The 60,948-nt window shown below is 47.8% G+C and overlaps 1 pseudogene; it reads left to right on the forward strand.

The window, feature by feature from the left end:
- The first annotated feature begins 25,119 nt into the window (after positions 1-25,119).
- Positions 25,120-60,485, forward strand: LOC141161335 (uromodulin-like; annotated as a pseudogene).
- The last annotated feature ends 463 nt before the right edge of the window (positions 60,486-60,948 follow it).

Here is a 60,948-nt window from a genome sequence, read left to right on the forward strand (position 1 = left end):
GGTTCTGAATGGGGTAGAGGTCAGGGGAGCATGGGGGTCACACCATAAGTTTGTCCCCTTTTATGTGACGCACCCCCTGGGCCATGTTCAGGGGCTTACCCGGAGCCGGATCTGAAAGGGGTAGTAGTCCTCGTGGCGGTGACCCGGTCCGTGCCCAGGGTGTCAAACTAAGTGGTTGGCAGTCTTGGTAGATGTTGTTTCAGTGTCGACTACGCCACCCGTTGATTTGCGGTCACAAGGCCGCCGCTGCAGAACAGTCCGCTGAGGCCGGTAGTATGTGTGCAGCATAGATGGTATAACCCCCAACGGGAGGGGTATGGCCTCAGGGCAGCTGGTGCGGATGATGGAGGTAGTGATAGTGCAGAAAGGAGAGTCAGAGACGTGAGATGCAGTTTCAGGGTTTTTACTCACAGGTGTTCCTTCAGTCACTCTGGCCTTGAGTGACCACCCGAGCCGTGCTGGATTCACCAGGTGTGGGACTCGGCTAACCCCCAGGCAGTTCTGGAGCGTGGTCCTGAGCTCCCTTCTCTTTCTCTCTCTGCTGGCCGTCCCCACCAGGGATCCACCTTTGTCCGGTTCCCTTGGGCCTTCTATGGTAAAACCTTCTCTGGCTTTCCTGACCCTACTCTTGGTGTACCTTCCTGGTGGATGTGGTGAGGGTCGTGGCAAAGTTTGACCACGACCTCCGGTTCCTGGTTAAGGGTTACTTTTGCCTCCGCCAGCTTGGGATCCGGTGCCCTCTTCTGCCAACCCTTCACCCTTCTGGCTTAATTCTGGGATCTCAGGGTTCCCTCTTGGTCTTATGTCTCCGGGCCTTTCTTCCTCCTTCTCTCTGCTTCAGGCCTGGCCCTGGAGCTGGGCTCAGCCGGAGCCACAGCTCCCTGTCAGCCCTCTCTGGCTGAACTCTCTCCTGGACTCTCTGACCCTGTTCCTAAGATGGTGCCCACCATATATACTCCCTCTATGTGTGAGCCCAGGTGACTAGCACCCAATGGGCTCCTACTTCTATGCCCAGAGCCCCTCCCCTATCTGCCCCTACACTACTGGGATGTTCCTCCCCCCCTCCCACTCCAGCCAGGGACAGACGCTGTCGTACCTGCACATCTATCTGGTGGGAGTACCGTTGATCTGTCCCCCGGAAATGGGATGAGTGTAGTGCATGCAGCTAGCTGAGCTCAGTCCCACACTCCATTCTTACCCGGGAGTGGAATACCACACCTCTGGTTTGAGGTGCAATACCCCTGTAGCAGCCGAGTCCTCAGGGTGCTACATTCCTCCCTGGTAAATCACAGCACGTCCTCGGGCTGTAAAAGAGTAAAACAATACAAAACATACAAACCTTTTCAAAACATACACGAACATATAAAAGATTAACCATAACTCATCCCTTTATGGGAGGTACTTTTCTCTCTAAACGTTACAGGTATGAAACATTTTTCTTAGTCATAATAAAACATCTGGCTAATGCCACCGGAACTCTTTTGGCACATAACACATATCTTCACATTATTACTCTAGCAGCATATAACTTTCAATATTATCTTTACTTCTGGCCACTGTGCGCTTGTGACCAGGTAAAGTGCAACAGTCACAAAAACAGTTCCTTATAAAACCGGTAGGGGGCGCTTTAGGAAGCGCAACTATTTACAAGGGTATGGCCGCTCTCAGTCCTCGGCCAGGTAGAGGGAAAGAACGACCGCTCTCAGTCCTCGGTCAGTGGGAATAAGGGATGGCTGCTCACAGTCCTCAGCCTGTTAAGGGATAGGGACACACGGGTAACAGTTTGCTGGTCCCTACGGGGACTATACTTTACTGGTAACAGTTCTTGTACCCTTACGGGTAACTATGTACAGTTCCACTTTACCGTACTTCAGTAACGGCGTCCTCCTGCTCCTTCCCGCGGGTAGTCTTCGAACCCGTCCGGGTCCTCTTGTTCCTCCTCGCACTGTAGCTCTTCCTCGGTCAGTCGGTGCACATGAAGCGCATATGGTCCCTTAGCACACTGATGCCGGGTGAAGGTGACCTCGTCACCCGGGTAAAGGTCACGTCCTCTGTGTCCCTCCGGCAGATGGCTCTCGACGTCCCTGCGGGTGACAAAGACGTCGCCGGGGGTTCTGTGGTCCCGGATAAAACCCCAACCGTGCTGCAGTTGAAACTTGATTACGGTCCCGGTGGCGCGGGGACCATGGGCTGCACGGGGGTTTCGTCTGGTCCGGCTTTTCTGTTCCGCACTCTGTACTTGCAGCCGCTCCTCGCGGACCCGCCTCTCTCGCCGTTCCCGGTCGAAGACCTCCAGCTGCTGCCGGCAGCACTCTGCTCGCCGGGCTGCGGCCGCCCGGGTCTCATGGGTGAATCCAATGAGGTTTTCTCCGGTGGGGTCCCATTCGAATTGGGCTTCCTCCAACGGGAGCGGGACGATCTTGACAGGCGCCGGAGCCGGGATCAGGGGCTCACACAGGGGCCTTTCCTTCCGGAATCGGGGATGGATGTATTCCGGTGGCCACTCAAAGGGCTGCCCATCCGGGCAAGTGTGCTGGGCGAACAGGTCTTCATCCAAGGGTAGCACGGTGGAGGTTGAGGGAGCGATGGTGGTAGCGGCGCTCGGATTCACCAGGCCTTGCGACCAGGCCGGTGGCACTCTAAAGGTAAAGGGCACTGTGGAGACGGCGGCGCCCGGGGGCACTCGGCCCTGCGACCAGGCCGGTGGCGTCTCCTGCTTGGCCGCGCTCAGGGTTGCGGCGCGTGACGTCACAGGGGGCGTGGCCGCGGCTCCTGCTTGAGGCCTAGTCTGGAGCGGTGGCGGTGCAGCGACGGGCACGGTAGGGGGAATTTCGGGCTCTGCGACGGGGAGCTGGGGCAGGCTCACGGTTTCTAAGCTTGGGGTAGTGACGTCCCCTTTACCTGCCTCCGTCTCTTCAGCTCCTTCCACGGCGTCGTCTCCGGCCTTCATTCCTCCTGCACCATCCTCAGAGGCAGTCAGACTCCTCGTCTCGGGTGGCGTGCTCCGCTGGCGGGTTCCAGCCTGCTGGGCCATCTCCCGACTCCATTCAGTCAGCGTTTCTCGCTGCACCTGGGCCATCCTCCGTGCGAGGCCCTCTAGCGCAGTCTGTGCACGCTCCCGGTCTCGGGGGAGCTGTGCCAGGATCTCCACCAGGTCTTGTGGGGCGGTGGCTTGCAACAGGCTCCTGACCACAGGGTCGGTGCTGCCTGACTCTCCCTCCATCTCCGGGTGCGATCTCTCCAGACTCCTCCAGGCTGCACCCATCCTCTCTCTTTTGTTCTTGATCCGCCCACACTGAGGGTGGTCCCGGGGCAGCTTGGTGATTGTCAGTCCCAGGGGCAGACCCCCCACGCTGACGGACATCTCAATCATTACAGTCTCTGATGGTGGGGGCGGTCTTCGCTTTTGGCGCCATTCTTGGACCTGGCCCACGATGGGAGGTGGTCTCCTGCCACCCTCTGGCACACCCATAATGGCGTCCGCTCTGCCAGGGCGGGAAATCTTCTCTGATGGCGGGAATCGTCTCCCAGTGGCGGGAAACTCCGTGGATGGCGGGAAAAGGCTGCAGATGGCGGGCAACCGGCGGGAAATGATCCGAGATGGCGTCCGATGGCGGGGACCCTCCGGAACTGGCGGGAGACTTCTTCTTACAGTACTTATAGACTTTTCCTCAGGCACGCAGTACCCGGTGGTTGCGGGCACGTGATCCTGCCGACTACGCCAAAGTTGACGCACCCCCTGGGCCATGTTCAGGGGCTTACCCAGAGCCGGATCTGACAGGGGTAGTAGTCCTCGTGGCGGTGACCCGGTCTGTGCCCAGGGTGTCAAACTAAGTGGTTGGCAGTCTTGGTAGATGTTGTTTCAGTGTCGACTACGCCACCCGTTGATTTACGGTCACAAGGCCGCCGCTGCAGAACAGTCCGCTGAGGCCGGTAGTATGTGTGCAGCATAGATGGTATAACCCCCAACGGGAGGGGTATGGCCTCAGGGCAGCTGGGGCGGATGATGGAGGTAGTGATAGTGCAGAAAGGAGAGTCAGAGACGTGAGATGCAGTTTCAGGGTTTTTACTCACAGGTGTTCCTTCAGTCACTCTGGCCTTGAGTGACCACCCGAGCCGTGCTGGATTCACCAGGTGTGGGACTCGGCTAACCCCCAGGCAGTTCTGGAGCGTGGTCCTGAGCTCCCTTCTCTTTCTCTCTCTGCTGGCCGTCCCCACCAGGGATCCACCTTTGTCCGGTTCCCTTGGGCCTTCTATGGTAAAACCTTCTCTGGCTTTCCTGACCCTACTCTTGGTGTACCTTCCTGGTGGATGTGGTGAGGGTCGTGGCAAAGTTTGACCACGACCTCCGGTTCCTGGTTAAGGGTTACTTTTGCCTCCGCCAGCTTGGGATCCGGTGCCCTCTTCTGCCAACCCTTCACCCTTCTGGCTTAATTCTGGGATCTCAGGGTTCCCTCTTGGTCTTATGTCTCCGGGCCTTTCTTCCTCCTTCTCTCTGCTTCAGGCCTGGCCCTGGAGCTGGGCTCAGCCGGAGCCACAGCTCCCTGTCAGCCCTCTCTGGCTGAACTCTCTCCTGGACTCTCTGACCCTGTTCCTAAGATGGTGCCCACCATATATACTCCCTCTATGTGTGAGCCCAGGTGACTAGCACCCAATGGGCTCCTACTTCTATGCCCAGAGCCCCTCCCCTATCTGCCCCTACACTACTGGGATGTTCCTCCCCCCCTCCCACTCCAGCCAGGGACAGACGCTGTCGTACCTGCACATCTATCTGGTGGGAGTACCGTTGATCTGTCCCCCGGAAATGGGATGAGTGTAGTGCATGCAGCTAGCTGAGCTCAGTCCCACACTCCATCCTTACCCGGGAGTGGAATACCACACCTCTGGTTTGAGGTGCAATACCCCTGTAGCAGCCGAGTACTCAGGGTGCTACATATGCCCATATCAGCCAGAGATGCAGATGTTTTATGTGCAGCATGAGATGGTGCATTATCATGCAAAAAAATGATCTTGCTGTGAAATACACGGTTCTTCTTCTTGAACCATGGCAGGAAGTGCTGTTTGAGAAAATCCACATACATTATGGAGTTCATCTTTAGCGCCTTCAGGGATCCTAAAGGGGCCGACAATCTCTCTCCCCATGATTCCAGCCCAAAACATTACTCCACCTCCTCCTTGTTGGCGCTGTAGCCGTGTTTGCGTGGGGTGTCCATCAACCAGCCATCCTCCACTCCATCCATCTGGACCATCGAGCGCTGCACGACACTCATCCGTGAACAAAACAGTTTTGAAATCAGTCTTCATGTAATGTTTGGCCCACTGGAGCCGTTTCTGCTTGTGTGAAGTGGATAGAGGAGGTCGACAGGATGGCGTATGCACAGCTGCAAACCTCTGAAGGACCCTGCATCTTGTTGTTCGGGGGACGTTGGAGGCACCAGCAGCTTCAAAAACTTGTCTGCTGCTATGACAAGGCTTTTTTGCCGCTGCTCTTTTAACCTGACGTAATTGCCTGTAGGAAAGAGTCCTCAATTTGCCCTTATCAGCACGCACACGTGTGTACTGTGAATCAGCTACATACTTCTTGATTGCCAAGACACTTCATCCTGATCATCGCACAATGTTGATTGTAGTCATGCCTTGACCTAAACACTCCACAATTTGTTGCTTCTCAGCAGCCGACACATCCTTTTTCTTTCCCATTTTGGCAGAAAATGTAGGCTGCTTAATAATGTGAGACAGCCTTCTTAAGTAGTCTTGCCTTTCATTAGACACACCTGCCAAACTAATTAGCACAGGTGTCTGCAATTGCTTACAGTGATATAAAGAGCCCTGACACACATCACCTTCAATGAGTTTAACTGACAAACAAACAAATTCTTCCCTTATCACTCCTAAACACTTTTTGCATAATAATTTGGAACACAGTGTACATGTGCTTTTCCACAAAACACCAGTGGTTCACGTAGTGAATCTTACAGTTCTAACTTGCCAACCGTGGTCTGTATGGAGTTGTTCAATAAAGGGCCCAAAATTAAGATAACATAGATGGGAGAGGTCTCTATGAATAGGAATTCCTAAGTATTTGATACCCTGTGAGGGCCAGGCAAAGGGAAAGTTGGACTGGATGGAATCCTATATGGATTTGGGGAGGGAGACATCTAGGGCCTCAGACTTCGCTGCATTGATTTTAAAATTTGACTATGTAACAAAGTGATCTATTTCAGCCATAACAGCATGGATGGATATATGTGATTGAGTGATATATACTAGGACATCATCAGCAAATAGAGAGCACTTGTACTCGGTGCCTCCCACCTCAATCCACCTAATATTGGGGTTATGGCGAATTGATGAGAGCAGGTGCTCCATCACTAGGATGTATAAGAGAGGGGACAGAGGACATCCCTGCCTTGTCCCATTGGTGATTGTGAAAGGTGATGAAAATGTTCTGATGCACCCCCTGGGCCTTGGGACACCCGGAGCCGGACCCTTTTTGGTGGATGCTGGTGGTTGTAGTCTTTGTGGCGGCGACCCGGTTCCGTGGCTCAGGGTGGTCAAACCAGTGGCGGAACTATTTATGTGGTTTTGATGTTTAAATGTCCGACTACGCCACCCGTGGATTGCGGTCAGAGTGAACCGCCGCTGCAGGGCAGACCGCTGAGGCTGGTGCTGTGGGTGCAGCAGAGCGTAGCATAACTCCCCACGGGAGGAGTATAGCCTCAGGGCAGTGTATGCGGAGGATGGGGGTGATGGTGCAGGGCAGCAGCAGTAACTACACGGAGTCAGTGATGCAGTCCAGGGCCTTTACTCACAGTTCTTATTATCCAGACCACGTCTGCAGGTAACGGCTGCCCACGTCGTACTGTGCTCACCAGGTGAGGGGCTCAGACAACTCCCAGATAACTTTGGAGCGCTTCACAGGACCCCCTTTGTGTGTCCTTTGTCTGGCCTTTCTTACCAACCCTTCTGTCCGGCTGCCTCGGGCCTCCTCTTGGTAAACTTGGCGCCAGTTTCCCTGAGCCTATGTGGTGCCTTCCTAGCGGGTGTAGGGAGGGGCTGCGCCACATAAAATGTCACAGCCTCCGGTTTCTAGCTGAGGGTCGTTTCCTGCCTCCACTAGTTTCGGGGACCGGTCTCCCTCTTTGGCCTGACCCCTCCATGCAGGTGGATTCGGGCGTGCGGTGGCGACTCGCCCGTCCGCACCCCTGGGATCCCATCATTCCTCGTTCCTGGAGCCTTCTCCGCTCCTCTTCCTTCCTTCTCCCTCTTCCAGGCCTGGGCCTCTGTTACTAGGCCCGCCTCCGGAGCAGAGCTCATGCAGAGCCCCTGCTCCCTGCCACTTCTGCTCAGACTTCTCTGCACTGAACTAAGATGGTGCCCACCTTTTATACTCCTGACGCGCCCCCTGGGACATATTCCTTTTTGAGGGGAATACCCGGCACCGGATCAGATGGGGGGTTGTAGTCTCCGAGCGGCTGTGACCCGGCCCGTGCCCAGGGCGTCAAGCTCAGTGTTATGTGGCAGTCCTACAGATGTTATTAAGAGTTCTTTTGTGTCGACTACGCCACCCGTTGTGATGCGGTCACTGTGGCCGCCGCTGCAGCAGGGTCCACTGAGGCTGATGGTGCAGGTGCAGCTTGAGATGGTATAACCCCCAACGGGTGGGGTATAGCCTCAGAGGGGACAGGCGCAGAGGATGGGGGTTGTGGTGGTGTAGTGCAGACGGCAGTGAAGACAGAGTCGGGTTGTGCAGTTAAGGGTGTTTACTTACTGCAGATGTTGTACTGGTCACTCCAGCTGCTAGTGACCACCCGAGCCGTGCTGCGTCCACCAGGTCCTGGATCCAGCCAACCCCCAAACAAGTCCGGAGCGTGGCCCTGAGCTCTCTTTCTGTCCCGTTCTCTGGCCGTCCCCACCAGTAATCCACCTAGGTCCAGCTCCCTCGGGCCTTCTGTTGGGACACCCTTGGCCCTGGGTTCCCTGACCCTTCATGTGGTGTGCCTTCGGGGTGGATGTGATGGGTGACCGTGGCAGACGCTGCCCACGGTCTCCGGTCTCTGGCTGGGGAATGTTTTTACCCCCACCAGCTTGGGTTCCGGTACCCTGATGCCGACTCTTCACCCGGTGCTTTTAGTTGGGATCTCAGAGTCCTTCTCTTCTGTGCTCTGGGTCTCTCTCTTTTCTCCTCTCTCACTCTGGGTCTTTGTCTTTCTTCTCTCCTCTGCTCCTGACTTGTTCTCTGCAGCTGACTGACTCTCTGCATCTGATCCTCTGCATCTGACCCTGATCTTAGTTGGTGCCCACCTTATATACACCCTCTATGTGTGAGCTCAGGTGACCAGCACCCAATGAGCTCCTAACTTTACCCAGGCTGCTCCCCCTATCTGCCCCTACACTACTTGGGATGTACCACCCCCCTCCCACTCCAGCCAGGAACAGACTCGGTCGTACCTGCACATTTCTAAGTGGGAGTACCGTCGGTCTGCTCCTCGGAAATGGGATGTGTGTAGTGCATGCAGCCTACCGAGCTCAGTTCCACACTCCATCCTTGCCCGGGAGTGGAATATCACACCTCTGGGTTGAGGTGCAATACTCCTGTAGCAGCCGAATCCTCAGGGTGCTACATTCCCCCCTGGTAAATCACAGCACGTCCTCGGGCTGTAAAGACAAAAACACCAAAACATACAAAAATTTTTTTTTTTTCATATAAACATAATAAAACATATAAAACATTATATATATAAAACTTTTCATAGAAACATTCTCGTCGTCTCTTGTTTCAGGTTCCTCCTCCGGACACTGTGCAACGTGTGTCCGGGAAAAGTGCGACAGTCTCTTAGAAAAACTGGTTTTACTATAAAACCGGTAGGGGGCGCTTTAGGACGCGCAACTATATACAGGGGAAGTTGGCCGCTCTCAGTCCTCGGCCAGGTAGAGGGAAGGGAATGGCTGCTCACAGTCCTCAGCCTGTGGGATTAAGGGGTTAACGGGTAAACAGTTCACTCAGCTGGTCCCAACGGGGACTATTTATAAGTATCAACAGTTTCTTTGGTACCCGGTCGGGTAACTATTTACATCACTTCTCTGCCGCACTCAACGGCGTCTTCCTCCTGCTCTTTGCTTACAGCTGGTTGTTACTTCAGACCCGTCCGGCCATGTGAGCTGGCTGAACAAGTCCTCCCCCAGGTGTGGCACCCTTGGTTTTACGGGTGCGGGCGCGGTGGTGGTGGCGCCCGGGTTGCCCAGGCCTTGCGGCCAGGCCTGGGGCACCTGGAAGGTGAAGGGCACCGTTAATACGGCGGCGCCCTGGGCTACCTGGCCTTGCGACCAGGCCGGAGGCTCCGCAGAGGTAGGGGGCGCTGTTGGTGTTGCGGCGCCCGGGAATTCTAGGCCCTGCGACCAGGCTGGTGGTACTTCCTGCTTGGTCACGCTCGGGGTCGAGGCGTGTGACGTCACAGGGGTCGCGGCGGCGGCTTCCGGTTGGGGCCTAGTCTGCGTCGGTGACATGGCGTTTTCGGGCACAGCAGGGGGACTTTCGGGCTCTGCGACGGGGAGCTGGGGCAGGTAAGCGGTGTCACGGCTTGGGGTATAGGCGTCCCCTTTACCTGCCTCCCTGCGTTCGGCTCCCTCCTCGGCGCCGTCTCCGGCCTTGGGTCCTCCCGCGCCATCCTCAGAGGCGGTCTCCTTCCTCATCTCGGCTGGCGTGCTCCGGGTCTTGGTTTCAGCTTGCGTCTTGGTTTCAGCTTGCTGGGCCATCTCCCGGCTCCATTCCGCCAATATCTCGCGCTGTACCCGGGCCATCCTCCGTGCGAGGCCCTCCAGGGCAGTCTGCGCACACTCCCGGTCTCGGGGGAGCTGTGCAAGGACCTCCACTAGGCCTAGTGGGGTCGTGGTGTCCAGCAGGCTCCTGACCAACGGGTCGGTGCTGCTCTGCTCTTCTTCCAGCAGGCTCCTGGCCAGCGGGCCGGTGCTGCTCTGCTCTCTGGACATCTCCGGGTGAGCTTCTCTGCTACTCCTCTCCAGACTTCTTGTCTCCGGGTGCGCTCGCTCCAGACTGCTCCAGGCGGCACCCATCTTCGCTCTCTTCTTTCGTCTCCTCCCACTTCGAGGGCGGTCCCGGGGCAACTCGGTGACTGTCAGCTCCAGGGGTAGTTCTTTCACGCTGACAGACACCTCCAGCATCACAGTCTCTGTTGGTGGGGGCGGTTTCCACTTTTGGCGCCATTTTCTGTCCTGGCCCACGATGGGAGGTGGCCTCTTGCCCTCCTTTGGCATGCCCATAATGGCGTCCGCTGCTCTTCCAAGGCGGGAAATCTGCGGTTTTGGCGGGAAGCGTCGCCCAGTGGCGGGAAACTCTGCAGATGGCGGGAACAAGTTGGAAATGGCGGACAATCGGCGGGAAACGACTGGTGATGGAGTCCGATGGCGTGGACCCTCCGGAACCGGCGGGAGACTTCTTTCTGAGGTAAACTTGCACTTTTCTTCAGGCACGCAGTACCCGGGTGTTGCGGGCACGTAATCCTGCCGACTACGCCAAAGTTGACGCGCCCCCTGGGACATATTCCTTTTTGAGGGGAATACCCGGCACCGGATCAGATGGGGGGTTGTAGTCTCCGAGCGGCTGTGACCCGGCCCGTGCCCAGGGCGTCAAGCTCAGTGTTATGTGGCAGTCCTACAGATGTTATTAAGAGTTCTTTTGTGTCGACTACGCCACCCGTTGTGATGCGGTCACTGTGGCCGCCGCTGCAGCAGGGTCCACTGAGGCTGATGGTGCAGGTGCAGCTTGAGATGGTATAACCCCCAACGGGTGGGGTATAGCCTCAGAGGGGACAGGCGCAGAGGATGGGGGTTGTGGTGGTGTAGTGCAGACGGCAGTGAAGACAGAGTCGGGTTGTGCAGTTAAGGGTGTTTACTTACTGCAGATGTTGTACTGGTCACTCCAGCTGCTAGTGACCACCCGAGCCGTGCTGCGTCCACCAGGTCCTGGATCCAGCCAACCCCCAAACAAGTCCGGAGCGTGGCCCTGAGCTCTCTTTCTGTCCCGTTCTCTGGCCGTCCCCACCAGTAATCCACCTAGGTCCAGCTCCCTCGGGCCTTCTGTTGGGACACCCTTGGCCCTGGGTTCCCTGACCCTTCATGTGGTGTGCCTTCGGGGTGGATGTGATGGGTGACCGTGGCAGACGCTGCCCACGGTCTCCGGTCTCTGGCTGGGGAATGTTTTTACCCCCACCAGCTTGGGTTCCGGTACCCTGATGCCGACTCTTCACCCGGTGCTTTTAGTTGGGATCTCAGAGTCCTTCTCTTCTGTGCTCTGGGTCTCTCTCTTTTCTCCTCTCTCACTCTGGGTCTTTGTCTTTCTTCTCTCCTCTGCTCCTGACTTGTTCTCTGCAGCTGACTGACTCTCTGCATCTGATCCTCTGCATCTGACCCTGATCTTAGTTGGTGCCCACCTTATATACACCCTCTATGTGTGAGCTCAGGTGACCAGCACCCAATGAGCTCCTAACTTTACCCAGGCTGCTCCCCCTATCTGCCCCTACACTACTTGGGATGTACCACCCCCCTCCCACTCCAGCCAGGAACAGACTCGGTCGTACCTGCACATTTCTAAGTGGGAGTACCGTCGGTCTGCTCCTCGGAAATGGGATGTGTGTAGTGCATGCAGCCTACCGAGCTCAGTTCCACACTCCATCCTTGCCCGGGAGTGGAATATCACACCTCTGGGTTGAGGTGCAATACTCCTGTAGCAGCCGAATCCTCAGGGTGCTACACTCCCTTCTCAATGCACCCAGGAACTGCTTCCTCCCTGCTCCTGCACTACAGGGTTCCCCTTCCTCAGTGTTCCCTCCCCCCACTCCAGCCAGGGACAGGGACTGTCGTGCCCATCTCAGGGGCATATTGGTCGCCCTGCCCCACGGCAATGTGGTGTAATGTATGCAGGTGTCTGGTCCTGATCCACACTCCATCCTTACCTGAGAGTGAGATATCACACCTCTGGGTGAGGTGCAATACCTCTGTAGCAACCGAGCCCTCAGGGTGCTACAGTTCCATTTATCTTCAGCCTAGGTGACGTATTGTGATACAGGGCCGTGATTTTGGCTATAAAAGGGTCCCCTAGACCCCTACCCCAAGCTTTTTAAGAGAATCATATATGGCGTGTCAGGAGACTCTATGGAATGCTTTCTCAGCATCCAGCGAGAGTATCTAATTACAAATTTTTAACTGCATCTAGCCCAGGAAATACTTTGTGCCTAGTAGCAGTGTCTGCTAGTCAGCGGATTATCCCGGCTGTTAAGCAAGCTACACCACCTGTAGTTTGGACACTTAATTTTTTCAAAGGAAATGCTTCGGGACCACGGGATACTCAGTGAAGAGCATCAGGAGGCACCCCAAGGCATAGGGGCTGGGACTGGCAGTAGGATGCCTTGCGGTGGACAGCCGAGCTCGATCCTTATAAAAGCTTTTTAACTGCAGCAACTTTAGTGGACGCTACTGGAGCTGGAATTACGCGGCTGCTGGCATGAGACTTGCCCTCCAATAGATCCTTGTAAATGGATTTAAAGTGTATTCATTCAAATTAGAGAGACAATTTAAATTAAAAAGCTTAGAGCTGCCTCCATCACAGGGGGGCTCGCTCGACCCACCAGCGGACAGGCACCAGTATTGGGAGAGGGGGGCTGGCCGTCAGGGTTCACCGCGGCTCTGGCACAAACCCGGCGACATGGAGGTGGCACGGGCAGGAGCGGACTGAACGTGTCGGCTTCTCACTTTTTGGATTTTAGAAGGGCATGACATGCCTATATCTGTGTCTCCCCCTCCTTTTACTCCTCCACCTCTTTTCTTTTCGCATGACTATATGTACTTGTCACTTTTCCATGTGTTAGTTGTGTCTTCTGAGCAGTTTGTCAGCTTTTGGACACCTTTGAAGGTGTTTTCTATGTGTTTCTATGTGTTTTTGTTTGCCTGCCATTGGTTTTAACGGTGTTCGAAGGTGTTCGACGAACAGTTTGGCGAACACACGGGTGTTCGACGAACCGAACTCGAACACTACGGGGGTGGCTCAACACTATTCAGGACCTGCTCACCAGGTTCTAGGGGACCAGCACGGGCGTGTTGGTTGAAGAGTCTTTCTTGCCTTTCTCTCACCTGGGCCAGGCTCCTCTCGACACTCTCCTGTACCTTCTTGTACTGCAGTTGCCTTTCCGTATCCCAGTCCGCGTCCGGGGAGGTGTCCTCAGGTGTCAGGACTCCCATCTCCAGGTCTACGGGCAGCTTACCTGGTCTGGCTCGCATCAGGTAAGCCGGGGTGTTTGTAGCATTCACCGGGATATGATTGTATGAGTCTACCAGGTCCGGCAGTTTTTCTGGCCACAGGCTGCGTTCCTCCAGGGGCAACGTCTTCAGGAGATCAATGACTATATTGTTCATTTTCTCACACATCCCGTTGGTTTGTGGGTGGTAAGGCGTTGTCCGAATCTTCTTACAGCCATAGAGGTTGCAGAACTCTTGGAAGATTTCAGCCTCGAACGCTGTACCCTGGTCTGTCAGGACCTGTCCCGGATACCCGTGTGGACGGCAGAAGTATTGCTGGAAGGCTCTGGCCGCTGTTTGGGCTGTCAAGTCCTTTACCGGGACCACCACTGAAAAACGGGAATAGTGGTCCACGATTGTCAGGGCATAGATGTATCCTGACCGGCTTGGAGCCAATTTGACGTGGTCCAGAGCTACCAGCTCAAGAGGCTGCATGGTGACGATGGGTCTCAAGGGTGTCTTCTGACTGGCACGGTCCTTCCTCCTTAGGTTACAAGGGCCACAGTCTCTGCACCACTTCTCTACAGCCCCTCTCATGCCGACCCAAAAGAACCGTCCTCTTAGCAGGAACTCCAGTTTCTTCCAACCGAAGTGCCCCGCTCTGTCATGGTAAGCCCCCAGGACCATAGCTGCATCCCGCCTTGGAACCACGACTTGCCAGGTCAGCTCGTGCGTCCGGTGGTTGACAAGCCTTCTGCACAGCTTGCCTTCGTAGAGGAACAGCTTGCTCTTCTCTTTCCATAGCTGCTTGGCTTCCTCTGGAGCATCCGGATCTATGCAGGCATCTTCCTGGGTCAGCAGATCTTTCACCAGGTGGATTGCAGGGTCACTATCTTGGGTCTCGGCCCAGCTGTGGTGAGGTAGGGGATTGATCATAACGGTGGTTAAATCTTCCTCCTTCACGCGGTGGGAGTATTGAGCGACTCCGTACCGGTGAAACACGGGGAGTTCTACCTCCTCCAGCTCTTCTGGGTCTTCGTCCCCTTCAGGTAAGTGAGGCATCCTCGATAGAGCATCAGCGTTGGCATTGGTTTTGCCTGCCCGGTACTTGATCACAAAGTCATAATTGGAGAGACGGGCCATCCACTGCTGTTCCAGGGCACCCAGTCTTGCATTGTCCAGGTGTGTCAACGGGTTGTTGTCCGTGTACACGGTGAACTTTGCGGAGGCCAGGTAATGCTTGAAGCGTTCCGTTACGGCCCACACCACCGCCAAGAATTCTAGCTTAAAGTAGCTGTAATTCTCCGGGTTCCTCTCGGTGGGCCTCAGCTTCCGGCTGGCGTACGCGATCACCTATTCTCTGCCCTGTTGGTTTTGGAACAGTACGGCTCCCAGTCCCACATTACTGGCGTCTGTGTGGAGAATAAAAGGCTGGCTATAATCAGGGTAGGCCAGAATCTCATCCCCCGTGAGGGCCATCTTCAACTGGCGGAAGGACTCCTCTTCCGGTTTATCCCACTTGAAGGGTGGCTTTTGACTTCTGGACTTAGACTGTCCTATCAGGAGATCCTGCATAGGAGCTGCCATCTTAGTGAACCCGGGGATGAACCTACGGTAGTAGCCTACCAACCCGAGGAACTGCCTCACTTCTTTGATGTTCGAGGGGCTTGGCCAGCTCTTGATTGCCGTGACCTTGTCAGGGTCGGGGGCTACTCCTTCCGCACTTACCACGTGCCCTAGGTACTGGACCTTCGGTTTCAACAGGTGACACTTTGATGGTTTCACCTTCAGGCCATAGCCTGCCAGGGCTTCGAACACCTCGGCCAGGTGCTTTAGATGGTCCTCGTAAGTCTTCGAATAGACGATCACGTCGTCCAGGTAAAGGAGGACCGTCTCGAAGTTTCGGTGCCCTAGACAGCATTCCATCAGCCTCTCGAAGGTCCCTGGTGCATTGCAGAGCCCGAAGGGCATACAGTTGAATTAGCTCAGTCCCATCGGGGTGGTGAAGGCGGTCTTCTCCTTGTCAGCCTCTGCCACAGGAACCTGCCAGTACCCGCTAGTAAGGTTCAAAGTAGAAAAGAAGTTAGCTGATTTTAGTGCGGCTAAAGACTCCTCTATTCTAGGCAGCGGGTATGCGTCTTTATGGGTGATACGGTTGATTTGTCTATAGTCTACGCACATTCTCATGGTGCCATCTTTCTTTTTCACCAGAACCAAGGGGGCTGCCCAGGGGCTACAGCTATCTCTAATGACCCCAGCTTCTTTCATTTCTCTTAGCATGCCCTTTGCGTTCTGATAATGTGCAGGGGGTACAGGTCTGTGTCTCTCTTTTATTGGTGGGTGGCTCCCTGTGGGGATGTGGTGTTCTATCCCTTTTACTCTTTCGAAGGCCAGCGGGTGCTTACTAAAGACTCTCTCGTACTCCTGTACCACCCGGTAGACTCCTTGTTTTTGGTGCAGGGGAGTGGAGTCAGCACCCACATTGAGTTTCTGGCACCAGTCCTCCTTTTGTTTCTGGGAGCCATTACCCTCCGCCTGTGGAGATGGAGGCAAGGGTTCCACGGCCCTGATAGCTTTGTGTTCGACAGCAAACGGTTTGGCAAGTGTAGCATACCTGGGTAAGTGTACCTCCCTCTCCCCAATGTTGAGAATGCAGACGGGCACCCTCCCATGACGGACATCAACCACCCCCCGGGCTGTCAAAATGGTGGGCCTGCTGTCTGAGTACACGGGTTCTACCATGGCTTGGTAGTCTCTACCTCTCAACCCGATTGCAGTCCGACACCAGATCATCATTTCACTTTTGGGAGGCATGGAAATGGGGAATGGGTCACTCAGTCTTACGCTACCGATCTCACCACCAGACAGTTCTACCTGCTGCCGTCTCATCAGGGCTTTTATCTCCTTGTTGAGGACTCTTTGTTGGCTGGAACTAGCATTCACCTCCACCTGTTGTAGAATTACAATTACCTCTGAAAGACAATTTTCAATCACGTTAGTACCCACAGTTATTTTAGGGTGACTTTCACGACGGTCAATGTCCACAATAATCACTCCCTGTGCCGGTAGTTCAACTTTACCAATTTTAATGGTCATCTCCTTGAACCCCATCTGCGGCACGGGTAAGCCATTACTGGCGATGATGCTCAAGTTACTGTCTGGATACCGTGTGATATCAGCATCAGTCCAATTCTGCTTAAAAAGTACATAAGGGATAGTGGTTACTTGCGACCCGGTATCCAGCAAGGCGCTCATGGGGATACCGTCCAGCACCACGAGTAAAACCGGGCGCCCCCCAACGTACTTATCATGCCAATTATAAGGGCCTGGTGATCTTATGCCTGGGGGTTGGCCCTCTGCCCCAGGTTGGACCCGTTTAAATTACAGTACCTGGAAATGTGTCCGGGCTGGTTGCATCGACGGCAAATGGGCTGTCCATCCTCTGCGTAGCGGTCTGTGGGCCTCCCTCGGAACGACGGGATCCTTCTCTGTCGACGCCACGGGACATCCTCCGGACTTGAAGCCAACTCGATGGGTCTTGACGGGTCCACTTGTAACGCCTGGACGGTCCTGGTCAACGCCACGACGCTCCTGGTCAGCTCCTGGACTTGGTGGTGCAGATCTTTCGATGGGGCTTGGTTCAGGGCCTGTGCATCAGCCCCCACAGAGTCCATAGGGGAGGGAGCTGATTCCTGGTGGTAGGTGAGAGCAGGATGCCGGGAGTTTATAGCGCCACTGGTTGCGGGTTCACGGAGCACCCTTATGGCCCTGTCCTTAAATTGGGCAAAGGTCAGATCAGGGTTCTGAAAGAACATGAGGCGGAGCTGGGCCGTGTGGGCGCTAGACAGCAGACCTTCTATGAATTGTTCTGTTAGCAGCTTATCCGTTTCCTGCACGCTGCCAGGGTCAGTTTGTTTGATGGCCCTCAAGACTTCCTGCAAATTTAGGGCATAGTCTCTGATGCTGTCCTGTGCCCGCTGCTTACATCCATAGAACCGCATTTTAATTTCTGCTGAGGTACGGGTATCAAAGGTACCTCGCAGTCGGGCCAGAATGTCCTTCACAGTCCTTTTCTCCTCAGTGGGCCATGACGTTACCTCCCGCTGGGCTGCGCCAGTTAACTGCCTCGTCAGTATGCTGACCTTCTGTTCCTCTGACTCCGCGCGGAGTCCTGAAGATGGCGTCCGATGGCGGGAAAACGGCTGAAGATGGCGGGAACCGATGGAAGATGGCGGGAGACGGCGTGGAAATGGCGGGAAACTTCACTCAGGTAAGTGCAAAGTCTTTTCTAGGCACGCAATACCCGTTTGGGGCGGGTTGGTCACAATCGCCAAAGCTGACTCGCCCCCTGGGCCGTGGGGCACTCGGAGCCGGGCAATAGGGAGACGATGGGGGGTAGTAGTGGCAACCCGGTTCCGTGGCTCAGGGTGGTCAGACCAGTGGTAGTTTGCTACGTGCTGTTGATAATGTCCGACTACGCCACCCGTGGATTGCAGTCAGTGCGAACTGCCGCTGCAAGGCAGACCGCTGGGGCTGATGGTGTGTGCAGCTGGGGTAGTGTGACTCCCCACGGGAAGAGTGCGGCCCCAGGGCAGTATAGTAGAAGATGGGGGTGATGGTGTAGGGCGTCCCAGTACCATTAGTGCTGGAGGAGCAAGGAGCACACAGACAACAGGTTGCAGTCCAGGGTCTTTACTAGAACAGGTGAACTGACCCACAAACAGTCCCGGCTAGGAGGGGACCTGGATGTCTGAGAGCAAATGGGAAGTTGGCCCTGGTCAGGGTGAGGGTGTAGGCCTACCGTGCTCTCTGCGCTCCTTCTGGCTATCTCCTCCTTATAGGGTAACAGCCCACGTTCCCGAGCTCACCGTGTCCTCTCGCCTGTATGGCTTGCAACGTGGGTCCCTTTTTACTCCCGGCCTGGTACGGCTTTGCTGGTCCCTTCTGCTGTGGCGGAGCCTCCGGGCTTCTTAGGCCAAGGAACATACAGTCCCCTGAGGACTGGTTATCTGCTGTAGGACGTGGAATCCTCACAGCCTCAGACACCAAAGTCTGGTAAATTTGGGTCTTTGTCTGCCAGGACAGGTGTACTTCACCTCTTGTCCCTGGCTTGTGGCTCTCCTACCACCACAAGTCCTCTTAGGGTGCAATACAGCTGTCTCTCCCTGCTCTGGGACACCTCTCAGTCCTGAGACAGGTCGTCCAGTTCTCCCTAACCCTGCCCCCAGTTCCAGCTTTTATAGGGGCAGCCTGCTCCCCCTACTGGCCTGAGACAGGAGGTATTGCATGCTAATGTTCCCCTGACCAGAGAACCTCCCCTTTGCTCTCAGACACAGCTTTATGACATTTGTGGCATCCAGGCCAGGGTGACACAGTTGCAGCGGCCGAAAAACTGCAATTCTGGCGTTCTGATTTTTTTTCTCATGACGCCGTTTACCATTCGGAATAATTTACTTTATATTTTGATAAATCACACTTTTACAAAAACAGCGATAATAAAGGTGTATTTTTTATTTCTTCATTTTTAATGGAGGGAACAGGGGAGTGATTTGAAGTTTTATATATTTTTTAAAACATCTTTTTTCACTTTTCACTGTATTTGTTAATCCTGTTAGGGGACTTGAACCTGTGTTTGTCTGATCTCTTGTGCTATATATGTGGCACCCCAGGGGTCTGGTTTCCACAGTAATAGCAGTATTACGTCTGTGAGCAGGTGGGAGGTCTCCTGGGCAGGAATCCTAAGCATGCCACACCTCCTGCCCAGTCCTGGGAGGGGAAGAACTTCCCCTACATAAACTGGGGCTGAGGCAGGGTTAGGGAGAGGAGTTCCAGACAGAGACAGAGTCTGGTCTGGACACGCAGAAACAGGGACAGATAGACATCAGGAGCTCTGTAGGAGCCAAGGAGAAGCGCCAGGGGCTGGAGCTGTGCAGAGCTCGCCCTGGGAGAAGGTACTAAAACCGGACACAGGAGTCCGAGGCTGTGGGGACTAAGATATACCCAGCAGCAGAATCCATCCGGCAGGGGATTCCAGGTCCTCTGGCCATAAAAGCCCGGAGGCTCAGTCACAACGAAGGGACCAGCACCGCCATCCCGGAGCGGAGGCTAACAGGAGGCCCCAGGTCACCAGCCATACGGGTGAGCACCACACGGTATACCCAGGGACGTGGGCTACTTGTAACCGCCGAAAGCAGGGTAGCCAGGAAGGGTACAGACTAACGGGAAGGCCTACAACTCCACCTGGCCAGGGGAACTCCGGCTTACTCGCAGACTAACCAGGCCCCAACTACTAGCCAGTACTCCCGGGGGAATTTGCCTTGTACCATCAGTAAAGGCCCTGAACTGTACCCTCGCGTCTCCGTGCTTCCTTGTCGCACCGTTAGTGCTGGGACATCCACACCATCACACCCAACATCACCCACATCCGCTGCCCTGAGGCCATACCTCTCCCGTTGGGGGTTATATCAACATTGCTGCACACCTATACCACCGGCCTCAGCGGTCTGCCCTGCAGCGGCGGTTTCATAACCGCATTCAACGGGTGGCGTAGTCGGACACTAATACCATCATACCAATAACTGCCACTTAGTTTGACCACCCTGGGCGCGGACCGGGTCACCGCCACCCGAAGACTACTACCCCCATCGGATCCGGCTCCGGGTATCCCCCGCGCGCACGCGCGCCGCACTACAGCACTGGCCCAGGGGGTGAGTCATATACAGCAATGCCACAGCGTTGCAGTATATAGGAGAAATTACGGTCTCCTATGAACACCAGCTACAGGCTGACTTACACTGAAGTACAGTGATGACAAACCCAGGGGTCTTCAGCAGACCCCTGGCTGTCATGGTTATACATCAGTGTCTCGCAATCGAGTCAAAGGATCACCGATAAGGGGATACAACAGCGCACCCCCTGCATTAAATGCCATTGTCACAGATTGACAGCGGCATTTAACAGGTTAACAGCCACTGATGAAGCATCGCACGACCCGTGGCTATTAGAGGCAGTTGATGGCTGAATATAACAGTCATCATCTACTCAGAAAGGCAGGGAGCCTTCTTATGATGGACATTGTCCGCCATATATCGTTAAGGGGTTAATGCTGATTAAATCCTTAACTTTCTTGTGGAAACCCGTTGCTGAAATTGTATACCAATGAGTCGCAAGTACAGTGGGCCAGAGCATTTATTCCCATATCTAATACTGATATAAATATAATATATATATATATATATATATATAAATACAAACCAAAGAAACCTGACACCTCCTAGTGTGAACTGTTGCCAGCTGCTGTAACTATAAAATATATCAAAAGAATGCAGCAGCACTCCATGTGGCCAAGATACATCTTAACAATAAAAATATTAGATCTAAACTGTTTTGCTCAGCAACAAGTACTTACAAAAAACGAAGGTTTTTAGCGCATAAATTGGCCAATTCATGTGTGCCCATCAACCACGGCAAGGTAACCTCCCCCTGATGGGTAACTACTCTGCCTTCCATGCCACTTTTCGGCTACAAGCCTACAACTAAACGGACAAACATGTCTTCTTCTGGGCTAAAACACCTACATTTAAAGGGCAAGCAGAGCTGTTTATATAACACCTGCTGGTTAATGGGAGGAGTGCAGAATCAGGTAAGACGCTGAGCCCGCACTAAACCGGGCACATGTCAGCTGATTTATACAGCTAACATGTGCTTGAAACAGCCGCGGATGGAATTGCGATCCACCCGCGGCTGTTATCTAGTTAAATGCCGGTATCAATCTTTGAAAGCGGCATCTAACAGTGCCGCGCCAGAAGTGCGTCACTTACCCCGCCCATTGGTGACCCCATCACATGATCGCGGGTCACAGATGGGTTGGCATGATAACCCAGGGTCTGCAGCAGACCCCTGTGGTTGTCACGCCCAGTGGTCGGCGCTCATAGCAAGTGAGCAAATCTGCTACATACAGGCGATCTGCTCATCGCCTGTATGTAGCAGAGCCGATCAGGCAAGTGCTGCTTCTAGTCTCCCATGGAGACTATTGAAGCAAGCAGAAAATAAAAAAAATATATATTAAAAAAAATATATACAGTACAGACCAAAAGTTTGGACACGCCTTCTCATTTAAAGATTTTTCTATATTTTCATGACTATGAAAATTGTACATTCACACTGAAGGCATCAAAACTATGAATTAACACATGTGGAATTATATACTTAACAAAAAAGTGTGAAACAACTGAAAATATGTCTTATATTCTAGGTTCTTCAAAGTAGCCACCTTTTGCTTTGATGACTGCTTTGCACACTCTTGACATTCTCTTGATGAGCTTCAAGAAGTAGTCACCGGAAATGGTTTTCACTTCACAGGTGTGCCCTGTCAGGTTTAATAAGTGGGATTTCTTGCCTTATAAATGGGGTTGGGACCATCAGTTGTGTTGTGCAGAAGTCTGGTGGATACACAGCTGATAGTCCTACTGAATAGACTGTTAGAATTTGTATTATGGCAAGAAAAAAGCAGCTAAGTAAAGAAAAACGAGTGGCCATCATTTCTTTAAGAAATGAAGGTCAGTCAGTGCGAAAAATTGGGAAAACTTTGAAAGTGCCCCCAAGTGCAGTTGCAAAAACCATCAAGCGCTACAAAGAAACTGGCTCACATGAGGACCGACCCAGGAAAGGAAGACCAAGAGTCACCTCTGCTTCTGAGGATAAGTTTATCCGAGTCACCAGCCTCAGAAATCGCAGGTTAACAGCAGCTCAGAATAGAGACCAGGTCAATGCCATACAGAGTTCTAGCAGCAGACACATCTCTTCAACAACTGTTAAGAGGAGACTTTGTGCAGCAGGCCTTCATGGTAAAAAAGCTGCTAGGAAACCACTGCTAAGGACAGGCAACAAGCAGAAGAGACTTGTTTGGCCTAAAGAACACAAGGAATTGACATTAGACCAGTGGAAATCTGTACTTTGGTCTGATGAGTCCAAATTTGTGATCTTTGGTACCAACCACCGTGTCTTTGTGCGACGCAGAAAAGGTGAACGGATGGACTCTACATGCCTGGTTCCCACCGTGAAGCATGGAGGAGGAGGTGTGATGGTGTGGGGGTGCTTTGCTGGTGACACTGTTGGGGATTTATTCAAAATTGAAGGCATACTGAACCAGCATGGCTACCACAGCATCTTGCAGCGGCATGCTATTCCATCCGGTTTGCGTTTAGTTGGACCATCATTTATTTTTCAACAGGACAATGACCCCAAACACACCTCCAGGCTGTGCAAGGGCTATTTGACCAAGAGGGAGAGTGATGGGGTGCTACGCCAGATGACTTGGCCTCCACAGTCACCAGACCTGAACCCAATCGAGATGGTTTGGGGTGAGCTGGACCGCAGAGTGAAGGCAAAAGGGCCAACAAGTGCTAAGCATCTCTGGGAACTCCTTAAAGATTGTTGGAAGACCATTTCTGGTGACTACCTCTTGAAGCTCATCAAGAGAATGCCAAGAGTGTGCAAAGCAGTCATTAAAGCAAAAGGTGGCTACTTTGAAGAATCTAGAATATAAGACATATTTTCAGTTATTTCACACTTTTTTGTTAACTATATAATTCCACATGTGTTAATTCATAGTTTTGATTCCTTCAGTGTGAATGTACAATTTTCATAGTCATGAAAATACAGAAAAATCTTTAAATGAGAAGGTGTGTCCAAACTTTTGGTCTGTACTGTATATATAAACGTTTAAGTCACCCCCCTTTCGCCCTATTCAAAATAAAACAATAAAAAAAAAACACATACACATATTTAGTATCGCCACTTTCAGAATCTCCCGATCTATGAATAATATCAATATCTAACTTTTTTTTTTAGCAAACTTTGAATTTTTTTTCACCACTTAAATAAAAAAGAACCTATATATGTTTGGTGTCTATGAACTCGTAATGACCTGGAGAATAATAATGGCTGGTCAGTTTTAGCATTCAGTGAACGTCGGAAAAAAAACAGCTGTGGAATTACACTTTTTTTCAATTTCACTGCACTTGGAATTTTTTTCCAGTTTCCAGTACATGAAATGGTAAAACCAGTGATTTCATTCAAAAGTACAACTCGTCCCGCAAAAAATAAGCCCTGACATGTCCATATTGACCAAAAATGAAAAAAGTTATGGCTCTGGGAACAAGGGGAGCAAAAATGGAAAATTCTCCGGTCATTAAGGGGTTAAATAGAGGGCTAAAATGATGCAATGTTAGCTTTCAGATAACAGTTTCTCATATTTTCTGTCTATTCTATTGTAGTTTGGCTTTTACAGGTTCCAATTTTACACCAAGGGAAACTTGATGATCCAAGGCAAAAATCAATGGATCTTTTCAGGATTCACTGTCAGACAGTTGAAAACAGGTTCAGCATAGCTGGCACTATTAAACCTATGATGCAAGTGTGAACAGAGCCTTTAATATGGAAATGTATTAGAAAAATAAAAATACAATGTAAACAAATGTGACAATCCTATTTTTTTTTACAGCTATATCTACCGTGCTACCCTCTATAGCAAAGACATGCACTGATAAAACAGGTATTATGCATGTATTCTTAACCCTTTAAGGGCACATTAGCTTAAAAGGAGTCTGTCAGCTACTTTTTCCTTATTACACCAATAGTAGTGCGAAGTAAGACTATGAGAGAGGTAATTTAAGTGTAAAATTGTACTTTCATCCCATATGCTAATGAGGTCACAAGTGTCTAGTGGGTGTTCCCAAACCAGGTTAGTGCTTAAAGAGGTTGTCCACTACTTTTAGGATAGGCCATCAATGTCTGATTGGCCCCGGCCTGACACCCGGCACCCCCTTCGATCACCTGTTATTGGTGTTGGCTGAGGCCGCCGGACGGAAGTACACACTTGCCAAGCTGCTCTGTCTTCAGTAGTGGTAGAGGCTTGGTACTACATAACCGCCTCCTATTCAAATTAATAGGAGGCAGTAACAAGCCCCAGCCACCTTAAGTAGACGGAGCACCTCCGCAAGTGAGCACTTCCGGCCGGTGGCCGCGGCTGCTAACACTGATAACAGCTGATTGGTGGGGGTGTCGGGTTTCAGATCCCGGCCGATCACACATTGATGACCTATCCTACAAATAGGCCATCAACGTAAAAACTCTGCCTCATGATGTGCCCACTTGGTAATGGTTGTCTGCTCCAACATTTGTCACCCTCTCTAGTACTCACTGTATTCTTCCTGCTCTTGGTAATTCTCATATATCTTCTAGCAAGCCAAGCCTGGAAATCTTGAAGTTTCCATTAATAATATGTCATGACTTGACCTCTAAATCTTAAGGGGTTGTCCAAAATAAGTGAATTTCATATTATATGTGTAACTTGTTATGGTTGATATTTTATACCTTGCTTTGATTATCGTTTAAATAATCTATATCTAATATATCTAGCTTTAATATCTGTGTTTTTTTATGCTCAGAATTAGGTCTGATTTTAACAATAAGACAAGATATAGGTTTTGCTGATTTTGAGAAACTGCTTAAGCCGTGTGATATGATAAGACTATCATATGATTTCATTTAGTCACATTAGATATAAACCTTTTCCTTAGATTTCGCAAGTTTTGTAAAATCTAAGCAGTAAGAAAGTGTGTTGACTGATAATAAACTGTTCTGAGGCTTAGAGCCGCCACATAGGCAGAAATTATTTCTAAATAAGTAATTTCTTCTTTTTATTCTGTCATATCTTCTTTTGGTAGTACATTAGAAAAGTGGTTAAATTATTAAATTAAATAGCCATTAGTTTGCTTAATTTAACCCCTTTAACTATAATATACACTGTTGTAAAAAATTTATTTTGCCATAGCATTAAACTTTACATTTGTTTGCTATTCTCTAGAATCTTCTTCTCTTACGTATTTGGTGGACACAACTGGATCCATGCAAGATGATCTAGTGCAGCTAAAGAAAGTGAATAACTGGCTTCTTGAGCGAGCTTCTAAACGGTTTCCTTGTGGTGTGCGGAAATATACAATGGTGGAGTACAATGATCCCGGTATGTAAACAAATTACGTATATTGCATATGGGTTTTTTATCTTTTGTTCTGATCATACACAAAGATACTTAATATTTTGAATCAAATGGTTGATCTACAGAAGTAGTCCAAAGTTTTTAAATGCTCCTTTTGGGCATCTCAGTCTTTGACTTTATTTTCCTTCACCCTAAACAAGGAATTCAAATATTATTTTCTCTTCTGATGCCATTGTAAGGAAATCGAAAACCTCTAAAGCTTAAATAAAATAACATCGCCATAGGTCAGATATTTGTAAAAACAGAAACAAAAAAATAGCAAGCAGAAACTACAAAGTGAATTGTGAGTTTCCGGAGGGAAGAGCTAAGAAGACACACCAGGTCATGTAACAGCTGTGCAGTTAAGAATTATAAAAGGCCCAGGAAGACAGAGAGGGGGAGGAGTTGACAGCTGGACTTTTACCAGGTAGTGATGGGCATTCTGGCTCTTTTTGGTGATCTGGATCACTTGGCTCCACTCACCAAAAAGATCCCTATTAAGATAAATTTAACAGACTAAATCCAGCCCACCTGTGGCCAAAACCCTGCCTACTTTCAGCCAACCAATTAAATCGATGGGTGGGCGGTGTTTGGCTCAGGCAGGTGGGGTTTTGGCTGCTTACCATCATCATTTTACGCACAGTGAGAGCCAATCAGAGAATTTTGTGGATCTCAATGGGGTGCTGGCTCCCGTCGTTCCCAGCAGGAAGTCGGCTCTTTGTCTCAAGTCATTCGTGAATTACCTATCTCAAGTCTCAGGACAGATATATGAATCATGGGAGCTGGCTTATAGCCACAAACATCAGGGTGAAAGAAACAAATGAAGTGAGGCCTCAGTCTGGAGTGAGGAAGACTAATGGAACAGAACCTGATCCGTACGAACACATCAAGAGTCAGATCCGTGCGCGCATAGCCAGAATCCTGTGAGCGGACGGACAGGACCCAGACGATCGTGAGCCTAGATAGAGGAATTAGGACAATTGAGTGAGCTGTGACCTGAGGCGTACAATATGGTACAGAGGGGACCAAGGCCATGCTTCTGGGCATGGAGGCGGTCAGCGTAACGCATTGCTGAAGTGACTTGTGAGACTTGTGGCCTACCGGAGCGTCATCATTGTCTTCCGATAGGGCCTGTGCTGTGCATATTATTGTAGACCTAGTGACTAAGTGACGACGGTAGACTCTGACACATTATAGACCGGGGTGTTAGATCGAGACATTAATACTTACAATAATTGTACATCTATTTACATAGCAGAGCTAAATTGTTAGAAGAATCTCTCTGTACTCAGAATTGATCTGTTCATATTATTAATACTTTACTGTTTACCAATCCTTTTGCTGATCCATTAACATTGTACCCTAGTTACCCAACCCTTTTCTGTGTTAAGCAAATAATCAATCTTGGTTCATGTTACCACTGTGCCTTTATCTTCTGCGCCGTTGCATCCATGCACCTGTTTACACCACGTCAGACTGTCTTCTAATGAATGGTATTAAAGTGTAATAACAAGAATGATTGTCAAAAAACACATTTTTCTTAATATATTTCTTCATTTTTCTGTTTTCAGATATTGGACCTGTTCGAGAAACTAATTCAAAGACAGAGTTTGCAGAATTCTTTGATAAGATCACTGCAGGTGGAGGGTTAACTGACTGCCCTGAACTGGCCATGGTGGGGCTGAAGCTGGCTTTAGAGTCTTCACCATCAAATTCCTTTATTTTAGTTTTGACTGACGCGTCTGCAAAAGATTATTATAATACGGCATTGTTAAACAGTATATACTCTCTGATATCAATAAAGCAATCCCAGGTGAGCTGCACTATGCAAAGATATCTAAAGTACATGTAGAAATGAAATACATATCTAATAAATTGCAGATTATGTAGCATCTGCCTGACACCAGCTCTTAATATCGTATTATAAATGCACCCATGTACACTATTTACAGAGATAAATAATTGCATTGGTACATGGCAATGGGATATATTGATATATAATACAGTACAAAAATTTTAGGAAGGAGAGAAAAAAATGCTGCAAAGTAAAAATGCATTTAATAATAAAAAAAAATGTTAATTACTTTTATCAATTAATGAACAAAAGTGAAATCTAAATCAAATAGTTATTTCATGTGATCACCCTTTTCCTTCAAAATTTCATCAAAGCATCAGTTCTTCTAGGTACACTTGCGAACAGCTTTTGAAGGAACTAAGCAGGGAGATTGTTCCCAACATCTTGGAGAATTAACCACTGATCTTCTGTGGATATAGGCTTGTGCAAATCCTTCTGTTTCCATGTAAACCCACACAGTGATTATTAGTATTATTATTTTTTTTTTTACATCTTATGTTTATTATACTTTGGGTTCTAGAGAGATACCAAAACTTAATAAGTAGCATTGAATTTGTGGAGAATAACTTCGCTGCAAATCAAATTTCTGATTAAAACCCAAGTAGTTTGTTGAATTTGAAATTTGCCAGATCTTCAGTGTAATGAGGAACAAGGAGTCCTGTAAGCGATGATATGGCTCCTACAGAGCCCTGACCTCAACGTCATTGAGCCTATGTGGTATTACATGAAGAGACAGAAGGATTTGCACAACCCTATACACAGCAGATCTGTGGTTAGTTCTCCTAGATGTTTGGATCAACCTTCTTTCAAAAACTGTGTGGAAGTGTACCTAAAAGTAGTGATGTTTTCTTGTGGTTTTGAAGACAAAGGGCAGTCACACAAAATATTTATTTAATTTAGATTTCTCTTGTGTTCACTCATTTTGCTAATTGATAAAAGTGAACTATTAACACTTCTATTTTTAAAATCATTCTTACTTTGCAGCCTTTTCCTCACCTGCCTAAAACTTTTACACAGTGCTATAGGCTAGTTGATGTACGAGACAAAAAGCTGTTTCCATCAGATAATTAAATACGCCAAATCCTACTCATTACTTGACTGCACTTTTGTCACCTTCATTCCCCACAGGTATTTTTCCTGATCACTGGTCTATGTAGTTCAGTAAAAGATCCAGGATTCCAGATTTACAGAAAGATTGCTTCAAAAAGCTTTGGACATGTGTTTCAAGTCTCTGTCTTAGATCTTGGTAAGGTAAGTACAGAGACTTTTTTAGTTCTTATGTAATTTTCCATATATTTGAAGAAGTTTCCAGGATTTTGAAAAACAGGGTTTGAATAAATAAATGATATAAAATTACTAAATAAACATTATTCACCTATTCAGTATCCATATAATACCCCCACAACTGAGATAGTGGTGACGTCATGTCCATCGTTCATGTGACCTCTGCAGCCAATCATTGGGCTCGGCGCTCATGTACCATACATAACACACACATACACCATGTCAGTCTGAGCTACAGATATAGGAGAGGTTGAATATCAACCTGTGTGATCCTGCTGTTCCCCATAGGATAAACACAGCCTGTATAATGAAAATATTTTTTTTTTCGATCACCTGTACTAAAAGTAAATTACAGGACTTCATCTATTCTCCAGAATTGAGCAATAAACATCTTATTTATGAGATTTTTGATAGGAAGAGAAAATAAAAATACATTGTCTCATCATAACATAGTGGATTTTCCTGTCTGACCCAATTGGTTGTTCTAGATAAATCTGAACATGGTCTACCCAGTGGCTTAGTAAATACTATACAAGTACCACCTTGGCTTCCTTGGCCTCTCCTGATCCATTCCCTACTGGTAGACGTCTGATGGCTATGATTAGGATGTGTGATTTGTGTAAGCTTTAGTGTATTTTTTATTTCAAGGTATTTGGCTACCTGGACCTCATGCTTTCCAGACCTGCGAATAGCTCAACGCCTATTTTCTCTAAAGATTATTCTTCTGGCTCCAATTCAGATTTTTTTGATGTGAAAGGAAACCATACAGATTTAGTTGTGAGCTTTGATGGACCAGTTACATCAATTTCACTTGTTAAGCCAAATGGTAAGTTCTATAACTGGGGTCATTTGGTGCGATTTCCTTCTGTTTCTAATTGTCTACCCAATGCCGATAACTGTCCATCCAGATAGGATATGGAAAATAAAAACATACAGAGAGGTGCCCTTGTGTGTACCTGATGGTCTGACTTTTTTGGGGGGAGGAGGGTCATGAGATCACTCACCTTTCGTGGTTGTGCATCTCTGCACAACCACAGTGTGGGCCCCCGGTGTATAGTCACACAACACACGATACTCCGGCGTTCAGGCTTAACCGGTCACGTGGGGGTGATGAACCGGTCACATGATGAAGGCGGTGACCCGTCGAAACACTTTGTGAGTGCCACATTTGTTGAATATAGAAGTAATACCCAAAGGATAATCTGTACCCGGATGCTGGATCCATGCGCCACACTAAAACCGCAAATTTACCTACTTCATCATCCAGATAGGATAGCTTTCTGTTTGGCAGATGGCTTTCTCTTCTGACCCCCCACCCCAATATTCATTAACTCTTGGCTTGAGAACACCCATGTGTTTTCAATGAGGAAAAAGACAAATTTGTCATTAGCCTATTTCCCCTAAAAACAAAAGGATTGGTTGTTGAATTTCCGACATCCCCATTCTTCTCTCCACCATCCATTGGAGAGTCAGGAGCCCACCCATGCACATCAGATGGTTGGCTAGATCCAACATATTCAGCCAACTGGATTGATAAGTACATTTATGTCTGACACCAATTACTGTTTCCCTTTACAAGGTGCCGTAATCAAACCTTCTGTAGGCACAAGTTCAATAGGGGCAACCATCCATATAGGAACTAAACCTGATGAAGGAACATGGCGTCTAAATGTAACAGGCTCAGATGAACATTCCATACGCATTCGAGTAATGAAAGGTACAGAAAAATGTGTTATCTATGGATTAGTATTTATTCATCCCCATGTTGCCATTTCATTATCTGTGCCATCGATTTTAAGTTCATATGCACATGAAAAAACAGCTGTGGATTTTATTTTGGATATGCTGCAGATTTTTCCATTTACTTCAACCAAATGATCAAATTCACAGTATATATTGGCATTGTTAGGGATTTTAGATCCGTAGAGGCGGTCAATTTACGGTATGTTGTGGGGTGTAGAGGAGTTTTCTCGAAATCTCACTCTCAATGCTGATACTATAATAGGCAGTATATTTTCTGCCTAGAATTTGTGGAGTGAAAATCCACAGCGTATACGACCCATGTGCACATACACACATAGTGTTCATTTTTAAAACTACTTGATTACTGAGGCAGCGAAGTAGAGAAGATTTTACGGAAACTGTAAAATAAGTAGAGATCCGGCACATTCAGTTCTGCTTCACAAACTTATCTGGTCATGCTTCTTCTTCAATGTGAAATATTCCTCTTATAAGTAATCCATGTATCTTAACCTAATTAGGTTTTATATATTTTTTTCTTCTCTTTTAGAAACAAATGTTTCAAGTAAGTTACCAATCCCTGGATTTCAGTAATACGGAGTGTGCAGTATGTGCGTGTACACAAGAATAACAATGGAAAAAGCTCTGTATTATGGGCCAACAAAACTTTTGAATAGAAGTTGTATGTTTGCCTATGAAGTGGTATTTAATGGACATAAAAATGAACTTTCATATTCAGTTCAGCTATAAAATGATTTCATATTATTTGATTGAATGTATCTATGACCATGTTACATGGGATACGTTTAATTTGTTTCTCTACTAGCATTCAATACAGTATGTTATAGGGCAGGGGGAGAGGACCAGAGTCGTATTTAATTTTGTGGAACAAGATGAAAGTAACTGGGAATCTAAAGACTGGAAACCAAATTCGTTCTGCAGAATGAGTCTAGGATCTGGGTGATCACATTAGAGAGGTAGTCCAGGACTATTTTATTTTGTCTTTTAATATGGGCCTAAAAACTAACAGGCAGGTAGTTGCTAACAGTGGCAACTACCTGCCTGTTGTACCCAGTGCCGGATCAGATCAGTCATGTACCGCTCCTACCGGCAACACAGCTGCTCCATGTCAACACTCTTCCTCTTCCAGGCTTCTCTGTTCATGGAGTGTGACTCTCGACACCATTCTGATTGACAGCTGGCTCCCTGCAGTTAGGCAGCGGGGACCCGCTGGCAATCAGGATGACGTCTGCAGTCAGTCTGCAGTCACGCTCCATTGATAGAGTAGAGCGAAAGGGATCTTAGCACCTAGACTCCCACTAATAAAAAATGACATGTTTAGTCAAAAAGTTCAGTTACTTTTTATATCAGAATATACTGAATGTTGTTGAAAATATTGAGGTCTACATATTAAAAGAAAAATTAAAAGTAGGGGCCATTTTATTTGCTGCATTTTTTGATCCACAGATTACAACCTTTCCATTTGGAAAAGATTTTCCTTCTTCAACCTTTTGGGATCTAGTATTGTCCTTGGTAAACAAAAATTCCATCAGGAATATAGTTTATAAATTTGGGCATGTAGACAAGGAACACTGTGCAAAACGGATAGAAAAATGTCCTATAGAGCCTTGAGTGGTAGTATATGATGGGGATTCTTTCCTTAGTGGTGTTTATTCAGTGCCCCACTTTTAACAAATCTCCCCATATGTTTCTTTAAAGAGGACCTGTCACATGCCATAAATATCTAATATTTTTTACATGTTATAAATGCTGCTGCTCTCCTAAATCCGGCGCTGTTTTTCATTTGTTTCTATTGCTCTCCATACCTGGAATATGGCCCCCTCTTCCCGAGATGTAAATCTAGTCTTTTTAGACAAGTGGGAAAAGTCCTCAACTCTTCTCTGTTGGAGTTTTCTTGAAGACCACACTCAGTTGGAAAAAAATACTAGATTTATATACAAGGAAGATGGGGGCATAGCTTAGCAATGGAGAGACACGGAAACAAAAGAATAACTGTGCCAGATTCAGGAGAACAGCGGCATATACCAAGGTAAACAACAAATTACATATTTATGATAAGTGATGGGTCTTTTAATAGTCACCTAGAGGTATCGTGATCTTAGAAACTTTGAACATGTTGGTAATTCTAGTAATAAGTGATATTTCTGTTGCAGGTACCTCTGACTGTTCTAAATGTCACCAAGACGCTATATGTGAAGAGTCCTCAGACCGGAAGCGCTGCTCATGTGAAGATGGTTTTCTCGGGGATGGATTTCATTGTTCTGATGTTGAGGAATGTGAAACTTCCTGGACTAATGCATGCCCTGAGATATGTGTGAACACATTGGGATCCTACTTATGTGGATGTCCCACTGGTTACAAAGAAACATTAGAAAAAAAGTGTGTTGATATTAATGAATGTTTAGACCCAAACTTAAGTGATTGTCACTCTCTTGCAACCTGCATCAACACTCAGGGCAATTTCTCCTGTTCATGTCCAGACGGCCATTACGGAGACGGCAGACATTGTGAACTGCTCAAATGTACTGATGTGTGTGGTCAAGATATGGATTGTACAAAGCACGGAGAATCAATCAAATGCTATGACCCATGCATGGTGCATACTACTCTGAATGAGCCTTGGAGAAGCACAGACAATCCAGAAGACAAGTATTGCGACAATGATAAAAGCGGGTGGTACAGATTTATAGGTGTAGGTGGAATTCGTATACCAGAAATGTGTGTACCAGGGCAAAACTGCAGCACAGGGACCCCAATATGAATAAATGGATCACATCCCTCACCAGGAGAAGGCATCATTAGCCTGACAGCCTGCGCTCAGTACAATGAAGATTGCTGTCACTGGTCAACTGTTGTCCAGGTCAAGACTTGCCCAGTTGGATACCATGTGTACAAATTAAGTAAAACACCCAAGTGTCTATTTGCATACTGCACAGGTACTGTATACCGATTGGGAATTTTTTATCATTGAAAACCAAATATTTGATTTCTCTACTTCTTTATTATTTACTTAGACCCAAATTCCCTGAATGAGCCATGCCCATGTTCCAAGAATGAGGAACGCCGACTGGTAAATGGAGCCTATGGCTGCTACTGCAAAGATGAAGTTGAAGATATTGGTATGTGAAAATAAAGAACGTTGAATTATATACCGTACATTCCATCCTAACTATAGATCTCCTTAAGAATATAATGTAAAATAAATCTCCTTATTGAACAACAGCCTTATTAAAAAGCAATTTTCAAAAGTGGTGCATTTCGAGAAGGTCCAGATATTCCAGGAGAACAAATTGACTTCTTAAATTGTTTCTCCTAATAAATCATGTTTTGATCTATAGATAAAGAGATGTGGCATTGCTTTAAGTTATTTTTTTGGTCAGGTTATTTTTTTGTTATCATAGTGTTAGTCCAGCCCTGAGATAAATAGTTGAATCAACTGAAACAGACTGGTTTCTATGGATACAAGACTTAGGAGCCACATTAAGACAGGGTTGTCAGGTATTACATCCCGACTATTTGCCAGGAATGTAATTGTTAATAGGTTGACAGCAGAGAATGGGTAATATTAATGTCACACTTAACGTCCCATACACATTATATTAAAGTTGGCCTAGCACACTTATATAAGAGGCACTGCACTGGCCAACCCTGTAATGTGTATAGGGTAGTACAAAGGCTCTGGAAAAGCACTATGGCTCCTCATCCCCAGAAAGAAAACCAGCGAATTCTGTACTCCCAAATAGTGTTGAGCCACCCCCGTAGTGTTCGAGTTCGGTTCGGTTCGTCGAACACCCGTGTGTTCGCCGAACTGTTCGTCGAACACCTTCGAACACCGTTAAAACCAATGGCAGGCAAACAAAAACACATAGAAACACATAGAAAACACCTTCAAAGGTGTCCAAAAGCTGACAAACTGCTCAGAAGACATAACTAACACATGGAAAAGTGACAAGTACATATAGTCATGCGAAAATAAAAGAGGTGGAGGAGTAAAAGGAGGGGGAGACACAGATATAGGCATGTCATGCCCTTCTAAAATCCAAAAAGTGAGAAGCCGACACGGCCAGTCCGCTCCTGCCCGTGCCACCTCCGTGTCGCCGGGTTTGTGCCAGAGCCGCGGTGAACCCTGATGGCCAGCCCCCCTCTCCCAATACTGGTGCCTGTCCGCTGGTGGGTCGAGCGAGCCCCCCTGTGGTGGAGGCAGCTCTAAGCTTTTTAATTTAAATTGTCTCTCTAATTTGAATGAATACACTTTAAATCCATTTACAAGGATCTATTGGAGGGCAAGTCTCATGCCAGCAGCCGCGTAATTCCAGCTCCAGTAGCGTCCACTAAAGCTGCTGCAGTTAAAAAGCTTTTATAAGGATCGAGCTCGGCTGTCCACCGCAAGGCATCCTACTGCCAGTCCCAGCCCCTATGCCTTGGGGTGCCTCCTGATGCTCTTCACTGAGTATCCCGTGGTCCCGAAGCATTTCCTTTGAAAAAATAAAGTGTCCAAACTACAGGTGGTGTAGCTTGCTTAACAGCCGGGATAATCCGCTGACTAGCAGACCCTGCTACTAGGCACAAAGTATTTCCTGGGCTAGATGCAGTTAAAAATTTGTAATTAGATACTCTCTAAAGCATTCCATAGAGTCTCCTGGCACGCCATATATGATTCTCTTAAAAAGCTTGGGGTAGGGGTCTAGGGGACCCTTTTATAGCCAAAATCACGGCCCTGTATCGCAATACGCCACCTAGACTGAAGATAAATGGAACTGTAGCACCCTGAGGGCTCGGTTGCTACAGAGGTATTGCACCTCACCCAGAGGTGTGATATCTCACTCTCAGGTAAGGATGTAGTGTGGATCAGGACCCGACACCTGCATGCATTACACCACATTGCCGTGGGGCAGGGCGACCAATATGCCCCTGAGATGGGCACGACAGTCCCTGTCCCTGGCTGGAGTGGGGGGAGGGAACACTGAGGAAGGGGAACCCTGTAGTGCAGGAGCAGGGAGGAAGCAGTTCCTGGGTGCATTGAGAAGGGAGTATAAAAGGTGGGCACCATCTTAGTTCAGTGCAGAGAAGTCTGAGCAGAAGTGGCAGGGAGCAGGGGCTCTGCATGAGCTCTGCTCCGGAGGCGGGCCTAGTAACAGAGGCCCAGGCCTGGAAGAGGGAGAAGGAAGGAAGAGGAGCGGAGAAGGCTCCAGGAACGAGGAACGAAGGGATCTCAGGGGTGCGGACGGGCGAGTCGCCACCGCACGCCAGAATCCACCTGCGTGGAGGGGTCAGGCCAAAGGGGGAGACCGGTCCCCGAAACTAGTGGAGGCAGGAAACGACCCTCAGCTAGAAACAGGAGGCTGTGACATTTTATGTGGCGCAGCCCCTCGCTACACCCGCTAGGAAGGCACCACATAGGGTCAGGGAAACTGGCGCCAAGTTTACCAAGAGGAGGCCCGAGGCAGCCGGACAGAAGGGTTGGTAAGAAAGGCCAGACAAAGGACACACAAAGGGGGTCCTGTGAAGCGCTCCAAAGTTATCTGGGAGTTGTCTGAGCCCCTCACCTGGTGAGCACAGTACGACGTGGGCAGCCGTTACCTGCAGACGTGGTCTGGATAATAAGAACTGTGAGTAAAGGCCCTGGACTGCATCACTGACTCCGTGTCATTACTGCTGCTGCCCTGCACCATCACCCCCATCCTCCGCATACACTGCCCTGTGGCTATACTCCTCCCGTGGGGAGTTATGCTACGCTCTGCTGCACCCACAACACCAGCCTCAGCGGTCTGCCCTGGAGCGGCGGTTCACTCTGACCGCAATACGGGTGGCGTAGTCGGACATTTAAACATCAAAACCACATAAATAGTTCCGCCACTGGTTTGACCGCCCTGAGCCACGGAACCGGGTTGCCGCCACGGAGACTACAACCACCAGCATCCACCAAAAAGGGTCCGGCTCCGGGTGTCCCAAGGCCCAGGGGGCGCGTCAGAACATTTTCATCACCTTTCACAATCACCAATGGGACAAGGCAGGGATGTTCTCTGTCCCCTCTCTTATACATCCTAGTGACGGAGCACCTGCTCTCATCAATTCGCCATAACCCCAATATTAGGTGGATTGAGGTGGGAGGCACCGAGTACAAGTGCTCTCTATTTGCTGATGATGTCCTAGTATATATCACTCAATCACATATATCCATCCATGCTGTTATGGCTGAAATAGATCACTTTGTTACATGGTCAAATTTTAAAATCAATGCAGCGAAGTCTGAGGCCCTCGATGTCTCCCTCCCCAAATCCATATAGGATTCCATCCAGTCCAACTTTCCCTTTGCCTGGCCCTCACAGGGTATCAAATACTTAGGAATTCCTATTCATAGAGACCTCTCCCATCTATGTTATCTTAATTTTGGGCCCTTTATTGAACAACTCCATACAGACCACGGTTGGCAAGTTAGAACTGTAAGATTCACTACGTGAACCACTGGTGTTTTGTGGAAAAGCACATGTACACTGTGTTCCAAATTATTATGCAAAAAGTGTTTAGGAGTGATAAGGGAAGAATTTGTTTGTTTGTCAGTTAAACTCATTGAAGGTGATGTGTGTCAGGGCTCTTTATATCACTGTAAGCAATTGCAGACACCAGTGCTAATTAGTTTGGCAGGTGTGTCCAATGAAAGGCAAGACTACTTAAGAAGGCCCTCTCACATTATTAAGCAGCCTACATTTTCTGCCAAAATGGGAAAGAAAAAGGATGTGTCGGCTGCTGAGAAGCAACAAATTGTGGAGTGTTTAGGTCAAGGCATGACTACAATCAACATTGTGCGATGATCAGGATGAAGTGTCTTGGCAATCAAGAAGTATGTAGCTGATTCACAGTACACACGTGTGCGTGCTGATAAGGGCAAATTGAGGACTCTTTCCTACAGGCAATTACTTCAGGTTAAAAGAGCAGCGGCAAAAAAGCCTTGTCATAGCAGCAGACAAGTTTTTGAAGCTGCTTGTGCCTCCAACGTCCCCCGAACAACAAGATGCAGGGTCCTTCAGAGGTTTGCAGCTGTGCATACGCCATCCTGTCGACCTCCTCTATCCACTTCACACAAGCAGAAACGGCTCCAGTGGGCCAAACATTACATAAAGACTGATTTCAAAACTGTTTTGTTCACGGATGAGTGCCGTGCAGCGCTCGATGGTCCAGATGGATGGAGTGGAGGATGGCTGGTTGATGGACACCCCACGCAAACACGGCTACAGCGCCAACAAGGAGGAGGTGGAGTAATGTTTTGGGCTGGAATCATGGGGAGAGAGATTGTCGGCCCCTTTAGGATCCCTGAAGGCGCTAAAGATGAACTTCATAATGTATGTGGATTTTCTCAAACAGCACTTCCTGCCATGGTTCAAGAAGAAGAACCGTGTATTTCACAGCAAGATCATTTTTCTGCATGATAATGCACCATCTCATGCTGCACATAAAACATCTGCATCTCTGGCTGATATGGGCATAAAAGGGGACAAACTTATGGTGTGACCCCCATGCTCCCCTGACCTCTACCCCATTCAGAACCTTTGGAGCATCATTAAAAGGAGTGTCTATGATGGCGGGAGGCAGTTCACATCTAAGCAACAGCTCTGGGAGGGTATTCTGTCCTCATGCAAAACAATTGAAGCAGAAACCATCCAAAACCTGACAAATTCAATGGACGAGAGAGTTCAGAAGCTCCTTTCGAACAAGGGGTCCTATGTGAAAATGTAACATCACCTAGAATAAAGTTTTGAGTTGAAAACTGTTTGATTTCAGTTTCTAACAACCTGCTAATGCTTATAATTTCAAAAATGACCATTTTTTTGGTCTTTATTAAAATGAAAAGGTTGATCGAAAAGTTTGGGGGATCTAAGAGTGTGGCAACCCAGTAGTCATGATTACTTCGAATTCTGACAATATGAGGGTCATGCTGCAGGTAGTGCAGCAAGAAGGCACTTATGTGTCTTGCGCATCTCGGAGCCCCAAAATTATTTTCCGGGCTAGATGCAGCTAAAAATTATTTTTAATTTTAAATCTGGTGGAGCTTATTATAGATGGCCTAATAGGATCAGTGCTGCACACTGCTACAAAGCCCAAATTATTTTCCAGTCAAGATACAGATAAACATGATTAGTAATTTGAAAGCTTAAAACGGTTGGTAGGGTGATTTTAAACAATCATCAAGCTTTTACTCTCCCCAGGATGACACAGGGGTAGAAAAGTCGTTTCGGATCCATGATTTGTTCATCTTTATGAACGTGAGTCTGTCTACATTATCAGTGGAGAGCCGCGTGCGCTTATCTGTCAGCACACCACCAGCAGCGCTGAACACACGTTCAGACAGAACGCTGGCTGCGGGGCATGACAAGATCTCCAAGGCGTAAGTGGCTAGCTCCGGCCATTTATCCAGATTGGAAGCCCAAAAAGAGCAAGGGTCCAGTGACACAGTCGTGGCTTCAATGTTTACTTGGAGATACTCCTGTACCATCGTCTCTAGGCGTTGACTATGTGTCAGACTTCTTGTCTCCTGTGGCCTTGCAAACGATGGGCTAAAAAAGTGGTGAAATGATTCCGCAAAATTGATGTTACCACCAGATACTGTGGTTCTGTTACGGTTTGAGTGCTGAACACTTGACGGTCCCACGGTTGGCAAGTTGGAACTGTGAGATTCACTACGTGCACCACTGGTATTTTGTGGAAAAGCACATGTAAGATTCTGCAACAGTCTCTGCTGATACTCCTGCATGCGTGCATCCCTTTCTATAGCAGGAATAATTTCTGCAAATTTACTTTTGTACCGGGGATCTAACAGTGTGGCAACCCAGTAGTCAGGATTATTTCTAATTCTCACAATTCGAGGGTCATGTTGCAGGTAGTGCAGCAAGAAGGCACTCGTGTGTTGCGCATCCAGGAGCACCAAGTCCCTGTTGTGTTGGTGGCGAGGTAACAATCATGCTTCCTTCCTCTGTCCTCTCCCCCCAACCTCGCACAACAGAAATGTGATCAAGGTCTCCCTCATCTGATGAGTCTTCCATCAGTTCGTCCTCCACTTCTTCCTGGGCTCCTGCACCTTCCTCACTAGTTTGGCTGCTACCATGCGCCCTGGTAAAACCATCTCCCCCACCCTCACATGCCTGCCGCCTTGGTGCTGCCGACCGTCTGGACCTTGCAGATGTTAGCCCTTCCGCATACAACTCCTCCTCCTCTACTTCCTCCACCTCCTCTTGTGCCACCACCTGACTCCGAATTCTGTTTAACATGTGCTCCAGCATGTAAATCACCGGAATAGTCATGCTGATAATGGCATCGTCAGCACTAAACATCTTCGTCGCCATTTCAAAACTGTGCAGAAGGGTGCATAGGTCCCTGATCTGAGACCACTCCTCCAGCGTGATTTGCCCCACCTCTGAATCTCGTTGGCCCAGGCTATACGTCAGAACGTATTGCACCAGGGCTTGTCGGTGCTGCCACAGTCGCTGCAACATGTGCAGAGTTGAATTCCACCGGGTAGGCACATCGCATTTTAGCCGGTGAAGTGGCAGGCCCAACGACTTCTGTAGAGATGTAAGTCGCTGAGCTGCGGGATGCGAACGGCGGAAGTGAGCACACAGCGACCGTGCCCTCTGCAGAAGGCCATCTAGTCTGGGATAGTGGGCTAAAAATTGCTGGACAACCAGGTTCAACACGTGAGCCATACAAGGCACGTGTGTGACATTGCCCCGGCGAAGGGCCGCACCCAGGTTTGCAGCATTGTCGCACACGGCCTTCCCTGGTTTCAGGTCCAGTGGAGACAACCATTCATGAAATTGGTTCTCCAGAGCTGACCACAACTCCTCAGCTGTGTGACTCACATTTCCCAGACATTTCAATGTAAAAACCGCCTGATGACGTTGAGCCCTACTGCCAGCATAGTAAGGAGGTGTGCAGGATCCCCTCTGCGCAGTTAGAAAGCTTGTGGCATGACCAGACAGGCTTTGGGTGCAGGTGGAAGACCGAGAGGAGGTTGAGGAGGCAGAAGCAGTGGAGGAACTTTGACATAAAGAGGATTGACGCACAACTCGTGGGGACGGCAAGACTTGGACAGCAGCCCCTTGTCCTGCTGTCACCATAGTTACCCAGTGCCCAGTCAGCGACATGTAACGCCCCTGTCCATGCCTACTCATCCAAGTGTCTGTGGTGAAATGCACCCTGTCACACACAGAGTTTCTCAAAGAAGCGGTGATGTTGTGTGCGACATGCTGGTGGAGCGCAGGCACACCTTTCTTTGAGAAGTAGTGCCGACTGGGCATCTGGTACTGGGGCACTGCGATGGACATAAGGTCTCGAAAATCCTCTGTGTCCACCAGGCGGAAAGGCAGCATTTCTGTAGCCAAGAGCTTGCAGATGGTGAAATTCAACCTCTTAGCTTTCTCATGGCTAGGAGGAAATGGTCTTTTACTTGTCCACATCTGAGGGACCGAGGGCTGGCTATTGTGCTTAGACGGGGTTGATAAGGGTGTCCCCGGCAAACTGCCGGTCTGTGAGGAAGATGCAGGCGGACATGTTAGGTTGCCTTGATCCAAAGGTGGTGCTATCGATGTCGGACAGCGCTCAACACCAGCTGCTGTTACCACCTCCAAAGAAAATGATGACCTGCCAATCACGCTGGCTGTTGCGGGTAAAGAGGTGGCAGGTCTGCGCCCCAAAACAGGTGTGACTGCTGTCCCCCCAGTCACAGAGGATGAAGAGGCCGCGGATGCACAAGATATGGCAGACGGTGGTTGGCCCGGCCGGCTAGGCCGCATTGTAGCACACTGAGCTTCCCACTGCAACTTATGCTTCATGTCCATGTGCCGGTTCATGCATGAAGTACTCAAACTATGTATTTTTTGGCCTCTACTTAGCTTTTGCTGACAAATGTTACAGATAACACGAGTTGGGTCATCTTTATCTATCTGAAAAAATGCCCAGGCTATGCAAGGCTTAGCACCCATGCGACCTGAAGAGCCACCACGACTTGTGGTGAGAGGCAGAGTTGTGTTTGAGGATGCAGTTGTTGACGTGCTTCCAGTACTACGTCTCTGTCCAGGAAGGCGCAACCTGACCTCGTCGTCACTAGCATCTTCCTCCACCTCCTCTGCTGACCTCATCTCTTGGCTGACTGTGGGTTGACAGTAAGTGGGATCTCCAACCTCATCATCATCACCCTGTGTGTTATCACACCCGTCGTCCTCAGAGCCAACCTGTTCCTGCCCTGTCAAAAAACTAAAGTTGTCGCTCCAATCAGGTATTTGAGTCTTATCATCGTCTTCCTCATTGTCTCCACCAACAGGGGTTACAGTTTGGGAATGAGGGTCTACATTATGGTCAGAACCTTCTGCGTCTGGTCCTGGATCCGACTCATAAAGATTCTGGGCATCAGTGCAGATCATTTCCTCGTCTGGATTCACAGAAGCGCTGGAGTCGACCTCTGATTCCCAGGCTATAGTATGAGTAAATGACGCGCCCCTGGGCCTGTGTCGTGCTGCGTTGCGCACGCGGGAGCTTACCCGGAGCCGGATCTCTTGAGGGTTGTAGTCTCGTGGCGGTGACCCGGTCCGTGCCCAGGGAGTCAAACTGAGCGGCGATGTAACAGCGGTAGATGTAGGACGACTACGCCACCCGTTGAATGCAGCTATGGAGCTGCCGCTGCAGGACAGTCCGCTGAGGCCGGTGGATGGATGGTGCAGCGTAGATGGTATAACCCCCAACGGGAGGGGTATGGCCTCAGGGCAGCAGATGTGGATGATGGGGGTAGCAGGAACCACTCAGAGACGGTGCGGTGTAATTCAGGGTCTTTACTGGTAACAACGATAGACCCTCCCGGAGTGCTTGCTAGTGAACGGGGCCTGGTCAGTCCTTGAGCAGATGGGATCTCCCCTGGCCAGGCGGAGTTGTACACCTCCCAAACTGACTGTACTCTTCTGGCTACCTTGCTAGAAGCGGATATAAGTAGCCCACGTCCCTGAGTGTACCGTGTGGTGCTCACCCGTATGGCCGGTGACTCGGGGCCTTCTAGTGGCTTCCGCTCCACGACGGCGGTGCTGGTCCCACGCGTGTGACCGTGCCTTCGGGTTTCTTGGCCAGAGGACCTGAAATCCCCTGCCGGGCGGTTTCTGCTGCTGGGTCTGGGTTAATCCCCACAGCCTCGGACTCCGGGTCCGGTGAGAAAGCTTCTCAGTCAGGGCGAGCTCTGCAGCTGCCAGCCCCTGACTCGTAGTAGTATTGCTTCTGCTGTTTCTTGTCTCTACTCTCCCTTGACTGCTAACCCTGCTTCAGCCCCGGGTTTATATAGGGGAAGTTCTTCCCCTCCCAAGACTGGGCAGGAGGTGTGGCATGAACAGGATCCCTGACCAAAGGACCTCCCACCTGCTCTCAGACATAACATTACATTACTGTGGAAACCAGACCCCTGGGGTGCCACATTCCCCCCTAGTAAAATTTAGTACTCCGGGACTAAACACATTTTAGAAAAACATAACAAGATATAACAATAACAATACAATAAGAAACACATAAAGGTGGTCACGGCATGTCCGTAACCGGGTGCAGTCTTTGAAGAAAGCAAGGTGTCCATTTCACCAAAACAGGGAGACGTAACCAGGTAGGGGTCTGTCCTACCCCGAGTCCTTAACAGTCTCTAGTCCATCCTGGGTTACGCTCCAACTATGTACAAGGATTCCCGGTAAATCCACCAAGGATTCCTAAAAATAACTGGAAACACAAAATTATACACAAGCAACAATACACAGATAAACATAAATAAAACAATTTATACACTTCAAATCCTCCAGCGTGCGGGTAACTGGCCTCTAGTGGCCCTAGTGGACCTACGGAGCTGACTGTCTGGCCCTGAACTACAGGGTGTAGGAGCTGTCAAGGGTAAACTGGGCAGCTGTCTACCGGCTCTTTGTCTCACTAGGGGTACGGCAGGCTCACTATAAGCAGAGGGTTGATCCTCCTGTTCTGCTTGTGTGGAGTCTTCTGCCTCCTGGACCGGCTGTTCTTCCAGCTCTACCTGTTGCTCCGTAGGTGCTTGGGATGCTGGTTGGAGGAAGGTGAGTACGGGTACCACAACTGCACCATTGACTTGAGTCCAAGACCGAGGGAAGTCCCCGAGCACAGTACTAACCATATCTTCCCTTTCCTCTACGGGTCGATAGTCTTCTTGTTCCTCTTCAGGGTTCCTCAGTTGTTCGGGACACTTCTTCAGGTGGTCCCGGGATACAATGGCTGTGGTTTCCCCTCCGTCTTTACTGATGGTACAAACCTTCGGGTTCTCGTGGCTTGAGGGCAGTACGGTGTACGGGTCCTTCTCCCACTGGTCGTCCAACTTGTGGAGCCGTCTCTTCCTCTTCAAGACCTGCTCTCCGGGTACCAGGGGAACAGCGGGAGCATACTGGTTGTAAGTTTTCTCTTGTCTTTCCCTAGCCTGACAGAGACTTCGCTCCACGCTCTCCTGTACTCTCCGGTACTGCTGCTGCCTCTCTGTGTCCCAGTCTGTTTCTGGTGAAGTGTCCTCGGGTGTCAGGACTCCCATTTCCAGGTCAACAGGTAACTTACCAGGTCTTGCCCTCATTAGGTAAGCCGGGGTACAGTTGGTGGAACCTACCCGGATGTGGTTGTATAGGTCCACCAGATCGGGCAACTTCTCAGGCCACAGACTGCGTTCTTCCAGGGGCAACGTTTTTAGAAGATCCATTACCACCTGGTTCATTTTCTCACAAAGTCCATTAGTTTGCGGATGGTAGGGTGTCGTCCTTATCTTCCGGCAGCCATACAGATTGCAGAATTCCTGGAAGACCTCCGCTTCAAAGGCAGGTCCCTGGTCCGTCAGCACTTGGTCCGGGTACCCGTGTGGACGGCAAAAGTGCTGCTGGAAGGCTCTAGCTGCTGTTTGAGCCGTTAAGTCCTTGACGGGGACGACAACCAGAAACCGGGAGTAATGATCCACGATGGTTAACGCGTAGACGTAGCCACTTCTGCTTGGGGGTCAGTTTTACATGATCCAAGGCTACCAGTTCCAACGGTTGCCGGGTGACGATGGACTGCAGGGGAGTCTTCTGGCTGGCACGGTCCTTCCTTCTCAGGTTGCACGGGCCACAGTCTCTGCACCACTTCTCGATGGTTCCCCTCATGCCTACCCAGTGGAACCGCTCGCGCAGCAGGAACTCTAGCTTCTTCCACCCGAAGTGTCCAGCTCCGTCGTGGTATGCCTCCATCACCATGGCTGCGTCTCTTCGTGGCACCACTACTTGCCAGAGTAATTCATGCGTCCGGGAGTTAACCATTCTGCGGCACAACTTCCCTTTGTAAAGGAACAGTCGACTCTTCTCTGCCCATAGTTGTTTGGCTTCCTCCGGAGCGTCTGGTTCAAGGCGAGCCTCCGGCCGAGTCAGCATCTCCTTCACCAGTCGGACGGCGGGGTCGCTGTCTTGCGTTTCCGCCCAGTTGTAGTGGGGTAAGGGGTTCAACGTAGCAGCCTGCTTACTCCTTACCCGGTGGGAATACTGGATAGTCCCATGACGGTGGAACGCAGGGAGTTCAACTTCTTCCAGTCCCTCCGGATCTTCTCCTCCGTCCGGCAGGTTGGGCATCCTGGACAGGGCGTCCGCGTTGGTATTGGAGCGTCCTGCCCGGTATTTGATTGTGAACTCGTAGTTGGACAGACGGGCCATCCACCTCTGCTCCAGGGCACCGAGTCTTGCCGTATCCAGGTGTGTCAACGGGTTGTTATCCGTGTACACGGTGAACCGGGAAGAAGCAAGGTAATGCTTAAAGCGCTCGGTGACTGCCCATACTACGGCCAGGAACTCTAGCTTAAATGAGCTGTAATTCTCGGGGTTCCTTTCGGTGGGTCGCAGTTTTCGGCTGGCGTAGGCGATTACTCGTTCCTTCCCCTGCTGGATCTGGGACAGTACGGCTCCTAGCCCGATGTTACTGGCGTCGGTGTAGAGGATAAAGGGCTGGCTATAATCCGGGTACGCCAGGATTTCGTCCCCCGTGAGGGCCATCTTCAGCTGGCGGAAGGACTCTTCTTCCAGCTCCTCCCATTTGAAGGGCGGCTTCTGGTTCTTGGCCTTCCGGGACTGGCCTATCAGGAGGTCCTGCATAGGTGCTGCCTTTTTGGTGAAACCGGGAATAAACCTTCGGTAGTAGCCTACCAACCCGAGGAACTGCCGCACTTCTTTTACGCTGGAGGGGCTTGGCCATTCCGTAATTGCGGTGATCTTATCAGGGTCGGGAGCCACTCCGTCAGCGCTCACCACGTGTCCCAGGTACTGCACCTTTGGTTTCAGGAGGTGACACTTGGAGGGTTTCACCTTTAGGCTGTAACTTGCCAGAGCTTCGAACACTTCCGCCAGGTGTTTCAGGTGGTCCTCATACGTCTTGGAATATACGATGACATCGTCCAGGTACAACAGGACCGTTTCGAAGTTTCTGTGGCCCAGACAACACTCCATTAGTCGTTGGAAGGTTCCCGGTGCGTTGCAGAGTCCGAACGGCATGCAGGTGAACTCGCTAAGTCCCATCGGGGTGGTGAATGCGGTCTTCTCCCGGTCCGCCTCTGCTACAGGAACCTGCCAGTACCCGCTAGTGAGATCCAAGGTAGAGAAGAAGTTAGCAGATCTTAAAGCAGCCAATGACTCCTCTATCCTTGGTAAGGGGTACGCATCCTTGTGTGTGATACGATTGATTTTCCGGTAATCTACACACATCCTCATGGTGTTGTCTTTCTTTCGGACTAAGACTAGTGGAGCTGCCCAGGGGCTACAGCTATCCCTGATCACCCCAGCCTCCTTCATGTCTCTAAGCATCCCCTTGGCGTGTTGGTAGTGGGCAGGGGGTACGGGTCGATACCTCTCTTTTATAGGAGGATGGTCTCCCGTGGGGATGTGGTGTTCTACCCCCTTGACTCGCCCGAAGTCTAACGGGTGTTTACTGAACACTCTCTCGTACTCCTGAACCACCCGATAGACTCCTTGTTTCTGGTGTGCGGGAGTGGAGTCAGTACCCAGATGTAGTTGCTGACACCAGTCCTCTATGTTTTTCTTAGAGCCGTTACCTTCCTCCGGGTGAGATGGAGGCAAGGGTTCCACAGATTGTATAGAATTTTGGTTAATGGTATATAATTTGGCTAGCGTGGCATACCGGGGCAGGCACACTTCCCTCTCCCCGATATTTATTATGCGAACGGGCACCCTCCCATGGCGTACATCAACCACCCCCCGTGCTGTCAAAATGGTGGGCCTACTGTCCGAGTAAACTGGTTCTACCATTGCCTGGTAATCTCTACCTCTCAGACCAATAGCTGCCCGGCACCAAATCATCATTTCACTTTTTGGGGGCATGGCAATAGGAAAAGGGTCACACATTCTTACGCTACCAATCTCACCGCCGGAGAGTTCCACCTGTTGCCGTCGCATCAGTGCCCGGATCTCTTTCTGGAGCACCCGCGGCTCGCCGGAGCTGGCGTTCTTGGCAACCTGCTGTAAAAGGAAAATCACCTCTGCAAGACAATTTTCAATTACATTAGTTCCTAGAGTTATTTTTGGGTGACTCTCATGTTTGTCAATATCTACAATGATCAGTCCCTGTGCTGCCAGTTCGACTCTACCGATTTTGATGGTCACCTCTTTAAATCCGATCTGTGGCACGGGCTGGCCATTGCTGGCGATGATACTCAAGTCGTCGTCAGGGTAGCGGGTAATATCCGAGTCATTCCAGTACTGCTTAAAGAGCACGTACGGGATGGTGGTGACCTGTGACCCGGTGTCCAGTAGGGCACTCATGGGAATGCCATCCATTACCACAGGCAAGACTGGACGTCCTCCCACATATCTGTCGCGCCAGTTCGATGGGCCTGGTGATCTTTTTCCTGGGGGTTGGCCCTCTACCCCAGGTTGTGCCCGTTTAAAGAACAGTACCTTGCCATATGTCCAGGTTGATTGCAGCGGCGGCAGATGGGTCGTCCGTCCTCGCTGTATCGGTCACTGGGTCTTCCTCTGGCCGGTGGGGTCCTCCTTGGTCGACGCCACGGGATGTCCTCCGGTCCGGATGCCAGCTGGATCTTCCCTGGGGTGGAAGCCTGTAAAGACTGCACAGTTCGGGTTAGCGCAGCAACGCTCTTAGCTAGCTCTTGGACCTGATGGTGTAGGTCTGGAGCCGGGTCATTGTCCAAAGCCTGCGCATCAGCTCCCACAGGCCCTGCCGACAAGGGCGCCGCCTCCTGGTGGTAAGTGATAGCAGGGCGCTTGTGGGTCACAACGCCACCCGGTGCCGGTTCTCGGAGCACCCGGATGGCTCTGTCCTTGAACTGTGCAAAGCCCAGATGGGGATCCTGTAAGGCCATTGCCCGCAACTGGGTTCGGTGGGTATTACAATACAGTCCCTCTATAAACTGTTCGGTCAACAGCCTGTCCTCGTTTCCCACTCCATCAGGGTCGGTCTGCTTAATGGCCCTCAGGGCCTCTTGTAGGTTTAGTGCATAGTCCCTTATACTCTCATGCGCTCGCTGCTTGCACCCGTAGAATCTAAGCTTAATCTCGGCTGAGGTGCGGGTATCAAAGGTGTCCTTCAGCCGGGTTAGTATCCCTGCGACAGTCTTCCTCCCAGGTGGCCAGGATTTTACTTCCCTTTTGGCTGCCCCGGTTAGTTGGGCCACCAGGATGCTCACTTTTTGCTCTTCTGTGAGGGGGTACACCTGGAAGAGGCTATCCAGCTTTTCTCTAAAGTCATGCAGGGTATGTGACTCCCCTGAGTACTGGGGTAGCCAAGCTGCTCCCGGGATATAGGGCATGGTGAAGGGCATAACTGCAGCAGCGGTAGCGCTGGCGGGGGTTGAGGCAGTGAAGCTCTCCTCCGTATCCGACATCTTCCTCCCCCCTAGTGGACCGTGGCCTACCTTGCGATGATCCTCTTCCGTAGGCCGCGGCTCCGCAGTGGATCGTCAGGGTTGAGGACCTTCCGTCGCGCTCCTGTGACGTCGGCGTCTGCTGGGCTCCTTCCAGGACCTTACGCAACGTCCGGACGTGAGGCGGAGCTTCAGTTCTCGCGCGCTTTCGGAGTCCACCCTCTTCTTCCCGCGTGGCGTCCTCAAGATGGCGTCCAATGGCGGGAAAACTCCACGGATGGCGGGAAGAAGGCAGAAGATGGCGCCGGATGGCGGGAAACTTCACCGATGGCAGGAGGAAGGCTGAAGATGGCGCCGGATGGCGGGAATCTTCACCACAGGTAAGTTTGAAAAGTCTCTTTTTCAGGCACGCAGTACCCGGTGGTTGCGGGCACGAGATCCTGCCGACTACGCCAAAGTTGACGCGCCCCTGGGACTGTGTCGCGCTGCGTTGCGCACGCGGGAGCTTACCCGGAGCCGGATCTCTTGAGGGTTGTAGTCTCGTGGCGGTGACCCGGTCCGTGCCCAGGGAGTCAAACTGAGCGGCGATGTAACAGCGGTAGATGTAGGACGACTATGCCACCCGTTGAATGCAGCTATGGAGCTGCTGCTGCAGGACAGTCCGCTGAGGCCGGTGGATGGATGGTGCAGCGTAGATGGTATAACCCCCAACGGGAGGGGTATGGCCTCAGGGCAGCAGATGTGGATGATGGGGGTAGCAGGAACCACTCAGAGACGGTGCGGTGTAATTCAGGGTCTTTACTGGTAACAACGATAGACCCTCCCGGAGTACTTGCTAGTGAACGGGGCCTGGTCAGTCCTTGAGCAGATGGGATCTCCCCTGGCCAGGCGGAGTTGTACACCTCCCAAACTGACTGTACTCTTCTGGCTACCTTGCTAGAAGCGGATATAAGTAGCCCACGTCCCTGAGTGTACCATGTGGTGCTCACCCGTATGGCCGGTGACTCGGGGCCTTCTAGTGGCTTCCGCTCCACGACGGCGGTGCTGGTCCCACGCGTGTGACCGTGCCTTCGGGTTTCTTGGCCAGAGGACCTGAAATCCCCTGCCGGGCGGTTTCTGCTGCTGGGTCTGGGTTAATCCCCACAGCCTCGGACTCCGGGTCCGGTGAGAAAGCTTCTCAGTCAGGGCGAGCTCTGCAGCTGCCAGCCCCTGACTCGTAGTAGTATTGCTTCTGCTGTTTCTTGTCTATACTCTCCCTTGACTGCTAACCCTGCTTCAGCCCTGGGTTTATATAGGGGAAGTTCTTCCCCTCCAAAGACTGGGCAGGAGGTGTGGCATGAACAGGATCCCTGACCAAAGGACCTCCCACCTGCTCTCAGACATAACATTACATTACTGTGGAAACCAGACCCCTGGGGTGCCACATAAACAGCTCTGCAGACTCAACCATCTGTTCTACCTCATACTCAGACGGGCAGCTGGAGATTTGGGAGCTGTGAGGAAGCAAGTGCGATTTGGGTGACACCTTTGAGGACTGGAGTATTTGTGATGTTGAAGTTGATGTGGAGGAGAGCCCACTTAAAGGAGCACTTGATATCCGTTGAAGCACCTGCTGTTTTTGTGCCTCATCTGGAATTTGTAGCGATTGGCGTGGCCGTAAGAAAGGGATCTTATCACATTGTCCGCTAAAAGAAGTAGACATTTTAGTTTGGCTGGAAGATGGTCTTTCTTCTGCAGATGTTACTGTTGCTTTAACACCTACCCCACGGACACAACCTTTTTTCCCCTTCCCAACACGCCTATTCCCCTTTCCACCAGCAGCAGGCCTTTTTCCACTCATTTTGGTGGTTAACTAATTCACAACTCTGGAGTTGTTTGCACAAAAAAACAATGGATGGTAACCGAGCAGAGCTGAGTGGCCAAACTGTGGTATTAGGCCAAAACTATTGGCTGGGTTAGATGCAGAAAAAAATATATTCAGTTTGCAACCTGATGGAGGTCAGTATAGATGGACTAATAGAGAAAGTCCGACACACTGCTACAAGGCCAAATATTTTTTCAGAGGTAGATGCAGAAAAAAATTATATTCAGTTTGCAACCTGATGGAGGTCTGTATAGATGGATTAATAGAACAAGACCCACACACAGCTAGAAGCCCAATATTTTTTCAGAGGTAGATGCAGAAAAAAATATATTCAGTTTGCAACCTGATGGAGGTCAGTATAGATGAACTAATACAACAAGTCCCACACACAGCTAGAAGCCCAATATTTTTTCAGAGGTAGATGCAGAAAAAAATATATTCAGTTTGCAACCTGATGGAGGTCGGTATAGATGGACTAATACAACAAGTCCCACACACAGCTAGAAGCCCAAATATTTTTTCAGAGGTACTGTAGATGCAGATAAAAATTATTTTTAATTTGCAACCTGATGGAGGTCAGTATAGATGGACTAATACAACAAGTCCCACACACAGCTAGAAGCCCAAATATTTTTTCAGAGGTACTGTAGATGCAGATAAAAATTATTTTTAATTTGCAACCTGATGGAGGTCAGTATAGATGGACTAATAGAGAAAGTCCGACACACTGCTACAAGGCCAAATATTTTTTCAGAGGTAGATGCAGAAAAAAATTATATTCAGTTTGCAACCTGATGGAGGTCTGTATAGATGGATTAATAGAACAAGACCCACACACAGCTAGAAGCCCAATATTTTTTCAGAGGTAGATGCAGAAAAAAATATATTCAGTTTGCAACCTGATGGAGGTCAGTATAGATGGACTAATACAACAAGTCCCACACACAGCTAGAAGCCCAAATATTTTTTCAGAGGTACTGTAGATGCAGATAAAAATTATTTTTAATTTGCAACCTGATGGAGGTCAGTATAGATGGACTAATACAACAAGTCCCACACACAGCTAGAAGCCCAAATATTTTTTCAGAGGTACTGTAGATGCAGATAAAAATTATTTTTAATTTGCAACCTGATGGAGGTCAGTATAGATGGACTAATAGAGAAAGTCCGACACACTGCTAGAAGGCCAAATATTTTTTCAGAGCTAGATGCAGAAAAAAATTATATTCAGTTTGCAACCTGATGGAGGTCAGTATAGATGGATTAATAGAACAAGACCCACACACAGCTAGAAGCCCAATATTTTTTCAGAGGTAGATGCAGAAAAAAATATATTCAGTTTGCAACCTGATGGAGGTCAGTATAGATGGACTAATACAACAAGTCCCACACACAGCTAGAAGCCCAAATATTTTTTCAGAGGTACTGTAGATGCAGATACAAATTATTTTTAATTTGCAACCTGATGGAGGTCAGTATAGATGGACTAATAGAGAAAGTCCGACACACTGCTAGAAGGCCAAATATTTTTTCAGAGCTAGATGCAGAAAAAAATAATATTCAGTTTGCAACCTGATGGAGGTCAGTATAGATGGACTAATACAACAAGTCCCACACACAGCTAGAAGCCCAAATATTTTTTCAGAGGTACTGTAGATGCAGATACAAATTATTTTTAATTTGCAACCTGATGGAGGTCAGTATAGATGGACTAATACAACAAGTCCCACACACAGCTAGAAGCCCAAATATTTTTTCAGAGGTAGATGCAGAAAAAAATATATTCAGTTTGCAACCTGATGGAGGTCAGTATAGATGGACTAATACAACAAGTCCCACACACAGCTAGAAGCCCAAATATTTTTTCAGAGGTACTGTAGATGCAGATACAAATTATTTTTAATTTGCAACCTGATGGAGGTCAGTATAGATGGACTAATAGAGAAAGTCCGACACACTGCTACAAGGCCAAATATTTTTTCAGAGGTAGATGCAGAAAAAAATTATATTCAGTTTGCAACCTGATGGAGGTCTGTATAGATGGATTAATAGAACAAGACCCACACACAGCTAGAAGCCCAATATTTTTTCAGAGGTAGATGCAGAAAAAAATATATTCAGTTTGCAACCTGATGGAGGTCAGTATAGATGGACTAATACAACAAGTCCCACACACAGCTAGAAGCCCAAATATTTTTTCAGAGGTACTGTAGATGCAGATAAAAATTATTTTTAATTTGCAACCTGATGGAGGTCAGTATAGATGGACTAATACAACAAGTCCCACACACAGCTAGAAGCCCAAATATTTTTTCAGAGGTACTGTAGATGCAGATAAAAATTATTTTTAATTTGCAACCTGATGGAGGTCAGTATAGATGGACTAATAGAGAAAGTCCGACACACTGCTAGAAGGCCAAATATTTTTTCAGAGCTAGATGCAGAAAAAAATTATATTCAGTTTGCAACCTGATGGAGGTCAGTATAGATGGATTAATAGAACAAGACCCACACACAGCTAGAAGCCCAATATTTTTTCAGAGGTAGATGCAGAAAAAAATATATTCAGTTTGCAACCTGATGGAGGTCAGTATAGATGGACTAATACAACAAGTCCCACACACAGCTAGAAGCCCAAATATTTTTTCAGAGGTACTGTAGATGCAGATACAAATTATTTTTAATTTGCAACCTGATGGAGGTCAGTATAGATGGACTAATAGAGAAAGTCCGACACACTGCTAGAAGGCCAAATATTTTTTCAGAGCTAGATGCAGAAAAAAATAATATTCAGTTTGCAACCTGATGGAGGTCAGTATAGATGGACTAATACAACAAGTCCCACACACAGCTAGAAGCCCAAATATTTTTTCAGAGGTACTGTAGATGCAGATACAAATTATTTTTAATTTGCAACCTGATGGAGGTCAGTATAGATGGACTAATACAACAAGTCCCACACACAGCTAGAAGCCCAAATATTTTTTCAGAGGTAGATGCAGAAAAAAATATATTCAGTTTGCAACCTGATGGAGGTCAGTATAGATGGACTAATACAACAAGTCCCACACACAGCTAGAAGCCCAAATATTTTTTCAGAGGTACTGTAGATGCAGATACAAATTATTTTTAATTTGCAACCTGATGGAGGTCAGTATAGATGGACTAATACAACAAGTCCCACACACAGCTAGAAGCCCAAATATTTTTTCAGAGGTACTGTAGATGCAGATAAAAATTATTTTTAATTTGCAACCTGATGGAGGTCAGTATAGATGGACTAATACAACAAGTCCCACACACAGCTAGAAGCCCAAATATTTTTTCAGAGGTACTGTAGATGCAGATAAAAATTATTTTTAATTTGCAACCTGATGGAGGTCAGTATAGATGGACTAATAGAGAAAGTCCGACACACTGCTACAAGGCCAAATATTTTTTCAGAGGTAGATGCAGAAAAAAATTATATTCAGTTTGCAACCTGATGGAGGTCTGTATAGATGGATTAATAGAACAAGACCCACACACAGCTAGAAGCCCAATATTTTTTCAGAGGTAGATGCAGAAAAAAATATATTCAGTTTGCAACCTGATGGAGGTCAGTATAGATGGACTAATACAACAAGTCCCACACACAGCTAGAAGCCCAAATATTTTTTCAGAGGTACTGTAGATGCAGATAAAAATTATTTTTAATTTGCAACCTGATGGAGGTCAGTATAGATGGACTAATACAACAAGTCCCACACACAGCTAGAAGCCCAAATATTTTTTCAGAGGTACTGTAGATGCAGATAAAAATTATTTTTAATTTGCAACCTGATGGAGGTCAGTATAGATGGACTAATAGAGAAAGTCCGACACACTGCTAGAAGGCCAAATATTTTTTCAGAGCTAGATGCAGAAAAAAATTATATTCAGTTTGCAACCTGATGGAGGTCAGTATAGATGGATTAATAGAACAAGACCCACACACAGCTAGAAGCCCAATATTTTTTCAGAGGTAGATGCAGAAAAAAATATATTCAGTTTGCAACCTGATGGAGGTCAGTATAGATGGACTAATACAACAAGTCCCACACACAGCTAGAAGCCCAAATATTTTTTCAGAGGTACTGTAGATGCAGATACAAATTATTTTTAATTTGCAACCTGATGGAGGTCAGTATAGATGGACTAATAGAGAAAGTCCGACACACTGCTAGAAGGCCAAATATTTTTTCAGAGCTAGATGCAGAAAAAAATAATATTCAGTTTGCAACCTGATGGAGGTCAGTATAGATGGACTAATACAACAAGTCCCACACACAGCTAGAAGCCCAAATATTTTTTCAGAGGTACTGTAGATGCAGATACAAATTATTTTTAATTTGCAACCTGATGGAGGTCAGTATAGATGGACTAATACAACAAGTCCCACACACAGCTAGAAGCCCAAATATTTTTTCAGAGGTAGATGCAGAAAAAAATATATTCAGTTTGCAACCTGATGGAGGTCAGTATAGATGGACTAATACAACAAGTCCCACACACAGCTAGAAGCCCAAATATTTTTTCAGAGGTACTGTAGATGCAGATACAAATTATTTTTAATTTGCAACCTGATGGAGGTCAGTATAGATGGACTAATAGAGAAAGTCCGACACACTGCTACAAGGCCAAATATTTTTTCAGAGGTAGATGCAGAAAAAAATTATATTCAGTTTGCAACCTGATGGAGGTCTGTATAGATGGATTAATAGAACAAGACCCACACACAGCTAGAAGCCCAATATTTTTTCAGAGGTAGATGCAGAAAAAAATATATTCAGTTTGCAACCTGATGGAGGTCAGTATAGATGGACTAATACAACAAGTCCCACACACAGCTAGAAGCCCAAATATTTTTTCAGAGGTACTGTAGATGCAGATAAAAATTATTTTTAATTTGCAACCTGATGGAGGTCAGTATAGATGGACTAATACAACAAGTCCCACACACAGCTAGAAGCCCAAATATTTTTTCAGAGGTACTGTAGATGCAGATAAAAATTATTTTTAATTTGCAACCTGATGGAGGTCAGTATAGATGGACTAATAGAGAAAGTCCGACACACTGCTAGAAGGCCAAATATTTTTTCAGAGCTAGATGCAGAAAAAAATTATATTCAGTTTGCAACCTGATGGAGGTCAGTATAGATGGATTAATAGAACAAGACCCACACACAGCTAGAAGCCCAATATTTTTTCAGAGGTAGATGCAGAAAAAAATATATTCAGTTTGCAACCTGATGGAGGTCAGTATAGATGGACTAATACAACAAGTCCCACACACAGCTAGAAGCCCAAATATTTTTTCAGAGGTACTGTAGATGCAGATACAAATTATTTTTAATTTGCAACCTGATGGAGGTCAGTATAGATGGACTAATAGAGAAAGTCCGACACACTGCTAGAAGGCCAAATATTTTTTCAGAGCTAGATGCAGAAAAAAATAATATTCAGTTTGCAACCTGATGGAGGTCAGTATAGATGGACTAATACAACAAGTCCCACACACAGCTAGAAGCCCAAATATTTTTTCAGAGGTACTGTAGATGCAGATACAAATTATTTTTAATTTGCAACCTGATGGAGGTCAGTATAGATGGACTAATACAACAAGTCCCACACACAGCTAGAAGCCCAAATATTTTTTCAGAGGTAGATGCAGAAAAAAATATATTCAGTTTGCAACCTGATGGAGGTCAGTATAGATGGACTAATACAACAAGTCCCACACACAGCTAGAAGCCCAAATATTTTTTCAGAGGTACTGTAGATGCAGATACAAATTATTTTTAATTTGCAACCTGATGGAGGTCAGTATAGATGGACTAATACAACAAGTCCCACACACAGCTAGAAGCCCAAATATTTTTTCAGAGGTACTGTAGATGCAGATAAAAATTATTTTTAATTTGCAACCTGATGGAGGTCAGTATAGATGGACTAATACAACAAGTCCCACACACAGCTAGAAGCCCAAATATTTTTTCAGAGGTACTGTAGATGCAGATAAAAATTATTTTTAATTTGCAACCTGATGGAGGTCAGTATAGATGGACTAATAGAGAAAGTCCGACACACTGCTAGAAGGCCAAATATTTTTTCAGAGCTAGATGCAGAAAAAAATTATATTCAGTTTGCAACCTGATGGAGGTCAGTATAGATGGATTAATAGAACAAGACCCACACACAGCTAGAAGCCCAAATATTTTTTCAGAGGTAGATGCAGAAAAAAATATATTCAGTTTGCAACCTGATGGAGGTCAGTATAGATGGACTAATACAACAAGTCCCACACACAGCTAGAAGCCCAAATATTTTTTCAGAGGTACTGTAGATGCAGATAAAAATTATTTTTAATTTGCAACCTGATGGAGGTCAGTATAGATGGACTAATAGAATGATGCTATGCCCAAAAGATTTTACTTCACTAGGTGCAGTAAAAAAATTGGTATTCTATACACAGGTGGTATATCTTGCAGCACAGATAGGCTACTCCACTGACTAACACACTCTGCAATAGGCCAAAAAGGATTAGCTTTGCTAGATTCAGCCAAATGCTGTGAAAAAAACTTGCACAGCACTGGCACAGACCTGCCTGGCAAAAACTGATAGGAACTGATGTAACCTAGTCCTGAAAAGGACTCCAATTACAATTAGTCTTTACTCCCACAACCTATCTATTTAAGAGCACAGACCTCCCTGATAAAAGTCGTAGGAAATGCTGTAACCTAGTCCTTAAAAGGACTGCAATCACAACTATTCCCTACTCCCAAGCTATCTGTATATTTGTGCGAAAATTGGCTTGAAATTAACAAGGTATAGTGCACACAGCAACAGCGGTGCCGTCTAACACGCAGCTGCAGCAGTGAGAAAATGGTGGCGACGGGGAAAATGGCTTGGTCTTATAGGGCAAGGACATGTGACATACACTGCCAATGACACATGCCCTTGCTTGTGTGAAAAAAAGCACTTCGCTCCGTGTGTGCGCTGCTGATAGGCTGACAGATTGCACCTCCCCACTGCAAATGCGGGAAAGAGAAAAAAAAATGGAGATCTTCATTGTTCCTGCAGAGATCCATCCCCTGCCCCTCCCCCCGCCCCGCTGTACACTCAAACTGCGTATTAACATTAATTTTCATCATTACTGAGAAAAAATCCAGTTATGATTTTGGTGCACGAACAGTTATCGAACATAACCTCGAACAGCCGAATTTTTATCAAATCGTTCGTGTTCGCCGAACGGCTCGAACACCGCCCAAAACAGCTCGAATTTGAGATTGGCGAACAGTTCAAGTAGAACAACGCTCATCTCTACTCCCAAATTCAAATGCCCCCCTCCCTTCTAAGACCCACAGTGTGCCTAAACCACATTTAGCGTCCACATATTTAGTATTTCTGTAACGATGAGAGCCTGCTTAATTTTCAGGTGCATGTCTCCAGAAGCACAATCTGGGAAAAATGTATGGGCACTACAATGTACGGGCACTACAATGTACGGGCACTACAATCTACGGGCACTACAATGAAAGATTTGCAATTTTCACTCAGCAACATTCACTATTGCTTGTTTCTGGAAAACACACATGGAGTCAAAATCATCACTACACCTGTAAATAAATTCCTAGAGGGGTGTAATTTTTTAAATAGGGTCACTTGAGAGGGGATTCCGCTCTTCTAGCACTTAGGGGCTCTGAATATGGGGTCCGCAAACAATTCTACAATAATTTGTTCTCCAAGAGTCAAATTACGTTCTGTCCCTCCCGAGTCTCAGTGTGGCTACATTCAGCAGAAAGTGTGACAAAATTTTGGTGCCATTTTTACCCATTTCTCCATGTGAAAAAGAAAAATCTGGGGCTAAAACAGAATTTGTGGAAAAAATGTTATGACTTTTTTCTTCACCGTCCGATGGTATCAAATTCTGACACCCACCTTAGGTGTCAATATGATCACTGCACTCCTAGATGAATTCATTGAGAGGTATAGTTTGTAAAATGGCATCGCTTATGGAAGTGGGGGTTCTGCTGTTCTGGCACCTCAGGGGCTCTGCCAATATGATATGGCACCTGCAAACCATAACAGTAAAATCTGCACTATAATATGGCGCTCCTTCCCTTCTGAGCTTTGCATTGTGCTTCAAGAGTATTTTTTTTACCACATATTGGGTATTGGCGCACTCAGAAGAAATTGCATAACAAATTGTACCATTTATTTTCTACTATTATCCCTTTTGAAAATTGAAAACTTGGGGCTAAAGCAACATTTTTGTAGGAAAAATGGTAATTTTCCATTGACTTAGCCCAATGTTATACAATTCTGTGAATTACCTGAGGGTTAAAAATGCTCACTACACCCCTAGATGAATTCCTCAAGAGGTGTAGTTTCGAAACTGGGGTCACTTGTGGGGGTTTCTACTGTTTTGGCATGTCAGGGGCTCTTTAAATGTGACATGGCATTTGTAATCTATTCCAGCCAAAATTGGTCTCCAGAATTCAATTGGCGCTCCTTCTCTTCCGAGCCCTGCCGCATGCTCAAAAAGTAATTTTGCACCACATATAGGATATTGGTGTACTCAGAAGAAGCTGCAAAACAAATAGTTTGGTCCATTTTCTCCTGTTATTCTTGTGAAAAAGAAAAAAATTGGGACTGATGCAACATTTTTGAGGAAAATAATTATTTTTTCATTTTCAACGTTATAAAATTCTATGAAGCACCTGTGGGTTTAATATGCTCACTATACCTCTAGATAAGTTCCTTGAGGGGTTTAGTTTCCAAAATAGGGTCACTTGTGCGTTTTTTTCACTGTTTAGGCCCATTAGGGGCTCTGCAAATGCAACATGGCATCCTCTGTCTATTTCAGCCAATTTTGCATTCCGAAAGTCAAATGGTGCTCCTTCCGTTCCGAGCCCTGCCATGCACCCAAACAGTAGTTTTCCACCACATGTGGGGTATCTGCGTTGTCAGGAGAAATTGCACCACAAATTATATGGTTCATTTTCTCCTGTTACCCTTGTAAGAATGCAAAATTTGGGGGAAAATTAAAATGTTAATTTTTTCCTTCCACATTGCTTTAATTCCTGTGAAGCACCTGGAGAGCTAATAAACTTCTTGAATGTGGTTCTGAGCACTTTGAGGAGTGTAGTTTTTTAAATGGTGTCATTTTTGGTTACTTTCTGTCATATAGGCCCCTCAAAGTCTCTTCAAATGTGATGTGGTTCCTAAAAAAAAATTGTTTTGTAAATTTTGTTGGAAAATTAGAAATTGCTGATCAACTTTTAACCCTTCTTAAAAAAATAAGGTTTAAAAAATTGTGCTGTTGTAAAGTAGACATGTGGTAAATGTTGTTTATTAACTATTTCGCGTGATATAACTATCTGGTTTAAGGGCATAAAAATGAAAAGTTTGAAAACTATACATTTCTGATATTTTCACAAATAAAAGTAAAAAATATTGACCTAAATTTACAACTAACATGAAGTACAGTATGTCATGAAAAAAACCCATCTCATTATCACTGGGATATGTTGAAGAGTTCCAGAGTTATTACTACATAAAGTGGCGCTGGTCAGAATTGTAAAAGTTGGCCTGGTCACGAAGGTGAAAGCAGGCTTCGGGGTGAAGGGGTTAAATATGCAAATACATATTGGTGGCACTAAAAAATATATTTGCGTACTACTCCAGATATTATTATACTTCTGTACACTTAAGTTTAACTGTCATTTTATAAAAGTTTTCATATATTATAGATGCTGCATAGTGCTGCTGATTGATGGTGGTCCCAATCTGAGGTCCCACCGAAAGGTCAAAACACTGTTGAGAAGTGTGTCACTCCTACATGAGCTGCGTGCAGACAGTGGTGTACAGTATATGCTCCATAGTAAGTCTATGGATGTGTACATTCACCATCACAGAGCTATGCATGGACTGATAGACTTACTATTGAGCCCATACACCACACTTTGATCAAGGCTCATGTAGGAGCTGTACACTTCAGAGTGAAGTTTTGACCAACAAATGGGGGTCTCAAGACACAATGCAGCGCCTGTAGTGTATAAAATCGTTTAGAAAATGACACTTACACATTAACATATGAAAAGTGGAAATGTTGAAGCTTAGCTTGACAAAATCTCTGCATCCTATTTCAGGTTCACCTTGTCGTGGTGGCATAGCTTATATACTATTTTTGATCAAAAACAGTGTTACTAAGAACCCTATGTTATTTAAATGCACTTGCTTTTTATTTCTTTACAGCAGGGTTTCTGTTCATTTTGCTTCTTGTAGGTTTTTTCTGATTCATGGCCATTGTGAAACATGCATTTGTGTGCTGCATGTATACCAACTTAAGCCAAGCTCAAATTTTGTGTTTTTTAATTTTTTTATTTTTTATCCTATTTTAGGTATAGACAATTTGGAGCTTAATTTAAAATGCAACAGGACAGAAATGAAAGCTTCCTTCCAGACATGTCAACTGAAACACTTCAACATTAAAAGCATTCATCTCTCCAATAGCAGCTGCATTGCTGTTTAGGAAGCTGGAAACAATGGACTTATTACTGCTACAATTGCCCTTCAAGATGGACTATGTGGAACTAAGTTACATGTAAGTGCAGTATATCCATTGTGATGCACCGAAGTAAGAGCAAACAGGTATAAATGGCTGAGAACAAGGTGGATCTATAAGAGGTACCAACTCAAGACCATGAGTCAAGTTGCATGTTTGTGTGCAAACAATCTTACATCCTTGCATTTGAGATCAATAGTCCCATTCATTTAGGGGTCTGGCAGAGAATAATTTTAAATTCCTAAGTCTGGTTAAAAATAAAAAAGGGAAAGAAATGATGCTCACCCAAAGGGATCCTCTGCTGCTCTCATTCTGACACTAATCCGGGCCACGCCGGTCTGTGCTTATTTGTCCAGCCCCAGACTCACTGGAAATGCCCACTCACCCAATCACTGGCTGTGACCGCTGACCAGGCAGTCCGCTATTTCCA

This window comes from Phyllobates terribilis, unplaced genomic scaffold (genome assembly GCF_046119375.1).
Source record: "Phyllobates terribilis strain yellow unplaced genomic scaffold, ASM4611937v1 Scaffold_9__5_contigs__length_417890890, whole genome shotgun sequence".
NCBI lineage: Eukaryota > Metazoa > Chordata > Amphibia > Anura > Dendrobatidae > Phyllobates > Phyllobates terribilis.